Source organism: Talpa occidentalis, unplaced genomic scaffold, assembly GCF_014898055.3.
Source record: "Talpa occidentalis isolate TD23 unplaced genomic scaffold, MPIMG_talOcc4v2.1 talOcc4.13, whole genome shotgun sequence".
NCBI lineage: Eukaryota > Metazoa > Chordata > Mammalia > Eulipotyphla > Talpidae > Talpa > Talpa occidentalis.
Window position 1 is genome coordinate 56,016,921 of NW_023601322.1, and position 72,089 is coordinate 56,089,009.

General features: G+C 38.3%; 3 protein-coding genes across 3 annotated transcripts; 1 reads left to right on the forward strand and 2 right to left on the reverse strand.

Annotated features, from left to right (window-relative positions):
• Positions 1–9,912: 9,912 nt before the first annotated feature.
• Positions 9,913–10,851, reverse strand: LOC119242661 (olfactory receptor 2L13-like). Its single transcript, XM_037508179.1, has one exon. The coding sequence runs from the start codon at positions 10,849–10,851 to the stop codon at positions 9,913–9,915; it is 939 nt and encodes a 312-aa protein (XP_037364076.1).
• A 19,253-nt stretch (positions 10,852–30,104) lies between these two features.
• LOC119242662 (olfactory receptor 2L13-like) lies at positions 30,105–31,043 on the reverse strand. The gene has a single exon (XM_037508180.1). It carries the CDS (start codon positions 31,041–31,043, stop codon positions 30,105–30,107), a length of 939 nt encoding a protein of 312 aa, XP_037364077.1.
• Positions 31,044–52,301: 21,258 nt separating this feature from the next.
• LOC119242860 (olfactory receptor 2T33-like) lies at positions 52,302–57,235 on the forward strand. The gene is made up of 2 exons (XM_037508307.1): positions 52,302–52,348; positions 56,281–57,235. The coding sequence occupies exon 2, from the start codon at positions 56,300–56,302 to the stop codon at positions 57,233–57,235; it is 936 nt and encodes a 311-aa protein (XP_037364204.1). The 5' UTR covers positions 52,302–52,348; positions 56,281–56,299.
• The last annotated feature ends 14,854 nt before the right edge of the window (positions 57,236–72,089 follow it).

Consider the following 72,089-nt stretch of genomic DNA (forward strand, 5'->3'; position numbering starts at 1 on the left):
AAGCCTATTTAATAAAGATGTTTGGGAACACTGGACAGCCACATGCAAAAAAGTAAACTAGAGAACTATCTCACACATTACAAAAATATTCCTCAACATAGATAAAACATCTGGATGTAAGACCTGATGCCAGAATATACACAGAAGGAGACAGTTAAACAATTCATGGTATATGCTTCAGAGTTGTCTTTTTGGTTTCATCTCTCACACCAAGGAAATGTACAGAAAATATACACATTTGGACTACATCAAACTAAAAAATATTCTGCATTGGGAAATAAACCGTAACTAAAACAAACAAACAAAAAAACCTACCAAACTGATTAGGAGAAAACATTTGCACATCAGATATGTGACAAGCAGATAATATAAAATTTTTATAAACAAACAACTTATATAGTACTAAAAAATAAAAAAAAAAAACATGAAAATGGGCAGAACAAACTAAATACGAACTTTTCCAAAGCAGGCATATAGATGACCAACAGGCCATGAAAAAATATTCATAATCACCTGCAATCAGGAAAATGCAAATCAAAACCACCTCAAACCTGAAAGAACTTCTCATATAACAAAACAAAACTAAATCTGTACAAAAATGAAAAATGAAGTAAAAAATGTATAAAATAATAAAATATTAAAAAAACTAAACTAAACTAAACAAAACTAATAAGCAAACAAACAAACAAAAACCAAAAACAACACTTTCTGCTTAGGATATAGAGATAAAGAATCCCACCTGCACTGTTCATGGGAATGTAGGCTGCTCAAACCTCTATGAAATAAGCATGGAGGAACTTAAAAGACCACAAATGAATCTGCAATAGGACATAGCATTTCCACACCTAGGTATGTACTAAAAAATACAAAGAAACTAATTTATAGGGAAACTTGCATTTCCATGTTCATTTCAGCACTGATAATAATTTCCAACTTATGCAAACAATCTGAATGCCCAAAAGCAAATGACTGAATCAAGAAGATATGTTGTATATATACAAACACACAGTGGAATACTACTCAACTATCAACAAAAGATATACTCTTGCAATTTGTGGTAGCATGAATGGATCCAGAAGGGATTATTCTTTTTTTTTTTTAAGATTTATTTATATATGCATACAAAAACTGGGGTACAGGCCAGAGTTGTGGGGGTTGAGAGGATTACCAGAGACAGAGTAGGAAACAGAACAGATTGAAATACGCTGTTGAGGAGAGCAGTGGGCGAGTCAGGAGAGGTCTGCTGTGCCATGTGGGTCACCTCTCTGGCTGAGTTCAAACTCGTGTTGCTATGACTGGGGATAGCTTCATAGTGCTGCAACTTAACCCCTTCTACCACCAGGGCAGCCTTGTGTAGGGTAAATGATTAAATGATTGTCAGGCTTTTCTGCCCTCCAGCCATTAGGATTAATGATGGATCCCTGTGGTCCTGAATGCATGCCTGATGGTGGGCATCTGGAGTAGGGTGTGGGTATACATAGGTGGGATTTACCTGGGCTGAGATGGAACTTTTAAGGGTGGCATAGCTGAACAGAAGCAAAAGTAGAACAAGAAGAATGAAAGAGAAGTAGAAGAGAGAAAATGAGACCACGAGAGAACACCGGAGAGCCCAGAAAGAGTGAAGATTTCACTAGGAGCTGGTAGGCCTGCCAGCCTCCTGGCCCCCTGGCACCCCTGCCTGTTATGTACTTGGTAAAATCTCAATAAAGCCTGAAAAAGTCACCGAGCACTCCAGGACTCTCTTTTAACCTGTCCGTTTGAATCACAGAGATCCTGCCCTGTGGCCTTCCTGCCGCAACAATTGGCATAAGTTGGCAGGGTGATTTGATGCAGACGGGTATGGAGTCCTCCAGAGACCTCAGGAGGGACTGAGGAGTAGCAGACTGTGAGCCTGTGACAACAATGGAGGCATCCTGGCAGTGCAGGTGGTGACCAAAATCCAGGAGCTGCGGGAAGAGGTAAAGACAATTCAGTAGTACAGGAGGTGGACAAGATCCAGGAGCTACAGGATGAGACTTTGACTGGAGGTGCAGGCAGCCTGAGAGGACCAGCCAATGACCCATAAGTCAGCAGAATCATTAGGGAAGAAGGACTATGATTCGGAGTTTGCCAGTGCTGACACAAGGGAAAAAAAAAAAATGGACTTGGACTGACAATCCCTCCAGAAGGTGGAGGGACTTTGGCAGGTTGTAATATTTTGGGGACCCTGGGGGTAGATGGTATTGTTTGTATACCCCAGGAGATGAAAATCAAGGCATAGCCGATGGGATTTGGTGGCCAAAAGCAGCCTGTGTACTGCCCAGAAATCCTAGGGCCACAGCCCAAAGAGGCAATGGCAAGAGAAGAGGAAGGGCCAGGCATGAGAAGAGCCCAAGGTTGGCTGAAGAGGAGTGACAAAAACTGGGAGCAGAGCACAATGGAGTATATTCATGGAATTGAGTGCTTTGGTGGTCCATGCACAAAGGTGAGGGTTGTGAATGAGGGTTTGGGGTGGGGGGAATCTATACAGTGCTGTGAAGCTATCTGCAGACTGTGCAGCAGGAGTCCCATCCAAGGCCTGCCAGGAAGCCAACCACATGGCACAGCAGACCTCTTCTTTCTTGCCCACTGCTCCCGTCAGCAGTGTATTTCAGTCAGTCTGCCTATTCTGTTCCCTACTCTGTCTCTGGTGAATCCTCTCACCCCCACACTTCTGGCCTGATCCCAGTTCTTGCATGCATAAATAAATAATATTTTTTTCTTAAAGATTTATTTATTTATTTGTTTGTTTATACAAGCACTGGGTACAGTCAGAAGCGCAGGAGGGTGAGAGAATTCACCAGAGCCAGAGCGGGGAGCAGAGCAGGCAGAAGGACCAAAGTACACTGCTGAGGGGAGCAGTGGGCCGCAGGAGAGGTCTGCGCACCATGTGGGACCCTCCTCCGGTGGCTGGGGAGCAGCTGGGGATCGAACCGGCGCTGCAGAGGTTGCGGGCAGCCCCGCAACCCAGCGCTCAACCGCTGCACCACCGGGGAGGCCAAAATACATATTTTAAAAAAAGATTGTCGACTTGATTATTAAAGAAACCTCAAAAGTTCCAATCTTCCTAGTCAACATCCTGTTATGATCCCAATTTAAAACAGTTTTGGGGGCCTCCTCTGTGGCGCAGCAGCTTGAACACAGCACTGTGATGCGCTATCTGCAGCCTCTGCAGCACTGATTCGATACCAGGCTGGCCAGGGAAATTCCCACATGATGCTGCAGACCTCTCCTGTCGAGCTTGCTGCTCGCCTCAGCAGTGGATTTCAATTGTCTGCCTGTTCTGCCCCCTGCTCTGTCTCTGGTGAATCCTCTCACCCTCTCATGCCTCTGGCTTGTACCCCAGCTCTTCAAAAAAAAAATATATATGTGTATATAAATATATACATATATATATGTTTATTTATTTATACAATCACTGGGTACAGTCAGAAGTGCGGAAGGGTGAGAGAATTCACCAGAGACAGAGCAGGAAACAGAACAGGCAGACTGACAAAATACACTGCTGAGGGGAGCAGCAGGCGCAGCAGGAGAGGTCTGCGTGCCATGTGGGACCCTCGCCAGAAGCTGGGGATCGAACCGGCACTGCAGAGGCTGTGGGCAGCTTCACAGCCCAGCGCTCAACCGCTGTGCCACCAGGGGAGGACATAAAAATAAATAAATCTTTAAAAAAGAAGTTTTGGGGGCCTCCCTGGTGGCGCAGCGGTTGAGCGCTGGGTTGCGAAGCTGCCCGCAGCCTCTGCAGCGCCGGTTCGATCCCCGGCTGCTCCCCGGCCACCGGAGGAGGGTCCCGCATGGCGCGCAGACCTCTCCTGCCGCCCGCTGCTCCCCTCAGCAGTGTCCTTCGGTCCTTCTGCCTGCTCTGCTCCCCGCTCTGGCTCTGGTGAATTCTCTCACCCTCCCGCGCTTCTGACTGTACCCAGTGCTTGTATGAATAAATAAATAAATAAATCTTTAAAAAAAAAAAAAAAGAAGTTTTGGGGTAAAATGCACACGAGTTTTTGTTTAAAAAAACAAGAAAGTTTACCTCAAAAATTCGTTTTTAAGTTGGTCCATTGAATGATTATAAGCAGGTATAAAACACAGGGAAAAATTCAGTAACATCATGGACAATGAATAAGAAGATCCGCCAAGAGAATGGATTCAGGGAATAATTCATAAGTTAAAGAAATAACTCAATGCATGATGAAATCAATGGTCTAATAAATATTCTTTACCACAAGTGTAAAGAATAAGTATTTATACATCTCAACCTAGTATGACTTATTTATTTTTTTTAAATAATTATATAAGAACTGGGGAACAGGCGAGATGTGGGGCAGGGTGAGAGGATTCACCAGAAACAAAGCGGGAAACAGAATAGGCAGAATGACTGAAATACACTGTTGAGGGGAGCAGTGGGCAAGACAGGAGAGGTGTGCCATGCCATGTGAACCTGCACTGCAGAGGCTGCGGACAGCTTCACAGTGCTGTGCTCAACAGCCTGCGCCACCAGGGAGGCCCACAACCTAGTATGATTTAATAATAACAAGTGGTTGCTCTGCATTTTCCAATCTATCCTTTTTTTAAAAAAATTGAGTTGATTAAAAAATGCTTTATTATTGAAGTACATTTCTCCACATCCTTGACAATGTTGCACTCCTGTGTCTATGGAGCTCTATTTACAATAGGCAAGATTAAAAAACACAGATGAGTAGATCAAGAAATTGTGGTGCAAATAAACTGTTGTATACTATTCAATATTTAAAAAAGATAAACTCATGCCATTTGTAGCTGTATGAATGGAATTGGAAGGGATAATGATAAGTGAAATAAAGCAGAAAGAGAAAGATAAATATTGAATGGTGTCACTTATATATGTAATATAGAAAATAAATTCAAAGCTTAGAGAAAGACAAAATTTAAAACCGACACTTGAGGGACTCCCTGGTGGTACAGCGGGTTGAGTGCAGCACTGTGAAGCTATCTGCAGCGTCTGCAGCATGGTTTGATTCCTGGCTGGCCAGGGAGATACCCACATGGTGTGGCAGACCTCTCCTATCTCGCCCATGCTCCTCTTAGCAGTATTTTCAGTCTATCTGCCTGTTTTGTGTCCTGCTCTGTCTCTGGTGAATTCTCTCACCCTCCTGCACCTCTGACCTCTACCCCAGTTCTTGTATAAATAAAATAAATCTTAAAAAAAAAAAACAGCACTTGAAATCTGATGATAGCTCTGAGGCTTTCATGGGGGTGGTGGCAGAAAATTGTGTGTGTGGGGGAACGTTCTTCAGTGGTGTGAGTGCTACAGTGACTATACCTGAGGGGGCCAATTCTATACTTTCTTAACAATGGTGTGAATCGAAAATGAAGTGTTCTTTTAGAGTGTACAAATTTTCTTTTAGCTTGGGAATTTGCAGGATCTAAGAAACTAAAACTAGATGCATTGAAAAAACTACATATCCATTTATCATGATTTTGTGATAAATAATATAACTGCAATTTAATTTGGTGGTATATTCCCATGGGGAAATGATATATATTTAATTAATATATTTGATGAAATAGCGATATATTTAATGAAATAATAATATATATTTAATGAAGGAGAAAAAGACAACATATGGATATCGGAAAGGCAAAGATGTATTTTTTACTCTAAGACAGTTAGACTTCATTATATTTTTTCAAGTATTCAAGAAATCATTTCATTATGAAAATGGTTACTTTTCGATGTTTTCTATGTGTAATGAAGCAAAGTAAATCAGAGACTCTCAGTTCTTACCCAAAGTCTGTGCTCTGTTTTTTTGATTTTTTTTTAAGATTTATTTATTTATTTATACAAGCACTGGATACAGTCAGAAGTGCAGGAGGGTGAGAGAATTCACCAGAGCCAGAGCAGGGAGCAGAGTAGGCAGAAGGACCGAAGTACACTGCTGAGGGGAGCAGCGGGCGGCAGGAGAGGTCTGCGCACCATGTGGGACCCTCCTCTGGTGGCCGGAGAGCAACTGGGGATCGAACCAGCGCTGCAGAGGCTGAGGGCAGCTTCACAACCCAGCACTCAACTGCTGCGCCACCGGGGAGGCCCTGTGCTCTGTTTTTTAAACCAACAGTATTGCCGAGAAATCCAAGCTCATGTGCCAAACATATGCCTGGCGCTCATATGCCAAACAAGAGAGAAGAGTTGGAGTTAAGAAATCTAAGTTTGGGTAAATACCTAGGAGTGGAATTGCTGGATTATATGGAAGCTCTATGTTAAGTAGTTCAATAAATCTCCACACAGCTCTCCATAGCGGTTGGACCAGTTTGCACTCACACCAGCAGTGCAGGAGAGTTTCTTTTTTTCCACAACCTCGCCAACATTTGTTGTTGCTAAATTTTTTAATATGTGCCATTCTCACTGGTGTAAGATGGTATCTCATGGTAGTTTTTATTTGCATTTCCCTGATTACTAGTGATGTTGAACATTTTTTCATATGCCTGTTGGCCATTTGCATTTCTTATTCAGAGTAGTTTCTGTTTAGTTCTTCTGCCCATTTTTTGAATGGATTATTTTCTTTGCTTTTGTTGAGTCTCATCAGCTCTTTGTAGATTTTTGTGATCAGTTCTTTATCGTTAGTGTTGTGTGCAAAAATTTTCTCCTAGTCGGTGGGGCTTCTCTTTGTTTTGGTATAGGTATTTACCCAAATGACCCAGAAACAGTAATTCCAAAGGGCACCTGCACCCCTATGTTTATAGCAGCACTATTTACAATATCTAAGGTATGGGAGCAACCCAAATGCCCAAAAATAGATGACTGGATCAAGAAGATGTGGTACATATACACAATGGAATATACTCAGCAATCAAAAAAGATAAACACATGCAGTTTGCAGCAACATGGATGGAGCTAGAAGGGATCATGCTCAGCGAAATAAGTCAGAAAGAAAAAGAAAAAATACCAGATGGTCTCACTCATAGCAGGAATTTAGAAAACCTAAATAAGAGACCAGGAAAAAAGACTAATCAATGCAAAGTAAAAATCAAAATCAACAAGCAACTATAAACCAGAGTCACACTATGGGGTGGGGAAAGGAAGGACTAGAGTCAAAATAAGGGGGGGGGTGCAATTGTTTGGGGAATATAACCAAAATGAAAATGCATACATTGTGCAAAGATAAAAAAAATGTAAGAATTATATAAAATAAAATATTTAAATAAAAAAAGGAAATCTAAGTTTATTTAAATAAGTGGTACCTCTGAGGATATGGTGGGCTCACACCCTAGAGGATCAGGGTGTTGGGTCTAAAGGTAGGATTTACATAAGGGAATATTGAGGAGAAGCTGAGTTTTGTCTGGTCAGCAGAACTGTTTACGTTTCAGCTATTAGCTCTGAGGTTCTTACAGTATGCTGGGTTGTATCCACATGACTTATTTGTCAACAGAAAAGCTCAGCTGGGAATGCTAGAGGTTAGCTTAAGGCCTTTTTGTGGAGTTAATATGTTGACATTCTGGGGACAAACTTAGTATTCTAAAGACTGCAGTAATGGTTAACTGAGTTTGATATATTTTTCTTGTTTTGCATTTTTGTGTTGTAAAATCAACAATACCTTCATGTTTTGTGGATGACAATGCAAATTATTACCTTTCTGGTTTCCTGGAAAATGTAATTCCCAATGGATGATTTCTCTTGAAATGGGAGTTAGTCTCTTGTAATTCTCTTGCAATAAATGCAGAAGTGTCTGGAAAAGCAACTCCTGTATCAGCACCCTCCAGGAATAATCATGAACATTCCAGATACTTGCTATCACACATCCTTGAACTGCTTGAAGAAAGATGCAACAGGATTTTCATGATTTCTGACTACATTAGAAAAGGCGCTTTCAGTGTTTGAGTCACTCCTCCAAGCGATTGCTGGCAAAGCATTTCATCTTGGAGTTGCAGCATTTTGGGGGGACTTCTGAATACTATTAAGGGTAAAATAGCCAGCCACTTGTGGCTCTAGGAATTCTTTGATTCCCCTGTTTGTTAAATAAACCCCATTATTATTTTTTGCTGAATTATGTGGTTTTGTAATTGTGTGCGTGGATGAATAATTCCAGATATGACCTGTACTGCTTTGGAACTATCTTTGGCTGGCTTTAGCACCCATGGACCACTGCTTCAATTGGACCTGAGGGAATAATTGACTCCTTTGAACCGACTTTTCCTTTTTTAAGTAATCTTATAATTGCTTACTAATTGACACATACACTTATTTATGCATAGACTTGAAATAACTCAAGTGTATTTGTAAAATAGCGGTAGAAAAAACATGTCAAAGTAAACAAAACTATGACATCTTAGTGTATCTCTGTCTGTACAAGGTAATATTTATGTTTTACTTATAGCTGAAACCAAAACTCCCTCTTTTTTTTTTTTTCATTTGTAAGCAGCATGCTTTATCTATCAAGCCATTATTTCTTGAATTTACATGTATAATTTTTCTAAGTAAAAATATCTTATTTAAGACAATTCAAATATGTGATTTTTCTAATTTTAGCACACAATAAATTGATCATTATTTTCAATCTTTATGCAAATCATTTAAGTCAATATTTTTGTGAAATATGAAAAATTCCAAGTCAAATAATCTCCTTCAAAAGAGATTGATGAAATGATGTTAGTATAAGAAAACTCCACATGTCAATTGTAATCAAGATAAATGAGTGGGACATGTATGCAAACTCATTACCTGTTTTTTAGTTTACTTCACATTTCATTACCCATATTTTATATATCATAAATATATTTCACACACCATTTATTCATTAACTCTCTGATCATATTATTTTATTTTATTAATAAATTTCTAATTTTTATTGAGGAAATACAGTTATAAAAGCTGCATATATATATATTTTAAGATTTACTTATTTATGCATGCAAGAACTGGAGTACAGGCCAGAGGTGTGAGGGGTAAGAGAATTCACCAGAGACAGAGCAGGGAACAGAACAGCCAGGCTGACTTAAATACACTCCTGATAGGAGCTGCAGGTGACTCAGGAGAGGTCTACTGCACCATGTGGGTCACCACCCTGGCCGGGGATTGAACTTGTGCTGCAGTGCCGGCGGAAGCTTCATAGGTTGCGTCTTAACCCCTTGTGACACCAGGAAGGCACGAAAGCTGCATATAATTTAGAAGTATAGGTTTAAGATCTCTTCAAATGTGTTTGTTATTCTACCACATTTAATTCCAAATCACCTATAATTCCAAATCCACAATATTTTATTCCACTTAAATGTACATATTAATCTAATTATATATATATATATATATATCAAATGCTAAAAACATTTCATTTCATTAGATCATCAAACTGTGTTGTCTAATGCTATAACCATTGCCTCATTTGTCTATTGGGAAATTGAAATGTATTGAATCAGATTTGCTATGTACTCTGAGAATGAAACATAAACAAGATTATGGAGACAGAATAAAAATAAAGGCCAGAGGTGTGGGGGGTGAGAGGACTCACCAGAGACAGAGTGGGGAACAGAACAGGCAGATAGACTGAAGTGAATTGCTGAGGGGAGCAGCGAGCAAGTCAGGAGAGGTCTGCTGTGCTACCTGGGTAGCTCCCTGACTAGGGATCAAACTCACCCTGCAGAGGCTACAAACAGCTACACAGCGTTGTGCTCAACCCCTTGTGCCACCATGGAGGCCCTCGTACATATAATGTTAAAATCTATAATTAACAACAAATATATTGATATAAATATTTATTAAATGGATTGAAAATCAATTACTTTTTAGATTAATTACACTTTTAAGTCATGGCGGCTAGAAAATATTAAATTACATAGATGGCTCACTTTGCATTTCTATCAGACAGTGAGGCTCTAGGATGTTCTACTTAAAATGGAAAGATAAATAAAGGTGATTTAGAACAGCCATAATTATTCCTTTTTGGAGAAGAATAATGGAAACACTCTTGTCATGGCCCCCAGGACTTCCTTATTCCTCAGGCTGTAGATAATGGGATTGAGCATGGGCGTCAGAATGGTGTAGAATACCGCCAAAATCTTATCTTCTGCTGGGGAGCGAAGATTCTTCGGCCTGAGATAAGTATACATAAAAGGTGCATAGTAAAATGTCACCACAGTTAAATGTGTGGAACAGGTGGTAAAGGCCTTCTTTCTTCCCTCTTTGGAGCGCATATGGTAGACAGCAAAAATCACATGACAATAGGAAGCAGTGATTCCAAGGAAAGGAATGAGGAGAAATAAAATTGTGCTCACAAAAACCAAGTTTTCATAAACCCAGGTATCTACACAAGCCAGGGGCATCATGCTTGGGATATCACAGAAGAAGTGATCAATATCCCTGGATCGGCAGTATGGGATACGGAGGACGTAGACCGTGTGTGCAAAAGAGTTGGTGATCCCCAAGATCCAAGATCCTGTTATCATCTTCACACATATTATTTTACTCATGCGGATGGGATAATGGAGGGGGTGGCAGATGGCCACATATCGGTCATAGGCCATAGAAACCAGGATTAAACCTTCAGAACCTGCCATAGTTCCAAAGAGGAAGCACTGAATCCCACATCCCAGGAAGGAAATGGTTTTCTGACCAGAGAAGTAGTTGAACACCATCTTGGGGACAGTGTCAGAGATGGACATCAGGTCCATGAGGGAGAGCTGGCTGAGGAGAATGTACATTGGAGTGTGGAGCCGGGGATCCAAGTGTATGAGGTGAATCATGGTTGAATTTCCCAGAGAGGCAAGAAAGAATATGAAGATGATAAGGAGTAAGAGAAGCAAGCCAGTTTGATTTGGGGGAAACAACCCCAATAAAATGAAATCATTGGATGTTTGATTCCATTTCTCCATGAAAATTTTCTTTTTATTGAACATCCTTGAAAAAAAATTTAAAAAGTCAGTAAAATGAAAGAAACAAAGCAGTTGCATAAAAAGGAACTCTTTGACTTCATTAATGTTAAGATTTAATTGGTTTTCAATGAATTTACAGCTTTCAGTGAATCCTTTCATCAGCTAAATGAATGCACCTGAAGAAGCTTTCGCTGCTTGCAATTCAGCAAGTGTCTTTTAAGTTGAAAGCTTAGTATAGGAGACGGCAGAGTAACAAGACCACTAATGCATTCCTCCCTAAATAACTCATGCCCAGGGACATAACCTTTAATTTATTGAGGCAGAGAAATGGTTGTGTTCCTCAAGGGACAGTAACTTCACATGCACACTTTAAGGATAACGGACACAATAGGGCCTCCCTGGTGGTGCAGCGGGTTGAGCGCTGTGCTGTGAAGCCCATCTGCAGCCTTTGCAGTGCCAGTTCAATTCCCAGCCAGTCAGGGAGAAGCCCATATGGCGCAGCAGACCTCTCCTGCCTTGTCTGCTGCTCCCCTCAGCAGTGTCTTTGGTCCATCTACCTGTTTGGCTTCCTGCTCTGTCTCTGGTGAATTCTCTCACCCTTCCACACCTCAGACTGTACCCCAGTTCTTGTCTAAATAATCTTTAAAAAAAAGGCACATACAACTCCAAATATTTCTGTATAAATCCTAAATCCTGCATCACTTTTCCATTCACTGTTTTTAAATGGCCTTATTTCAGTTCAACTGACCTCATTCAGTAAGTAAACCTTAATTTCCTGCCTTTCCTATTTGACCAATTTTTGCTTTCCCAATAGTGTGCCCACTACCCCTAATCACTGTTCTTTTTTTTTTAAGATTTATTTATTTATACGAGAACCAGGGTACAGGCCAGATGTGCAGGAGGGTGAGAGGATTCATCAGAGACAGAGCGGGAAACAGAACAGGCAGACCAACAAAATACGCTGTGCTGAGGGGCGCAGCCGGCGAGACAGGAGAGGTCTGCCGTGCCATATGGAACCCTCCCCGGCTGGCCAGATTTGAACTGGTGCTACAGAGGCTGTGGACATCTTCACAGCGCTGTACTCAACCGCCTGTGCCAGCGGGGGAGGCGCCCTAATCACTGTTCTTGAACTGCAAATCCATTCCATGCTCTTTAAAATCCTCTCTAATATAGAATATTATGGGGACATTCTCTATTCTATTATGATGTTTTCAATTTCTGATGACCTAGAACCCCAGTAATGTTTGCAGATGATCAGCAGCATCTTCTTTTCTTTATGTAGATGAATTGCTTGTGAAAAGCATCACAGATTATGGATTCTGTATACATTTGATGTTAATGCTTCATGTGAGGATTATCTTCAATAATTGCACATGTTTTGTCATGACTCGTGGCTGTGATAGCAGGGTGTCTAGCAATCAGTATTCTGACCCATCATAGCTTTTACTGTGGTTCTGATACAGGAATATCTGTGCAATGGCTGCATTTTTTTTTTCAGATTGTCTAACTTAATTTTTTAAGTTTTCCTTTTATCCTAGAGTTGTCCTGATTTAAAATTTTTTTTTTTAAATATTAAATTTTATTTTTATATTCCCCCATACAATTGCAAACGCCCCATTCTGACCCCAATCCTTCCCCTCCCGCCCCCCACCCCCCAAAAAGTGTCTCTGGTTCATAGTTTTTTGTTGATTTTTATTTTCACTTTCTTATATTCATTTTCCTGGTCCCTTATTTAAGTTTTCTAGATTCCTGCTATGAGTGAGACCATCCGGTATTTTTCTTTTTCTTTTTGGCTTATTTCGCTGAGCATGATCCCTTCCAGTGCCATCCATGTTGCTGCAAATTGCATTTTTGTTAATAATCAGTGCATATCAGGCTATTATTTCACCCATTCAGTGATATGGTCATTCATGATGAAATGTTATTTCTCTTCTGCCTCACACAGAAAGTATCATATCACTGCTCAAACCTTTTATCTGACTGATGAAGTGAACAAAGTTTTGATTTATAAAAACTTAATATGATGACTTAGCTGATAAATCCTGACAAGTTCAGTTCAAGTATTAGTCTCTAGTATATTTAGCCAGGTTAAGAATTTTCTTCATTGTTTGATTGAGTCTGGGTTGAAAAATCAGGAGACAAACAGAAATAACAATTCATGCTGGGAACTGATTTTCCAACAGGAAATACTGAACAAATAGTCCCAACTCTCGGCTGATGAGTACTATGTTTACAAGACACTTGTTTGTATACTCTGCTGGCTCATTTTTGTACATAGATGAATGTTCTCAGTACCATATATATTGATGATAATTATAACAACTATTTTGCTGGCCAAATTTTAAAATGGCTTAATGCTATGTCATAGAATAGGATCCTGTAAATCTAGATCTTAATGTTTTTAGATCCTGGGCCAAAGGAGCTAGATCTCAGGATTTATTTCCATTGTTGATCTTTGGATCTATTTGTTCAGTTTGAAAACATATTTTTTTTAAGATTTATTTATTCATGCATACAAGAACCAGGGTACAAGCCAGATGTGCATGAGGGTGAGAGGATTCACCAGAGACAGAGTGGGGAACAGAACAGGCAGATTGACCAAAACACACTGCTGAGGGGAGCAGTGAGTGAGGCAGGAGAGGTCTGCCACGCCATGTGTGTATCTCCCTGGCTGGAGGGATCGAACCAGTGCTGCAGAGGCTATGGACAGCTTCACAGAGCTATGCTCAACCCACTGCACCACCAGGGAGGCCCCAAAACATATTTAATGCTGAAGTTAATGAGTCACCCTATCCTTTCTTGAATTAAACAGATAATATTTTTCTGGTGACTACAATTTTATCCACATTCATGTTTCTTTTTATCATAAGAATCATATTGCAGGGTGCCTCCCTGGTGGCACAAGGGGTTATGATGCAACCTATGAAGCTGTCCACAACCTCTGCAGCATGAGTTCAATCCCCAGCCAGGCAGCTACCCACATGGCACATCAGACCTCTCCTGATACCTGCTGCTCCCCTTAGCAGTATACTCAGATCAATATGTCTGTTCTGTTCCCCACTCTGTTTCGGGTGAATCCTCTTACCCAGACACCTCTGGCCTATATCCCAGCTCTTGTATGCATACATAAATAAATCTTTAAAAAAATGAATATCACTGATATTTATAGCATTAAAAGCAACTTACAGAACATATACATATATATGATTTTATGTAAATTTGACAATATTAGTGTCTTAAAATTATTTTAGAAAAGTTACAATATCATCTTCACTGTAAATATTGTTATAATAATCAGCACAAGACCAGTAAGATATTGTTTCTCTACACCTAAGCTAAACTTCTAGGATGGCTGTTAGATGGAGTTTAGAGTTTTGTGTGTTCAGCACATAACCGGTTTTCAGTAGGCATCAAATTCCTTTGTTCATTCTACCTACCTAAACTATCGGAAGACCTCAGATCCTGAGAATTAAGTGTCTGAATAAGGGTCACACACAAATCTAGGTCTGTACCTTCTACACTTCTATCTGGATGTCTGATCTCTCTCTCTCTCTCTCTCTCTCTCTCTCTCTCTCTGTGTGTGTGTGTGTGTGTGTCACTCTCTCTCTCTCTCTCTCTCTCTCTCTCTCTCTCTCTCTCTCTCTTTCTCTCTCTCTCTGGCATTTTAAATTGTTTTTGGCTTTTCCAATTACTTACACAATTGCCTGTTCCTCAGGTAGGGGAAATGCTCTCCTAAGATTCAAAAGCATTATCTCCAAGGTATCTACATGAAATAAAGCTAAACAAATCAACTTGATTCACTAATATCACCATGGCTCACCTTGTCCAAAGTTCTGGAGTTTGTAACTTGAAGAGAAAGTAGATTTATAATGACATCATTTCCTGCTGGCAGTCTTTAGGCAGAAAACTTGGCTGACATGTCTCTCAGGCTTTGCTGCAAGATCTTGTCACTGATCAAAAGACTCTGTCAAATCAGAACTCTCTTTCTGACATAAAACTTCTTCTTTAGCTGCTAAAATTCATGAGAATTTTCAGAAGATATTATGGAACATCTGTTCCTCAATACTCAGTCAGCTCATAAAACATAAAACTTAAGGCTAAACTTAAGGTCTTCTAAGAATTTGTTGGAATTTCAAGTAAACTATTTCACTATTTTCATATGTATTTATTTGTTAAAACATCTTCCTTTTCTCTTGCTTTATTCCAGGGTAAAACATTTCACATCTGTTTCTCTCCATTTTTGCTGGTGGAAGTCAGAAGGATGAGCTACTACATTTTATTGACATAAACTTATACCATTAGTCTTCAGAATTTCCTCTTTTTCCTATAATTGATCCCTAATGTCCAAGTCCATGGGGGCCAAATCTTGGTCATTACACTCAACTCTGCTTATTTCGAGATCACCTAGTTCTACATTTATTTATAGGAAGAAAATCAGACTGATCAATGCTGTTGATTTCTGTTGAAGCCCAGATGAGAGCAAAGTGGTATATACTGGATTATTCCAGAACATTATTTGATCTCTATAAATACAGTAATATATTTTTTATTGAATTTCTCTCATTTCATAACATAGAGAACTAGAATACAAGAATCATTTTAGCATTCAGATACATAACAGAAGAAATAGTATCACCAACAGTTTTCTGTGTACTGTCTACTAAATTAGCAGGAAAATTATTAGTAATAGTGATTAAATATTTCTATACAAAATGCTTCTATTTGTAGAGGGTTAACACAATTTATTTATGAAAATATTAATCAAATCAACACTGATTAAATTAGACAGTTACAGAGGAAATTGTGTAAGATTACAATTTCTTTTCAACTCTCTAATGTTGTCTAAAGACATGTGTAGATTAAGTTTGGGTGATATAAAATATTTCTTTATATTGCACTGGCCACAGAGGATGGTCTCAAAAGATTTAAGACTTATTATATCCCATTCAATCCCAGATTTGTTATTGAGAGGAATGTACAGTTAAAGAAACTCTGAATGACTGCTTTTATTTAAATGATATCAGGTATTTTGGGAAAATATGATAAAAATTATTTAACTCAAGTTGACTCAATGTCTTTCAATTTATCCTATGTATATCTTTATGAATATGATGAAATACAAAACTAGATAAATTATTTCTACCACTTAATATACGGGAATATGTATAGTTATATACATAGATAGATGTTGAGTTGTAGCTGTTAGTCATGTATTAATAACTTCTCTTTCTTATAGTGTGTACCCCTTTTACATTTACCTAATAAAACTTCTGCCCAGTTAAACCCAGTCTCAGTCTATCAAGCTAAAAAATTCCATTTAGGGCATTGAAACAGGGTTGGAAAAAACTGGAACCATGCTTATAAACTTCACTTCAGATGTATGAACACACTTTCAAGACACATTATGGCCATAATCTCTTTGCACTTTCTCTAAACTAATAAATACACTTCTCTACACCAAATTCCAACATATTTCTATATTCCTAAGATTCAGTTGGGAAAAATGTTAATAAAATACAATCATTAAGAGTTCAAAATATTTTTTTTTCCTGTGACTCATTGTTTTTATTTTTTTATATTTATAATAAATTTTATTTTTATATTCCCCATACAATGGCAGCCCCCTTATTTTGACCGCAATCCCTCCCTTCCAACCCCCTACCCCCCATAGAGTGTCTCTGGTTCATAGTTTTTTGTTGATATTGATTTTCACTCTCTTATAGTTATTCAATTTCCTGGTCCCTTATTTAAGTTTTGTAGATTCCTGCTATGAGTGAGACCATCCGGGATTTTTCTTTTTCTTTCTGGCTTATTTCACTGAGCATGATCCATTCCAGCGCCATCCATGTTGCTGCAAATTGCATGTGTTTATCTATTTTGAATGCTGAGTAATATTCCATGGTGTATATGTACCACATCTTCTTGATCCAGTCATATATTTTTGGGCATTTAGGTTGTTTCCAAAGCTTAGCTATTGTAAATAGTGCTGCTATAAACATAGGGGTGCAGGTGTTCTTTGGAATTGATGTTTCTGTGTCCTTTGGGTAAATACCTAGCAGTGGAATTGCTGGATCATATGGAAGCTCTATGTTTAGTAGGTCCAGAAATCTCCACACAGCTCTCCATAGTGGTTGGACAAGTTTGCACTCCCACCAACAGTGCAGAAGAGTTCCCTTTTCTCCACACTCTCGCCAACATTTGTTGTTGCAAGTTTTTTTAATATGTGCCATTCTCACTGGTGTAAGATGGTATCTCATTGTAGTTTTGATTTGCATTTCCCTGATTACAAGTGATGTTGAACATTTTTTTATATGCCTGTTGGCCATTTGCATTTCCTCTTCAGAGAAGTTTCTTTTTAGCTCTTCTGCCCATTTTTTGAATGGATTATTTTCTTTGTTGTTGTTGAGTCTCATCAGCTCTTTGTAGATTTTTGTGATCAGTCCTTTATCATTAGTGTTGTGTGCAAAAATGTTCTCCCAGTTGGTGGGGTTTCTCATTGTTTTTGTTATTGTCTCTTTTGCTGTGCAGAAGCTCTTTAATTTGATGTAGTCCCAGCTGTTTATCTTTGCCTTCACTATCACTGCTTTGGGTGATGTGTCTGTAAAGATGTCTTTGATGTGCATATCACATAGTGTTTCGCCTATATTTCCTTCTATGTATTTTAAGGTTTCAGGTCTTATGTCTAGTTCTTTAATCCATTTTGAGTTGATTTTTGTGTATGGTGTGAGGTAGTGGTCAAGCTTCATTATTTTGCATGTAGCAACCCAGTTTTCCCAGCACCATTTATTGAATAAACTTTCTTTGCTCCAATGCATAGTCTTTGCTCCTTTGTCAAAGTTTAGTTGACCACAAATCTGTGGGTTTATTTCTGGATTTTCATTCGATTCCATTGGTCTGTATGTCTGTTCTTGTTCCCATACCTTGCAGTTTTGATGATTATGACTTTGTAGTATAGTTTGAAGTCTGGGAGTGTGATGCCTCCATTCCCTTCTCTTTTTTTTCAGGAGAGCTTTGGCAATTTGGGGTTTTTGGTGATTCCATATGAATTTCATCAATAATTGTTCTATTTCTTTGAAGAATGACATTGAAATTTTGATCGGAATAGCATTGAATCCGTATATTGCTTTTGGTAGGATGGCCATTTTAATAATGTTAATTTTTCCAATACATGAGCAGGGGATGTCTTTCCATTTCTTTGTGTCTTCTTCTATTTCTTTTAAAAGTGTTTTATAGTTTTCTTTGTATAGGTCCTTTACCTCTTTTGTTAGATTTATTCCCAAATATTTGATTTTTTTGTTTTGATAATAAAAGGGATTTTTTTTTTTATTTCTTCTTCTTCAGATTTATTGTTTTTGTATAGGAAGGCTACTGACTTTTGCGTGTTGATTTTGTATCCTGCCACTTTACTGAATTGATTGATGAGTTGAATTAGTTTTTCTGTGGAGTTTTTGAGGTTCTCCATGTATATTATCATATCATCTGCAAATAGTGATAGTTTGACTTCTTCTTTTCTTATTTGGATTCCTTGTATGTCTTTCTCTTGTCTTATTGCTCTGGCTAGGACTTCCAGTATTATATTGAAAAGCAGTGGTGAGAGTGGTCATCCTTCTCTTGTTCCAGATCTTAATGGAATTGCTTTCAGCTTTTCACCATTGAGAATGATACTGGCTGTTGGCTTGTCATATATGGCCTTTCTGATGGTGAGGTATGTTCCTTTTATCCCAGGAATTTCAAGGGCTTTTATCATGAACGGTTGTTGCACTTTGTCGAAAGCTTTCTCAGCATCTATTGATATTATCATATGGTTTTTATATTTCTTTTTCTTGATGTGTTGGATAACGTTGATTGATTTTCGGATGTTGAACCATCCTTGTGTCCCTGGAATTAATCCTATTTGGTCGTGGTGAATTATCTTATGCATACTTTTTGGATTCTGATAGCTAAAATTTTATGGAGGATTTTTGCATCAGTGTTCATTAGGGAGCTTGTCCTATAGTTTTCCTTTTTTGTGTTGTCCTTGTTCGGTTTTGAATTAGTGTAATGTTGGCTTCATAGAACGTGTTTGGTATTGTCCCTTCCTTCTCAATTTTATGGAAGAGTTTGTGAAGGATAGGCACTAATTCATCTCTGAATGTTTGGTAGAATTCACTTGTAAATCCATCAGGTCCTGGACTTTTGTTTTTGGGGAGGTTTTTGATTACCATTTCAATTTCTCTGCTTGTAATTGGTCTGTTTAGGTGTTCTATTTCTTCTTTATCTAGCTCTGGGTGATTGTAGAGTTGTAGGAATTTGTCCATCTCCTCTAGATTGTTGAACTTGTTTCCACATAACTGTTCATAGTAGTTACTGATTATTCTTTTAATTTCTGCTGTGTCCGTTGTGATTTTTCCTCTTTCATTTATGATCCTGTTTATTTGTGCTTTCTCCCTTTTTTCCTTTGTGAGCCTGGCTAGGGGTTTGTCTATTTTATTGATTTTTTTCAAAGAACCAGCTCTTGGTTTCATTGATCTTTTGGATTGTTTTTTTGGTTTCAATTTCATTTGTTCTGCTTTGGTTTTTACTATTTCTTTTCTTCAACTGGTTTTGTTTTTTTTTTTGTTGTTGTTGTTGTTCTTTTTCTAGATCTTTGAGCTTCAAGATTAGGTTGTTTCTTTGAGTTCTTTCTTGTTTCTTGATGTGAGCTTCTATTGCTGTATATTTTCCTCTTATTACTGCTTTTGCTGCATCCCATACATTTCGGATATTGGTATCCTCCTTGTCATTCATTTCAAAGAATTTTTTTTTAATTTCTTCTTTGATCTCCTCATTAGTCCAGTGGTCTTCCCGTAGTGTGGTTTTTAATCTCCATAAGGTAGGAGAGTTCCTTGCCTTCTTTTTAGTTTATTTCTAGTTTGATGCCTTCGTGGTCAGAAAAGATGGTTGGTATGATTTCAATCTTGGTGTATCTCTTGATGTTTTTCTTGTGCCCCAGTATGTGATCGATCCTGGGGTATGATCCATGTGCGCTTGAGAAAAATGTGTACTCTTGTTTTTTGGGGGTTTAGTGTTCTATAGATGTCTGTTAAGCCCAAATGCTCTAGGCCCTTATTTAGAGCTTTAGTTTCTTTACTTATTTTTTTGTCTTGTTGATCTATCCATTGTTGATAGTGGTGTGTTGAAGTCTCCTACTACATATGTGTTTTCTCTGATGTCTGTTTTTAGGGATGACAACAGTTGTCTGATATATTTTGGTGCTCCTTCGTTTGGTTAGTATATGTTAATGAGTGTTATTTCTTCTTGAAGTATTGTCCCCTTGATCATAATGTAGTGACCATTGGGGTCTCTTTTTATATTTTTGAGTTTGAAATCTGTTTTATCTTATATAAGTATAGCTGTTCCTGCTTTCTTTTTTGGTACATTTGCTTGTAGGATTGTTTTCCATCCTTTAACTTTGAGCCTATTTTTATCTTTTGTAGCTAAATGTGTTTCCTGGAGACAGCAAATGGTTGGGTTTTGTTTCTTAATCCAGGCTACAACTCTGTGTCTTTTTATTGAAGAGTTTAGTCCATTTACATTTAGAGTTAATATTGATATGTTAGCATCTGTATTTGCCATTGTGTTTGTCTTTCCTTTGATTATATTTATTTATTCTTTTAATAACTTTTTTTTTGGCCTTCTTTCGTTATTATTCGTCCCTCTGAGGTTCTGGCTTTAGGATTCCTTGTAGTATTTTTTGGAGTGGGGTTTTAGTCATAATGAAATTCCAGAGTTTCTGTTTGTCTGGGAAGGTCCTTATTCTTTCTTCATAGAGGAAGGAGAGTTTTGCATGATAGAGTATTCTTGGTTGGCATCTGTTTTCTTGGAGTCTGTTGACTATGTCCCTCCACTCTCTCCTTGCCCGTAGTGTTTCTTTGGAGAAGTCTGATGTCAGCCTGATTGGTTTTCCTTTGAATGTTATCTGTTTCTTCCCTCTTGTCAGCTTCATTATTTTTTCCTTGTCCTGGATCTTGGGAGCTTTACTATTATGTGTCTTGCTGTATTTTTCCTTTCGTCGTGGAAGTTTGGTGTTCTTCTTGCTTCTTGTATATCAATTTTCACCTCCTTCATGTTTGGGAAGCTCTCTTCAAATATCTCTTTGAATATTTTCTCTGTTCCTACATCTCTCTCCTCTCCTTCTGGTATTCCAATAACTCCTATATTTCCTTTCCTCATGGAGTCAGAAAGTTCCCAAAGTCTTTCTTTGGTCTTTTTCCTTCGTACTTCTCTTTCCTTTTCTGTTTTGGTTCTTTTTATTTCTGTGTCTTCAAGAGTCCTTATTCGTTCTTCCATTTCATCTATTCTGCTTTCATTGCTTTTCCCAGAGTTCTTTAGTTCCTCCACTAATTCTTTGATCTCCTGCATTTCTTTTGCTTCCCTCTTTAGGGACTCAATTTCATTCTTCTGAGCGTTGTTTTCCTTAATGGCATCTATCAGTTTTTCCATCACGGCAATTTTAAATTCTTTTTCTGGAAGGCTCAGAAGTTCTTCCAAGTCACCGTAGTTGCAAGCTGGTGGGTGGTTTTCTTTTATTTTGTGTGTTGTGTCTTTTTTCTGAGGTGTTGCTTTTTCACTTGTAGTTTTTCTTTTCCCTGCTGTCTGTCTTCCAATTTGATTTATGTGTTGGGACACTGTGCCACTGGTACTGGCTGGCATCTTTTTGTTGTGTTCTTTCGGGAGTTTCAGAAACTGGCAATCCAAATGAGTCAAAACTGTTATGCCAGAAGTCTAGTGAGGCAGTGGTACTTTGAGTATGTTAACGGTCACTGTCACAGAATCTCTCCTCCTTCTGTGTCTAGTTCCAAATGGAATCAAATAGAAAATCCAGAAATAAACCCACAGATTTATGGTCAACTAATCTTTGACAAAGGAGCAAAGAGCATGCATTGGAGCAAAGAAAGTTTGTTCAATAAATGGTGCTGGGAAAACTGCGTTGCTACATGCAAAAGAATGAAGCTTGACTACTACATAACACCATGCACAAAAACAGTCAGAAGCACGGGAGAATGAGAGAATTCACCAGAGCCAGAGGGGAAAGCAGAGCAGGCAGACTGAGGAAGTACACTGCTGAGGAGAGCAGTGAGCGCGGCAGGAGAGTTCTGAGCGCCATGTGGGACCCTTGCCCTGCGGTGGGGGATTGAACCTGCACTGCAGAGGCTGCTGGAAGCTTCGCAACCCAGCGCTCAACCGCTGCGCCACTGGGGAGGCCCTGTATTTTTATTGAAGAGTTTAGTCCATTTACAATTACTGTTAATATTGATGTTAGCATATCTATTTTCTATTTTGTTTGTCTTTTCTCTGATTTTATTTATTTATTCTTTTAATAAATTTTTCTTCTTTTCTTTTTTTTTTTCCTTTTCTTTTTTTCTTTCTTTTTTTTTTTTTTTTTGGTCTTGTTTCATTGTTATTAATTCCTCTGTTAGATCTGGCTTTAGGACTCCTTGTAGTATTTTTTGGAGTGTGGGTTTAGTCGTAATGAAATTCCAGAGTTTCTGTTTGCCTGGGAAGGTTCTTATTCTTTCTTCACAAAGTAAGGGAAGCTTTGCAGGATATAGTATTCTTGGCTGGCATTTTTTGTCTTGGAGTTTGTTGACTATGTCCCTCCACTTTCTCCTTGCCCCGTAGTGTTACTTCAGAGAAGTCTGATGTCAGCCTGATTGGTTTTCCTTTGTATGTTATCTGTTTCTTCCCTCTTGTCAGCTTCATTATTTTTTCCTTGTCTTGGATTCTTGGGAGCTTTACTATTATTTGTCTTGCTGTATTTTTCCTTTCATCATGGAAGTTCGGTTTTCTTCTTGCTTATTGTATGTCTATTTTCAGCTCCTTCTTCACGTTTGGGAAGTTATCTTCAATTTTTTCCTTGAATATTTTCTCTGTTCCTATGTCTCTCCTCTCCTTCTAGGATTCCTATAACTCTTTTATCTCCTTTCCTTGTGGAGTCAGATAGTTCCCGAAGTCTTTCTTCATTCTTTTCCTTCCTACTTCACTTTCCTTTTCTGTTTTGGTTCTTTTTATTTCTGTGTCTTCAAGAGTACTTATTAATTCTTCCATTTTATCTATTCTGCTTTCACTGCTTTTCCAGGAGTTATTTAGCAACTCCATTAATCCTTTGATAGCCTACATTTCTTTCACTTCCCTCTTTAGTGATTCAGTTTCATTCGTCTGATGGGTGATTATCTTTCCCATATTATTTTTGACTTCTTTCAGATTTTTAATCATGGCAATTTTAAATCCTCTTTCTGGAAGGTTCTCCCTGAGAACTTGCTTGGTTATTTGTAGTTTTTCTTCTCCCTGCTGCTTATTTTCTAATTTGTCCTAAGTGTAGGGACACTTTGTTGCTGGTACTGGCTGGCGTCTTTTTGGTGTGCTCTTTCTGGGATATCAGAAACTAGCAGTCCAATCGAGTCAAAACCTGTTATGTCTGAATTCCAGTAGGGAAGTGCCGCAGACCAGCTCAGTGGCGGTGGGAGATCGAGACAGTCTCAGGGTTGAGTGAGAACGAGCAAAAGGTGGTCGAAGGAATTAGGGCGGGGGACAAGAAAGAATGACACACAGACACACTCAAGGGAGAGTGAAAATCTGAGTGTAATTTGCTCAAATCATTACGCATATTTATACATTTTCAAAAGGCATTAGGTCACACAAAATCTATTTTCCCAGCATAACAATGTTTCTTGTTACCTAGGCATAGAATACAATTTTCTAGCTAATAGTTTACAAGTTGCTAAGCATATGTGGTTATATTTCCTGAAACTGAATTTTACATATATAGAAAAAGTCAGGTAAGAAAATTAATTATGGACAAGTTGCTAAGTTACTACTTATTCAGAAACAATGATTAACTGGTTAATGGTTAAACTGCTTTGTAGGTAATTCCATCAGGCTTGCTTGTAGGCAACGCTCTTAGCAGCCTTGTTTTCAAGCAAAGAAGGGGTTTTTTACTGCAGGCTTATTGCCTAGGTTGGGCTTATAGGCTTGTAGGCCTTGTTTGATCTGAACGCCAAAGTTTATTATGATGAAGCCCCTCGGGGACTGCGCCTGTCTTAGGTCGTCAGGAGTCACAGACATGAGGCTGGCCAGTGCCTTCTTTAGTCTGCCCCCGATCTTACCCGTCATTGACTGTCCAGTCCAGCGCACAGGGGAAGAGGGTCTTACGTACTCTATTTGTGAGCATCCACAGTACAGCCAGTCTTTATTTCATCCAATTACTGGCGAGCAATGGTGGCAACAGTGGCATTGCCAACCATGGAGGCAGGAGCTGCCACAGGGAAGTAGTACACTGTATATGTTAATGGTCACTGTCACAGAGAATCTCCTCCTGCTGTATTTGTCTAATTCCAACGTGGTCCCACAGACTACCCTGCATTGGCAAGATCGTCCGCTGGGCTCCAAATCGCTGGATCCCCCTCTGGGCTCGGACTGGTGGCCAGATGGAGCTTGGCTTGTGGGGGCTATTCAGCTCACTGGTGTGTGGGGGCTTTTCAGCTCACATCTGGCTGTGGGGGCAGCCGTTTCCCAGCTCCATGAGGTGTAGGTGTGTTGCGGACATGCCAAAGTTCCCTGATCTAAAATGGAGAGTCAGGAGAGCACTTCCGTGCACCTGCGTTCTGCCCTGGCAGTGACTGGATCCCCCTCTGTACTCTGCTGGCCAGATGGGGCCTGGCTTGTGGGAGATTTTCAGCTCACCTCTGGCTGTGGGGGCAGCCCTTTCCCAGCTCCACGTAGTCTAGGTTTATCGCAGATGTGCAAAAGGTCCCTGATCTAAAATGGCAAGTTGAGAGAGCACTCCTGTTAGCTAAAATTTTATTAAGGATTTTTGCATCAGTGTTCATTACAGATATTGGCTTGTAGTTTTCTTATTTTTTGTTGTCTTTGATTGGTTTTGGTATTATTGTAATGTTCGCTTCATAGAACATGTTTATTATTATCCCTTACTTCTCAATTTTTTGAAAGAGTTTTTGAAGGATAGTCACTAATTTGTTTCTGATTGTTTGGTAGAAATAATTTGTCAATCCATCTGGTCCTGGGCTTTTGTTTTGGGGAGGGTTTTGATTACCATTTAGATTTCACTCCTTGTAATTGGTCTGTTTAGGCGTTCTATTTCTTCTTTATCTAGCCTTGGGTGATTGTAAAGTTGTAAGGATTTGTCCAACTCTTCTAGTTGTTGAGCTTGTTTACATACAACTCTTCATAGTAGTTTCTGATTATTCCTTTTGATTTCTGCCATGTCTGTTGCGATTTCTCCTCTTTCATTTGTGAGCCTATTTATTTGTGCTTTCTCCTGATTTTCCTTTGTGAGCCTGGCTAGAGGTTTGTCTATTTTTTTATTTTTTTCAAAGAACCAACTTTTGGTTTCAATGATCATCTGGATTATTATTTTTATTTTTTTTTTTACTTTCTATTTCATTTATTTCTGCTTTGATTTTTATTATTCCTTTCTTCTACTGGTTTTGGTGTTCTTTTTCTGATTCTTTCAGATGTGAGATTAGGTTGATTCTTTGAGTTCTTTCTTGCTTCTTGATGTGAGCCTGTATTGCTATATATTTTCCTCTCATTACTGCTTTTGCTGCACCCCATACATTTTGGAAATTGGTGTCCTCCTTGTGATTCAACACAAAGTATTTTTTAATTTCTTCTTTGATCTTCTCATTAATCCAGTCGTCTTCCAGTAGTGTGGGATTCAATCTCCATGAGGTGGGACAGTTGTTTGCCTTCTATTTATGATTTATTTCTAGTTTGATTCCTTCGTGTTGAGAGAAGATGGTTGGTATGATTTCAAACTTGGTGTATCTGTTGATATTTGTCTAGTGTTCCAGTATGTGATTGATCCTGGAGAGTGATCCATGTGTCTTGAGAAAAATGTGTAGTCATATTTTTTGGGGGGTTTTAGTATTCTACAGATGTCTCTTAAGCCCATAAGGTCTAGATCCTTATTTAGAGCTTTAATGTCCTTACTTATTTTTTGTCTCATTGATCTATCCATTGTTGATATCAGTGTGTTCAAGTTTCCTACTACATATGTGTTTTCTCTGATGTCTTTTTTCAGAAATGATAATAGTTGACTTATGTATTTTGGTGCTCCTTCATTTGGAGAGTATATGTTAATAAGTGTTATTTCTCCTTGAAGTACTGTCCCCTTGAACATAATGTAGTGACTGTCTGGGTCTCTTTTTACAGTTTGAGTTTGAAATCTGTTTTATCTAATATAAGTATAACTGTTCCTGCCTTCGTTTTTGGTCCATTTGCTTGTAGGATTGTTTTCCACCCTTCTAATTTCAGTCTTTTGTTATCTTTTATAGTTAAATGTGTTTTCTGGAAACAGCAAAAGCTTGGGTTTTGTTTCTTAATCCAGCCTGCCACTCTGTGTATTTTTATTGAAGAGTTTAGTCTGTTTACATTTATAATTAATATTGATATGTTAGCATCTGTATTTGCCATTTTGTTTGTCTTTTCTCTAGTTTTATTTATTTATTTTTAATAGGTTTTTTTTTTTTGTCTTGTTTTGTTGTTATTCATCCTTCTGTTGGTTCTGGCTTTAGTACCCCTTGTAGTATTTTTTGGAGGGGGGGTTTAGCCGTGGTGAAATTTTGAAGTTTCTGTTTGTCTGGGAAAGTCCTTATTCTTACTTCAAAGAGGAAGGAAAGCTTTGCAGGATAGAGTATTCTTTGTTGGCATTTGTTGTCTTAGAGTTTGTTGACTATGTTCCTCCACTCTCCTTGCCCGTAGTTTTTCTTCACAGAAGTCTGATGTCAGCCTGATTAGTTTTCCTTTGTGTGTTATCTGTTTTTTCCCTCTTGTAAGCTTCATTAATTTTTCCTTGTCTTGGATTTTTGGGAGCTTTAGTGTTATATGTCTTGCTATATTTTTCCTTTCATCATGGAAGTTTGGTGTTCTTCTTGCTTATTGTATATCTATTTTCACCTCCTTCATGTTTGGGAAGTTCTCTTCTATTATTTTCTTGAATATTTTCTCTGTTCCTATGTATCTCTCCTCTCCTTCTGGGATTCTTATAACTCTTATATTTCCTTTCCTCATGGAGTCAGATAGTTCCCAAAGTCTTCTTTTTTTTTCTTTTTCTTTTGTACTTCTCTTACCTTTTCTGTTTTGGTTCTTTTTATTTCTGTGTCTTCGAGAGTACTTATTCATTCTTCCATTTCATCTATTCTGCTTTCACTGCTTTCCCCAGAGTTCTTTATCTCCTCCATTAATCCTTTGATCTCCTGCATTTCTTTCTCTTCCCTCTTTAGTGACTGAATTTCATTCTTCTAGTCGTTGATTATTTTTCCCATATCATTAATTATTTTTCCCATATCATTTTCGACTTCTTTCAGTTCTTTTAATTATGGTGACTTTAAATTCTCTATCAGGAAGACTCATAAGTTCCTCTAACTCACTGTTGTAGTCGGTGTTTGATTTTCTTTTAGTGGTATGTCTTTTCCCTGGGGATGTGCTTGGTTGCTTACAATTTTTCTTCTCCCTGCTGTTTGTTTTCTAATTTGTCCTATGTGTTGGGACAGTATTTCACTGGTACTGGCTGGCATCTCAAAAAGAGAACTATTGTGTCTAGATCTCTGACATAAGGCAGGTATTTTCATCTCCAGAAGTTTCTATTGTTGAATAAAAGTGGAGCAAATATCAGAACCATAGTATTATAGTGATGGGTGTATAAGTATGTGAAGAATTTACACTTCTTAAATATTAACTTTCACCATCATCCTAATTATTTTATATGCCATGTGTTTCAACTTATTTATTTTAATTTTTAAAGGTTTTATTTTGATTTATGTATGCTTACAAGAACTGGGGTGCAGTCCAGAGGGTACAAGGGGAGACAGCAGTGAGAGCATTTACCTGAGACAAGATTATAGAGCAGACCAGGTGGATCTACTGGAAAACAGTGTTAAGGGGAACAGTGGACAAGAAAGTAGATATCCGATGTTCCAAATGTAGAATAGCTCCCTGGCCAGGGATCAAACTTAGACAGCAGCAGTGATAGCATTTTATCACTGTGACTTAACCCCTGTGCCACCAGGGAGACCCATGAGTTTCAATTTAAAAGGATACACAGACATTGGCAAAGATAAGTTTCAATGAATATGGTATCAGAAAAAAAAAAAAAAAAAAACTGGGCCTCCCCGGTGGCGCAGCCATTGAGTGCTGGGCTAAAAAGCTCCCACAGCCTCTGCAGCACCTATTCGATCCCTTGCCGCTGGTGAGGGTCCTACGTGGCGTGCAGACCTCTCCTGCTGCTCGCCCGCTGCTCCCCTCAACAGTACACTTTGTCGGTCTGCCTGTTCTGCTCCTTGCTCTGGCTCTGGTGAATTTTCTCACCCTCCCACTCTTCTGACTGTACCCAGTGCTTGTATAAATAAATGCATTAATCTTAAAAAAAGAAAACACTAAAATTAAAAAAAAAAGACAAAGGAGTGAAACAGGGATGCAAACTCATAAACCCCACAATAGCTTACCTGTTTTATTTGTTATTTCACATTTCACTTTACATATTTTATATGTCATAAATATATTTCATTTCATACAGCTTTCAGTCATTTATGTTTTGAACACACTGTTTTATTCATAAAATTGTGCTGATTTTCACTGAGGAAATATTGGTTTACGACACTGTATGTGATTAAGAAGTATTGGTTCACAACACTTCATATGTGTTTGTTACTCTACCATACTAATGTCCAAGGCACCCCTAATCTTCCACTGTAGTTTATACTATTTACATGAACATATTAATCTGATTTCATATATATATACATATATACATACATACATACATACATATATACATATATACACATGTGTGTATATGTATATGTGTGTGTATATATATATATATATATATATATATATAAAGCTTAAAAACCTTTCACTGGATGATCAAACACTCTGTTGCCTAACACTGTAATTACTGACATCATGTGACTATTAGGCACTTTAAAATGTATTGAATAAGATATGTTACATGCTCTCAGTATAATATACAAGCAAGATTGTCAAGACAAAGAATGAAAACAAAATAAAGTCACCATTATCATCTTTTTGTTTTTTTAAAGATTTATTTTATTTATGCATACAAGAACTGGGGTGTAAGCCAGAGATATATGGGGGTGAGAGGATTCAGCAGAGAGAGTGGGTTGCAGAACATGCAGATTTAATGAAATACACTGCTGAGAGGAGCAACGGGTGAGCCAGGAGAGGTCTGCTGCACCTTGTGGGTTGCCCCTGGCTGGCGGCAGATCAACTCCTGCTGCAGTGGCTGACTATAGCTTGATATCACTATGTTTAACCCCTATGCCACCAGGGAGGCCCCCACCATTACCATTTCATACTGTCTACATATAGAAATGACAATATATCAATGTGAATGAAAATATATTAAAGGTAGCATATGTATAGATATATTTATAGCATAGATATATATATATCTATATATATCTATATATATATATATCATAGATATATTTATAGCACAAATACTAGTGGTATAGTATATCATTAACATCAACTTTATTAATAACATTATTGATTATAGAAACTGAAAAAGTTTGGGGCTCCCTGGTGGCATAGGGCTAAGTTTCAGCACTACCCCTTCTACAATCTGAGTTTGATCTCCAGCCAAGGGAGCTAACTCACAGATGGTGCAGCAGATCTCTCCTATCTTGCCTGCTGCTCCCCTTAGCAGTTTATGTCAATAAAGCCATCTGCTCTGATCCCTACTCTGTCTCTGGTGAATCCTCTCAGCCTCTGTACCTCTGGCCTGTATCCCAGTTCTGATAAACAAATAAATAAAATCTTTAAAAAAAAAAAATCTTATTGAGATAATTTCAGTGTTTTTTTTTTTTTTTAAGATTTATTTATTTATGCAAACAAGAACTGGAGTACAGGCCAGAGGTGTGGGAGGGTGAGAGGATTCACCAGAGACATGGTGGGGAACAGGATGGGCAGATAGACTGAGCACACTGCTGAGGGGAGCAGCTGGTGACAGCAAGAGAGGAGAGTTCTACTGAGCCATTTGCATTTCTCCCTGGCCGGCTAGGGATGAATCCACACTCCAATAGCTTCACATCCCTGCACTCAACACCCCTGTGCCACGAGGGAGGTCCTAATTTTGCTTCCTAAATTTATCTACTAGAAAATTTAAAATAACATATGGGAATCAAATTAAAGATCTACCAGAAGGTGAGGCTCTAGGAAAGGGAAATAAAAGTAAGTAAGAGCAGCCATGATTATTTCTTTTTGGAGGAGAATATTGGAAAAACTCTTGTCATGGCTCCCAGAACTTCCTTATTTCTCAGACTATAGATTATGGGATTGAGCATGGGGGTTAAAATAGTGTAGAAAACAGCCATGTTCTTATCTTCTGCTGGGGAACGGAGATTCCTAGGCCTGAGATAGGTATAGACAAAAGGTGCATAGTAAAATGTCACCACAGTTAAATGTGTGGAACAGGTGGTGAAGGCCTTCTTTCTTCCCTCTTTGGAGCGCATGTGGTAGACAACAAAAAGCACCCGACCATAGGAGGCTGTGATTCCAAGGAAAGGGACAAGGAGAAAGAGGCTTGTGCTCACAAAAACCAAGTATTCATAGACCCAGGTGTCCATGCAAGCCAGAGGCAACATGGCTGGGACATCGCAGAAGAAGTGATCAATGACTCTGGACCGGCAGTAAGGAATATGGAGGGCATAGACTGTGTGTGCTAAAGAGTTGGTGGACCCCAGGATCCAAGATCCTATGATCATTTTCACACACATCCTTTTACTCATGCGGATGGGATAATGAAGGGGGTGGCAGATGGCCACATATCGGTCATAGGCCATGGAGCAAAGGAGTAAACCTTCAGAACCTGCCATAGTCAGAAAGAAGAAGCACTGGAACCAACATCCCAGGAAGGAGATGCCTTTCTGACCTGAGAAGAAGTTGAACATCATCTTGGGGACAGTGGTGGAGATGTACATCAGGTCCATGAGGGAGAGCTGGCTGAGGAGAATGTACATTGGAGTGTGTAGCCGGGGATCCATGCGTATGAGGTGAATCATAGTTGAATTTCCCAGTGAGGCAAGAAGGAATATGAAGCTGATAAGGAGTAAGAGAATCAAGCCAGTTCCATTTGGGGGAAACAACCCCAACAAAATGAAATCATTTGAAGTTTGATTCCATTTCTCCATGAAAACTTACTGCTTGTTAAACTTCCTTGAAAGAAAAACAAAAACAAAGTCCAGAACATGAAATGAAACAAAGTAATTGCATAAAAAGGAATTCTAACTTTATTAATGTTAGTTAAGAATGAATTGCTTTTTGTTGAATATGACAGCTTTCAGTAAACCCTTCCATTAGCTAATTAAATGTTCCTCTTCAAGTTTTCTCTGATACCTGCTCAGCAGGTGACTTTTAAGTAGAAAGCCTGGTATCATAGCAAGCACAGGTAACAAGATCACTAAAGCATTCCTCTCTAGGTAATGCATGCCCAGGAACAGAACTCTTGATTTGTCAAGTCAGAGAAATGATTGCCTTCCTCCATGGACATGTATTTAATTAAACACGTGGAAAGGATAACTGAAATATATAACTAGAAAATTTCTGGATAAATTCTAAGTCTTTTATTACCTATCCCTTCCCTATCTTTAACTGGCCTGTTCAACTGCTCTTATTTCCTATATATATATATATATATATATATATATATATATATATACACACACACACATACACACACACACACACACACACCTGATTCCCTGCTTGTTGTATTTTTCACTTCTTTGCTTTTCTCAAGTGTCCCTACCATCTCAAATCACTATTCTTGAACTGCAAAGACTAACATGCTCTTTAATATCCTATCTAATTATAGAATATTATGTGAATATTCTCTCTTTCACTGTGATATTTCCATTGACCAATAACCTACACATTCCAGCATCAGTGGCAACTTTTTTGCTTCATGAATATGATTTTTATATGACAAAGTTCACAAATTATGGATTCTGTGCACATTTGATGTTGGTGTTTCTGAGAATTAAGTTCAACACATGCACATGTCTTTTCATGACTCATGGTTGTGATGGCAGGTTGTCCAGCAATCTCTGTCCTTACCTGTCATGACCTTTACCATGGCTGATACAGCTATCTGTGCATAGCTGCATATATCATATTTGTTAAGACTGTCTCCCTCACCTCTCTTTAGAGTTTGTCCTTTTATGTTGGGCATTGCCCTGGTTTTAAAAACAGAAATCATTAAGATCAGGGCAATTCAGGACATTTTGTTACCCATTCAATATCTGAAATGTTACTCTACTCTGCATCGCACAGATATTGCACTTACATTTTTACATGTTTGATGTAAGGACCAAAGTTTTTCTTTGTAAATAATTTAATATAATTCATTTAATATATGAAGAACAATTCAGTTCAAGAATCAGTATTTAGCATATATGGTGTGGAATTTAGTGACCCTCAACTATTTTGTTTGTCTGATGAAATAAACCAAACTTTTGCTTTACAAGTGAACAGATGTTTTTCATACCCATAAAAGCAACCAGTTCAGTTTAAAAATCTGTCTTTAGGATGTGAGACTTAGAACTTATGAGGGAAAAAAAAAACTTGTATGGTATCCTTTCCATTTGCTTCATATAATGCAAATTTATTTCAGACAAAGTAAGATACCAACAACATCCCAGAAAGTGATATTCCAAAAGAAGGCACTGACTCTGAGTTTATGTATTCCATGTTTAAAAGATAGACATACTTGTATTTGATTATTGCTGTGTATGCTGGACATTGACCTGGTTTTAAAAATAGAAATCATTATGATCATAATCCCCATGATCATTAACATCAGATTCGAGTTTAGAGTATCATAAATAGTGAAGATAATTACAAGAATGATTTGTTTTCTGAATTAAAATAGGACATGTTCCTAGATGATAGAAAGAGTTATTTTGAAGGAACTCAAAATTCAAGTAGATCTGGGACTTGAATTTTTAGGACATGGGACATAGGAGCTAGAACCTAGAGTCTTTTTATGTTAAAGCCCAATGGCTTTGTCCATTATTAAATCTTATTTAATGCTTTGGTATTACACAAAATACCATTTTATTGGTTACTTTGTGAATTTAGAATATTGTTCCTTTGGCTACAATTTGCATCAATGCCTCCCTTGATTATCTTAAATATATTGATGATATTTACAGAGATAAAAGATACCTAAACTTACAGACCTTTCTATTTAAAAATGTAGCAATTATATATTATTAAGTTTATTTTGTAAAAGTTATAGGTCTTACCTTTATATATTCCTGTAAAGAAGCAGTTTATAACCAAATAAGCACATTCTCTAAGCCTCACAATTTATAGGATGACTATACAGACCTTGGGTTCAAAGAAATAAAATGTTTAGTTAAGGTGGAATACATCACTCCAATACGGGGCCAGAGAGCACAGCATTCTAATAGGTTCCAACTGCCTCTTTTCATATTGTAACTTCACTCTTGGTTTTTCCTATTCATTATTAAGCCATCTATTCTCTCTGAAACAAATGTTTCCATAAATAGTTAAACCATATCTCCAAAATGTCTACATGACTTAAAGTTAGCCCAAATGAAAGTGATTCAATAATGTTACCATGACAACTTGTTCAAGGTTCTTGGACTTGTATTTTGGTAGAGAACATAGATTTATAATCACAACATTTCCTGATAACAGTCCATTGGACTATATAAAATCTTTAGGCACATACTTTGCGGACAAATGTCTCAGGCTGAGATTATAACACGAGATCATATCATTGATCAATAGATTCTGTGTCACAATAGAACTCTCTTTCTGACTCGAGAATCTCTTCTTTATCTGCTAAAATTCATGAGAAGGAAATTAATAAGAATGATTTGTAATGACTTTTCCTCACTGTACTTTCTGCTCATAATTTCCTTTAACATAAAACCTACAGCCACAGGTAGGTTTCTGTTGCCCAAAAATTGTTGGAAGCATAAAACAACTTTACAACAATGTTTCTCTATTTGTCTATGTATTTGTTAGTTAAAACATACTCCTTTCTTATTTACTTACTTCAGCAAAAGAAGATTAAAGCACTTCATACCAATTTCAGGGTGCACTGTTGGAATTCAAAAGGATGAGTTCTATTTTATTTGCAGAAACTTAAATGATCAAGCCTTATTGTTCTTTCTCTTATAATTGATCCCCATTGTCCAAATCCATAGGGGCCAAAATCTTGGTCATTTCACGTGACTGTTTATTTGAAAATCATTTCTGCATTTAGTTTAATAAAATAAATAAACAAATAATGCTGTTGATTTCTGCTGAAACCCAGAATTAAAACAAAGATGGATGTACTTGATTATTCTAGAACATCACTTGAGGGTTACATGTGATGTCAGATAATGTTTATTGAAAAATTTTCATTTTTTAAGTATGAGAAATAGGGGTTAAAGAGGTGATGGATCCACTACGAGTGCTCAGCTAAATAGTAACAAAGGTAGTATCAGGGTCAGTTATCTGTCTAATGTCAAGTGAATTTACAGTGGGCATTATAGGTAATTGTGATTAAATGGAATTTTACTATATTAAAACATTTTATTTTATTGTAGAGAAATAAGACAATTGATTAATGAAAGTATTAATCCAGCCAGATGTTTAACTGAAGAAAAATTTGATCCTAAGGATAATGCAAATTGAATACAAAACAAAACTTCTAAACTTAAAGGGAAGAGTCCAGCCTGGCATAACTAGTACTGAAAAGGAAGTTGGGTAATATTACTTTAGATTCTGTCTTGTTGTCGTGTCTTTATAGTTATTATTTTTTTTTCATTGAACTAGTTCATCTTATAATTAAATATTTTTTTTTAAATTGAGGTAATGTTGATATACAACACTGTATAAGTTTTAAGGGTATAGATTCCATACCTGTAAAATGTATATTACCATACCATACCAGCCACCAAAGTACCACCATAGATAGTCCATTGGCCCCTCTTCCTCCTCTTCTTCTTCAGTTTGACACCTGCTCTGGTTTCCTCAGTTTGCTTTTTTCAAAGATTTATTTTATTCATTTATGCATACAAGAGCTGGGGGTGGGGGTAGCCCAGAGATGTTGGGGGAGTGCAGTAAGAGGATTTAGTAGAGACAGAGAGGGGAGCACAGCAGGCAGACTGACTGAAATACACAGCTGAGGGGAGCAGCAGGAGAGACAGGAAAGGTCTGCTGTACCATATGGGTCAGCTCCCTGGACAGGGATCAAATTTGTGCTGCAATGGCAGCAGATAGTGTCATAGTGCTGAGACTTGCACAACCAGAGAGGCAAAAAACTTTCCTCAGTATTGCAATCAAATGTCTAGGGTTTGTTTAGGTTTAATTGTTGTATCTTCCTCTATCTTTTCTTTGTCTCTTTATATTACACATACGAGTGAAATTATCTGGTATTTCTCTTTCTCTTTCTGGCTTATTTTGCTTAGCGCAATACTCTCCAGTTCCACCCATGTTGCAAATGGCAATATTTCCCTCTCTTTTAAAACATCCGAGTAATATTCCTTTATGTTGGGTATACAACAAATGTCCTTTATCCATTCATTTATCCCTGGGCAATTAACTTGTTTCCATTACTTGGTTAATGCAAATAGTGTTACAATGAACATAGGAGTATGTAAATTCCTTTGAATTATGTTTTTGTACTCTCTGGGTATAGATACCAAAGAGTGGAATTGCTGGGTGATATGATAAATCCATTTTTAGTCTTTTGGAGAATCTCTTCATTTCTTTCCATAAGGGCTGGACCAGTCTACATTCCCACCAAGATGGTAAAAGGCAGGCCTCCCTTGGTAGCCCAGTGGTTGAGCTCTGGGCTGCAAAACTGCCCGCAGCCTCTGCAGCATCTGTTCGATCCCCGGCCACCAGCGAGGGTCCCACATGATGCCTAGACTTCTCCTGCCATGCCTGCTGCTCCCCTCAGCAGTGTATTTCGTCAGTCTGCCTGTTCTTCTCCCTGCTCTGGCTCTACTGAATTCTCTCACCCTCCCGCACTTCTGACAGTACCCAGTGCTTGTATAAATAAATAAATAAATCTTTAAAAAAAAATTAAGAAAAAAAAAACAGATTAGAGAAGAACAAAGACCCCAGGAGACGCGCACACAGCCCGGGCTGCCGGTAAGCTTGTGCGGAAAAGCGGCGCGCTTGGCGCGCTTGAAAAGCAAACGCGGACCGGGATCCCGGCTGCCCAGGTCCCTGCGCCTGTGACCTAGGCTTGCGGGGAGACGCGCGGAGGCCCTCACGGGGGTGAAAGTCCCTCACTGAGTAAGCAGGAACCAGGCGCCCAGGCACGGGAGCGGGTGCAAAAGGCGCCATTCCCGCGCCACTGAACTGGGCTACAGCCCGCGTCCTGGACCTGAGGGTTTTGAACTGAGACCCGGGGCACGAAATTCTGGGCGTGGGTTCTCCACAACGGTGGGGCACAAGGCAGACACAGCACCCCAAAGCCGTTGAGGTTTACCCTACCACTCAAGCTCTCTATTCCCTGTCCCACGGGGGTGGGGGGGTTGAAAAACAGCCCCCCAAGGACAATAGGTGCCACCTAGCTACCAGAAAAAAAGTCACTAACACCCCATAGAACAGGGAAATTTCTTAAGACTTCTTGAAAAGGGCAGAAGGCTTCTGGAGGACCCAGTGGCCAGCTGGGAAGTTAGCCCACACCAAGCCCCTTCCAACCAGCAGTCTGAGCCCACAGAGGGAGGAGGCACCCACGTCCGGGGCAGACCGGGCACGCAGAAGGATGTGCCTGAGACCGGATGCGCAGGGACTGCGTCCCGCTTCGCCAGTTTAGAACAGGGACAGTTCTTCAGTAAAGACTGCCTAAAACTAGCAGAAAGCTCCCCCAGAAGCCAGAGATGGTTCCTGGAGGAGCCAGAGGGGAGCGGAGAAGTTCACCCAAGATGACGGCCAGTCCGAGCAACACAGTGTCCCAATGCATACGACAAATTAGAAAACAGACAGTAGGGAGTAGAAGAACCACATGCAACCTAACAATGCCTCAGGAAAGAAGCACACCACAAAAAGAAAACCACCCTCCAGATTGCAACGACAGTAACTTGGAAGAACTTCTGAGCCTCCCAGAAAGAGAATTTAAAATTGCCCTGATTAAAAAAGTGGCAGAAGTCATAAAGGAAAAAAACGATCAGAAGAAGGAAATTGAGTCCCTAAAGAGGGAAAACAATGGTCAGAAGAATGAAATTGAGTCCCTAAAGAGGGAAGTAAAAGAAATGCAAGAGATCAAAGAATTAATGGAGGAACTAAAGAACTCTGGGAAAAACAATGAAAGCAGAATAGATGAAATGGAAGAACGAATAAGGACTCTTGAAGACACAGAAATAAAAAGAACCAAAACAGAAAAGGAAAGAGATGTATGAAGGAAAAAGAACGAAGAAAGACTTCGGGAACTATCTGACTCCATGAGGAAAGGAAATATAAGAGTTATAGGAATTCCAGAAGGAGAGGAGAGAGATGTAGGAACAGAGAAAATATTCCAGGAGATAATTGAAGAGAACTTCCCAAATGCGAAGAAGGAGCTGAAAATTGATATTCAAGAAGCAAGAAGAACACCAAACTTCCACGACGAAAGGAAAAACACAGCAAGACACATAATAGTAAAGCTCACAAGAATCCAGGACAAGGAAAAAATAATGAAGCTGACAAGAGGGAAGAAACAGATAACATTCAAAGGAAAACCAATCAGGCTGACATCAGACTTCTCTGAAGAAACACTACGGGCAAGGAGAGAGTGGAGGGACATATCAACAGACTCCAAGAAAACAGATGCCAACCAAGAATACACTATCCCGCAAAGCTCTCCTTCCTCTATGAAGGAAGAATATGGACCTTCCCAGACAAAGAGAAACTCCGGAATTTCATTACGACTAAACCCCCACTCCAAAAAATACTACAAGGAATCCTAAAGCCAGAACCTCAGAGGGATGAATAACAACGAAAGAAGACCCAAAAAAAAAGTTATTAAAAGTATAAATAAATAAAATCAAAGGAAAGACAAACACAATGGCAAATACAGATGCTAACATATCAATATTAACTCTAAATGTAAATGGACTAAACTCTTCAATAAAAAGACATAGAGTTGCAGCCTGGATTAAGAAACAAAACACAACCTTTTGCTGTCTCCAGGAAACACATTTAGCTACAAAAGATAAAAATAGGCTCAAAGTTAAAGGATGGAAAACAATCCTACAAGCAAATGGACCAAAAAAGAAAGCAGGAACAGCTATACTTATATCAGATAAAAAAGACTTCAAACTCAAAAAAATAAAAAGAGAACCCAATGGTCACTACATTATGATCAAGGGGACAATACTTCAAGAAGAAATAACACTCATTAACATATACTCACCAAACGAAGGAGCACCAAAATATATCAGACAACTGTTGTCCTCTCTGAAAACAGACATCAGAGAAAACACATACGTAGTGGGAGACTTCAACACACCACTATCAACAATGGATAGATCAACAAGACAAAAAATAAGTAAAGAAAATAAAGCTCTAAATAAGGACCTAGAGCATTTGGGCTTAACAGACATCTATAGAACACTAAACCCAAAAAGAAACGGAGTACACATTTTTCTCAAGCGCACAAGGATCATTCTCCAGGATCGATCACGTACTGGGGCAGAAGACAAACATCAACAGATACACCAAGATTAAAATCATACCAACCATTTTTTCTGACCATGAAGGCATCAAACTAGAAATAAACCATAAAAAGAAGGCAAGGAACTATCCTACCTCATGGAGATTAAAAACCACACTACTGGAAGACCACTGGACTAATGAGGAGATCAAACAAGAAATTAAAAATTTCTTTGAATTGAATGACAAAGAGGACACTAATATCCTAAATGAATGGGATGCAGCAAAAGCAGTAATAAGAGGAAAATATATAGCAATAGAAGCTCACATCAAAAAACAAGAAAGAATTCAAAGAAACAACCTAATCTCGAAGCTCAGAGATCTAGAAAAAGAACAACAAAAAAATCCCAAAACCAGTAGAAGAAAAGAAATAATAAAAACCAAAGCAGAAATAAATGAAATTGAAACTGAAAAAAACAATCCAAAAGATCAATGAAACCAAGAGCTGGTTCTTTGAAAAAATAAATAAAATAGACAAACCCCTAGCCAGGCTCACAAAGGAAAAAAGGGAGAAAGCACAAATCAACAGGATCATAAATGAAAGAGGAGAAATCACAACAGACACAGCAGAAATCAAAAGAATAATCAGTAACTACTATGAACAGTTATATGGAAACAAGTTCAACAATCTAGAGGAGATGGACAAATTCCTACAACTCTACAATCACACAAAGCTAGATAAAGAAGAAATAGAACACCTAAACAGACCAATTACAAGCAGAGAAATTGAAATGGTAATCAAAAACCTTCCCAAAAACAAAAGCCCAGGACCTGATGGATTTACAAATGAATTCTACCAAAGATTCAGAGACGAATTAGTGCTTATCCTTCACAAACTCTTCCAAAAAATTGAGAAGGAAGGGACAATACCAAACACGTTCTATGAAGCCAATATTACACGAATACCAAAACCGAATAAGGACAACACAAAAAAGGAAAACTACAGGCCAATCTCCCTAATGAACACTGATACAAAAATCCTCAATAAAATTTTAGCTATCAGAATCCAACAATGTATCCATAAGATAATTCACCACGACCAAGTAGGATTCATTCCAGGGACACAAGGATGGTTTAACATCAGAAAATCAATCAATGTTATCCAACACATCAACAAAAAGAAATATAAAAACCATATGATAATATCAATAGATGCTGAGAAAGCTTTCGAAAAAGTGCAACACCCATTCATGATAAAAGCCCTTGAAATTCTTGGGATACAAGGAACATACCTCAACAACATAAAGGCCATCTATGACAAGCCAACAGCCAGTGTCATTCTCAATGGTGAAAAGCTAAAAGCAATTCCATTAAGATCTGGAACAAGACAAGGATGTCCACTCTCACCACTGCTTTTCAATATAATACTGGAAGTCCTAGCCAGAGCAATAAGACAAGAGAAAGACATACAGGAATCCAAATAGGAAAAGAAGAAGTCAAACTATCACTATTTGCAGATGATATGATAATATACATAGAGAACCCCAAAATCTCCACAGAAAAACTAATTCAACTCATCAATCAATTCAGTAAAGTGGCAGGATACAAAATCAACACGCAAAAGTCAGTAGCCTTCCCATACACAAACAATAAATCTGATGAAGAAGAAATCAAAAAAACAATCCCTTTTATTATCGAAACAAGAAAAATCAAATATTTGGGAATAAATCTAACAAAAGAGGTAAAGGACCTATACAAAGAAAACTATAAAACACTGTTAAAAGAAATAGAAGAAGACACAAAGAAATGGAAAGACATCCCCTGCTCATGGATTGGAAGAATAAACATTATTAAAATGGCCATCCTACCAAAAGCAATATACGGATTCAATGCTATTCCAATCAAAATTTCAATGTCATTCTTCAAAGAAATAGAACAATTATTGATGAAATTCATATGGATCACAAAAATACCCCGAATTGCCAAAGCTCTCCTGAAAAAGAAAGAAGGGAATGGAGGCATCACACTCCCAGACTTCAAACTCTACTACAAAGCCATAATCATCAAAACTGCGTGGTATTGGAACAAGAACAGACATACAGACCAATGGAATCAAATAGAAAATCCAGAAATAAACCCACAGATTTATGGTCAACTAATCTTTGACAAAGGAGCAAAGACTATGCATTGGAGCAAAGAAAATTTGTTCAATAAATGGTGCTGGGAAAACTGGGTCGCTACATGCAAAAGAATGAAGCTTGACCACTACCTCACACCATACACAAAAATCAACTCAAAATGGATTAAAGAACTAGACATAAGAAACCATAAAATACATAGAAGGAAATATAGGCGAAACATTACGGGATTTGCACATCAAAGACATCTTTACAGACACATCACCCAAAGCAGTGATAGTGAAGGCAAAGATAAACAGCTGGGACTACATCAAATTAAAGAGCTTCTGCACAGCAAAAGAGACAATAACACAAACAAAGATAAACCCCACCAACTGGGAGAACATTTTTGCACACAACAATAATGATAAAGGACTGATCACAAAAATCTGCAAAGAGCTGACGAGACTCAGCAACAACAAAGAAAATAATCCAGTCAAAAAATGGGCGGCAGAGCTAAAAAGAAACTTCTCTGAAGAGGAAATGCAAATGGCCAACAGACATATGAAAAAATGTTCAACATCACTTGTCATCAGGGAAATGCAAATCAAAACTACCATGAGATACCATCTCACACCAGTGAGAATGGCACATATTAAAAATACTAGCAACAACAAATGTTGGCGAGGGTGTGGAGAAAAATGAACCCTTCTGCACTGTTGGTGGGAGTGCAAACTGGTCCAACCACTATGGAGAGCTGTGTGGAGATTTCTGGACCTACTAAACATAGAGCTTCCATATGATCCAGCAATTCCACTCCTAGGTATTTACCCAAAGGACACAGAAACATCAATTCCAAAGAGCACCTGCACCCCTATGTTTATAGCAGCACTGTTTACAATAGCTAAGCTTTGGAAACAGCCCAAATGCCCAAAAATAGATGACTGGATCAAGAAGATGTGGTACATATACACCATGGAATATTATTCAGCATTCAAAAAAGATAAACACATGCAATTTGCAGCAACATGGATGGCGTTGGAAGGGATCATGCTCAGCGAAATAAGCCAAAAAGAAAAAAGAAAAATACCGGATGGTCTCACTCATAGCAGGAATCTAGAAAACTTAAATAAGGGACCAGGAAAATGAATAACTATAAGAAAGTGAAAATCAAAATCAACAAAAAACTATGAACCAGAGACACTTTTTGGGGGGTGGGGGGTGGGAAGGGAGGGATTGGGGTCAGAATGGTGCATTTGCAATTGTATGGGGGAATATAAAAATAAAATTTATTAAAAAAATAAATATAATAAAGAATATAGATAGCCAAAAAAAAAAAGAAAAAAAAAAACATGATAATAGGGTTTGTTTTTCTCCAACCCTTGTCAGCATACAGGAACTGGGGTAGAGGCCAGAGGTGTGTGGGGGTGAGAGTATTCACCAGAGCCAAACCGGGAACAGAATAGGCAGACTGACAAAATACACTACTGAGGGAAGCAGCTGGGGAGTCAGGAGAGGTCTGTGCACCATGTGGGCATCTCCCTTGCAGGGGATCAAACTCGTGCTTCAGTGGATGTGGGCTAGCTTCATAGGTTGCTTCTTAACCCTTTGCACCACCAGGGAGGCCCCTGTTCAGAAGACTGCTTAATGTAGTTTCATTTGTTTACTTTGATTACTAAGATTGTTTCATAGTTTCATTTTGCTTTTGTTCCCTTTGCCCTTGGAGTGAAGTACCCAAAGACATCTCTGAAATCAATGTCATAGGGGATTTCCCCTGCTTTTTCCACTTATTTTATTGTTTCAGGCCTTATGTACAAGTCTTTAATCCATTTTGATTTACTTTTGTGCATTCTGTGAAATAGTGGTCTAATGTCATTCTTTTCCATATTGCTGTTCGGTTCTTTAAACACTATTTGTTGAAGAGACTTTACTTTTTACAAATAACAGTGTGTAGTATTTAAAGTTTATTTTATTCCCAAATGTAAAGCAGTGAAGTTATTTTTTTTCAGTTTTACATCTTGTCATAGCTGTGTTTTTTATGTGAGTGTATGTGTGTATGATGGATACTCATTGATGCATAGAGCAAGTATTATTTAAATCTTGTGAAATAATATTTGATTATCTTTTCCTAGGAAAAAAGATGCCATTTGAAAAAAAAAAAGATCCCAGGATTATTTATTTTTTAAAGATTTATTTGTTCATGCATACAAGAAATGGGGTACAGGTGAATTGACTGAAATACAGTGCTGAGGGGAGCATCAGGTGAGAAAGGAGAGGTCTGCTGCACCATGTGGGCGATCCCCCTGGCCTGGGATTGAACTTGCACTGCAGAGGCTGTGGATAGCTTCATGGTGCTGTGACCCAACCCCTTGCACCACAAGAGAGTCCCCCCAAAGTTACTTTAAAGAATTAACATTGTTAAAGTTGTTATTTTACCCAAAGCAATATATGAATTCAATGCAATCCCTATCAAAATGTCAATGACCCTCTTCAAAGAACAAAGTAACTTTGTATTACAAATCTGTGGATTGAATTGGAAATTAGAAGTCCTAAAATCTATTTAGGCCTTTTTTTCTGCAGAAAGACTATGGCATATATCAATCATACCATTTAATTGTTAGAGCAGCTTTTAGAATATTTTTTTTTAAATAGAAGGTACAAATAAAGGTAAAGATTCTTCCTCATGTATTGCAAGAACTGACATGGTTTAAATTGTTATCTTACACAAAGCAATATATGAATTCAATGTAATCCCTGTCAAAATGTCAATGACTGTCTTCAAAGAAAAAACATTACTGAAATTGATATGAAACCAAAGTAGCCAAATAAATCTTCCCCTTTGCCCTGACAGCGATATTAGCCTTGCTCAATATGTAGAATAATATCTAATTTCGTATACTGAACACACCTTATTTATTTGTAGATGTGCTAAGGGTAAAAATAAAGATTCCCAATCCTAAAGCTGTAGATGTGAGTAGTGATATGCACAGTGATTCCTAATGGTATTTTGGGCAATGACATTTTTATAAGCATAGGATGTTTACTGACCATCGATCATTAAATTCTCTCATATTCCTAGGCATAGCGACAAATTTTCCTTATTCATTTCTGAAGACCATTAAAGGAGTATTTTTTTTAATTTTCTTTTTTTAACAAAGGTTTATTTATTTATACAAGAACTGGGGTACAGGTCAGAGGCACGGGAGGGTGAGAGAATTCACCAGAGACAGAGCGGGGAACAGAACAGGCAGGCAGACCCAAGACACTGCTGAGGGGAGCAGCAGGCAAGGCAGGAGAGATCTGCTTTGCCATATGGTTATCTCCCTGGCCGGCTGGGGATTGAGCCTGCACTCCAGAGGCTGTGGACAGCTTCACAGCACTGCCCTTAACTCACTGTACCACCAGGGAGCCCCTAAAGGAGTATATTGACAACTGGACATGAATGACTTCATGAATCAGTGATCCCTTAGTTGTTTTTTTCATTCTTTGTATTTTGCCTTATACTGGATCCTCTTGGTTTTTCAAGCTCATGCAGTTTGCCTCCAGTCAGTCAAAATACCTTATAGCAATATTCTTCATGTGCCTCACATTCCCTTTTTTCCCATTCATATTGACTTTTGCCTTGTGAGACCAAGTTTTAACTTTGCCTTTCCAGATGGATTCAGGCAGCAGATATGCTAAAATGTCCTTGAGTGGCTTCCTCCTCATCCTGTCATTCTAAATATGAACCCATATTCTGGGGGCCAACCCAATTCCTGGTGCTTCTCAGAGGGTTGTTATGTTATATACTGTAGTATCTTGTGTTCTGAATATTTTATATGGCGTCTGAAGTAAAAGGAGGATCTTGTATAATGTAAATGGAAAAGGGAGTTGTTGGCTTATAAAGTTTATGTTTTACTCACTTACTCTCTTATTAGGTAGGTTGTAAATTTAAGCCAATTGTTAGAATGATCGGATGAATCTTCTGAAAAACTGTAATTTTCTCAAAGTTAAATACATGACTTTCACACAAATATGATATGAATAAACATCTATCAAAAAATAATTTAACTCATACATGAGTGAACAAAAATGATTATTAAAACTTGTTCAAAGAAAATTTGAGTTGAACAGGTTTTTTATAAGAATAGAGAAAGCTACCTTGAAATAAATGTTACTGCTTTTACTGTTGCTTGTTTTAAAATATTAAAAATATATGGCCTTTCTCCTATGTTCTTCACAGAGTTCCTAAAATTAGTGACATGGTATAATGGATAACAAAGTATTTTGTTCTAGTGAAGAAACTCTTGGGAGACCCCAGATAGCTTCAGGATGGGGGCTATTAACCAGAAAATCAGGCAATGATTTAACATTTGGAAACTTGAAACCCATTCCTCAAACTCCAGGGCAGGGAGAAGAAATGGAAATTGAGTTAAACAACAGTGACTACAATCATGCCAATGTAATTAAACTCCATAAAACTTTAAATAAGGTTCAGTGAACTTCTGAATTGGTGAGCACATTCAAATGCTAATACAGCGCAGAAATTCCTCTGCTTAGGACTGTCCTGAAACTGACCCATGTACTACTTCATCTGGTTGGCTATTTTAATCCTCTACAATAAATTGTAATTGGCAGTATTACACTGATTTGACTTCTGTGAATCATTCTAGCAAATTATGAAACCTGGGGTGGGAGTCATGGGAACCACTGACTTTGTAGTCAAGTCAGACAGAAATGCAGGAAACCCCAAAACTGCATACTTGGGACTATCATTGGAAATGGGTACTATCTTGTGGAACTGAGTCCGTACACTTTCTGCACTAAAGCTGGGTAGTTTCAGAATTGAATGGAATTGTGGGAACTCAATCATTGTCAGTGAGCTCGAGAAATGGTTAGGAAACATTCCACATATATGTTGTCAGGAGGGAAAAATCATCACATTGTTTATGTTTTGTTTTCAGTTATATCAAAGTTGATGATTTCTTGCTTTATTATGAGGAGAAAATATGTACACTTGTACTGAACAGAAATATTCAGATTAATATGCCATTTCACAGATGCTAATGCCTTATAATAGTAAATAATAAGTCAAACTCATGTGTGTTCACCAGGAAAGCCAAATAACCTGAGAGTCCTGTTAATGCTGTTGTATAACATTTTTCTGTTTTAGATAATTTTTCATAACACTTGGACCAGAAAAATTAAACTAAATATATATATATTATTTTTTTATTGGAAACAGTCATGATTATAGCATTGAACATTTATAAGCTATTACAGTGTTTACAATAGATCAGATATTCTCCAAGGTAGTTTATATGTATTTAGTTTAATCCTTAGAATAGTATTACAAAAATAAACAATGTCATTATGTAAATTTTATAAAAGAGGAACATCAGGTTAATTAATAATAGTAATCCAAGATCATGAATAAATAAGGACTAGGATGAGGGTTTAAAAAAACATACACAGGGCCTCCCCTGGTGGCGCAGTGGTTGAACACTAGGCTGCGAAGCTGCCCACAGTCTCTGCAGCAGCAGTTCGATGCCCGGCCGCCGGAGAGAGTCCCACATGGCACAACAGACCTCTCCTGTCTCGCCCACTGCTCCCCTCATCAATGTATTTTGTCAGTCTGCCTGTTCTGTTCCCGCTCTGGCTCTGGTGAATTCTCTCACCTCCTGTGCTTCTGACTGTACCCAGTGCTTGTATAAATAAATAAATAAATCTTTAAAAAAATAAAAAATAAAGAAAACATACACAAACACACCACAACATTGGGAAACTGTGGGTTTATGGGTTATCAAAGCATTGATGCCAGGGTAGAGTCCAAAGTTACCTTTAGATGGTTTGAAAGAAAATTCTTCTCACAGTGTAATTAACATACCTCTTTGGCTAACTGAAGTGTTTGTTCCCTGAAATTTGTGAACCACAAATCTAAAGTTATTAGACATGATTTCTTTCACTCTGCCATCTCAGGCTAGGTAAATAAAGGTCTATTACTTAAAACTGTTAGCATTGTTTGCTTTCCTGTAGGATGCAGAAGTTCATAGATCAAAGGATTGTTTTGAAGATTAAAATCAACGTAAAATGCTGAACATATTTGCTAGCATGAGGAAATGCTTAATAAATCTATTGTTACTCTCATCACACTGTTTTTTTTTTTTTTTTAGAGATTTATTTATTTATGCATACAAGAACTGAAGTACAGGCCAGTGGTGTGGGGGGTGAGAAGATTCACCAGAGACAGATTTGGGGGCAGAACAGGCAGACTGAGTGAAACACACTGCTGAGGGGAGCAGCGGGCGAGATAGGAGAGGTCTGCTGCACCAGGTGGGTTGCTCCCTGGCTAGCCAGGGATCGAACTCGTACTGCAGTGGCTGCGGATAGCTTCATAGGTTGCATCACAACCCCTTGCGCCACCAGGATGGCCCCTCTTATCACACTATTAAGGAAAATGAACAATCTTTCAATTCCAAGCAATTAAGTTATGCTTGTTCAGTATAAGGAGTAGAATTCCAGTTTTAGTCTTCAATATTTTCTTACATTGCTACCAACATGACAAGTGCCACATCTCTTCACCACCCCATTAAGGGTTCTTTTGCTTTTAGCAAAACCTAGTAGGTAAATTAGCTGATTGCATATGTATTCTTAAGAAACATTTACAGGGGCCTCCCCGGTGGCGCAGTGGTTGAGTGCTGGGTTGTGCTGCTGCGTGCAACCTCTGCAACGCCGGTTCAATCCCCGGCTGCTCCCCGGTCACCAGAGGAGGGTCCCACATGGCACGCAGAACTCTTCTGCTGCCCACTGCTCCCCTCAGCAGTGTACTTTGGTCCTTCTGCCTGCTCTGCTCCCCACTCTGGCTCTGGTGAATTCTCTCACCCTCCCGCGCTTCTGACTGTACCCAGTGCTTGTATAAATAAATAAATAAATAAACAAATAAATAAATAAATAAATCTTTAAAAAAAAAAAAGAAAAAAGAAACATTTACAAGTGTGTTCCCTTGATAAAGGTAATTTGCCTTTGAACGTCTCATGCTCCAGGGAAGGTATTTGTAGGTGTAGGAAACTTTAAGTGGTCATATAGGACTTCTAAATAAATGTGGCATGAAGCCAAGAGCAGAAAGCAGTACCCTCAACACTGATAAGCAGACATTTGTAGTCAACCTATCAGTAAGATCTGGTGCCATTTATGCGTCCTATGGAATATGATTCTCTACTACAGTGGTAAGTTTAATTAGCTCAAAATTTATTTTTCCATTATTTTAGGAAGTAATTTCAATTGATACATATTTACTATGTGATTGAGATTTTACATGTGAATTTTGAATTGTTGATTAGGCTTTGTAAAATTTCATCCACAGATGAATAAAAGTAAAAGTTTCCCTATTGTCCACATATTTTCTGAAGATGTAAAATGAACCAGTGAGTAGTAAGATATTTTTGAATAAGCAGTCAATTAATCTGATGTTTGGGTTCGTATTAGTAGTTTTTTTTTTGTTTTTCCCACTGAACAGTACTGTTTCAAATAATGAATCATGTTATATCAAAATTGTATGGATATAAAAGCACTTTCTTTGTGGAGGACAGGTTGGGAGAAGGAAGAGGGTATTATATTGTAGAAAAAAACATCCCTAGTAGTTCATGACAAGGATCTCTACTTGTCCTCACAAGTATGTGCGAATATACAGGAGAAGATTGCAAGCAATTTCCCTATCAGCATCAGAAATGACATGAATTTAAAATTAATAGGTTGAGAATTCTTCAAATCTTTTCCAAATAAAGGGGTTCAAATAAATAAGAAAAAATGGTAGAAAGAAATATTGCTGCTTTAAAAATAATGATGAAAAGTCTCATTTTGTTTCTCCGAATGATGTCCACCTTGAAAATTACCCATTACCTATTCCTGCAAGAAGACTATTTTTTCACTTTCTGGGAAAAAAAAAAAAAACCAGCTATATGTACATATAAAAATCGTTTTAGTCAACTTTAGTTATACCACTTAGTAGCTTAGAATTAACTTTGTCCTCAATTGTCCTAAATAAGAAATGTTACCAAGCATTTGCCATATTTTCATAATTTATTCAGTTGATATAGGCTGTAAATTAAGGGTTAAATATTTAACTTAACAAATAAATACATTTATAAATGATAATGCCCAAAATTCTTTGCTAAAAACACTTTGTATCTTTGTATGATATTTAAAGAAAACGATCAAGTTGAATTAGTTCTGTATATAGGAAAATAGAATTGAGTAATACATTTAACTGGCTTTGAATTCCATAATTTTTATAAGCATTTTCTAATAAATTATCTGTTATAGCATGTTGAGAAATCTAATTCAGATGAGATTGGAGATTAATTATTACAATTTTCATTTTCAATATTCATGATTCCAAATTATATTGTTATTTGTGTGTGTGCATGTGTGTATCTTTTTTTTTTTTTTTTGTTTTTGTGGGACCCTCGCCGGTGGCTGGAGAATAACCGGCGCTGCAGAGGCTGCGTGCAGCCTCGCAGCCCAGTGCTCAACCGCTGCGCCACCAGGGGAGGCCCTTGTGTATCATTTTTTTAATTTTTTTTTTTTATTTATACAAAAGCTGGGGTACAGGCCAGAGTCGCGGGAGGGTGAGAGGATTCACCACAGACAGAGCGGGGAGCAGAACAGGCAGACGGAACAAAGACACTACTGAGCGGAGCAGAGGGCAAGGCAGAAGAGGTCTGTTGCACCATGTAGATTTCTCCCTGGCTGGCTGGGAATCGAACCGGCGCTGCAAAGGCTGCAAAGGACAGTTTCACAGCGCAGCGCTCAACCCGCTGCACCACAGGGGAGACCTGTGTGTGTATCTTTATCATTGGTTTACCTTAGAATTTCACCTTCCTGTTGTCAGAGCATTTCATCAATTTTTTTTTTTTTACCTTTTTTTAGATTGTAATCATTTAACAGCTATAGCGTCAGGCAATTTACTCATTTTTCATATTTTCTGTTTTTTTAAGATTTTTATTTATTTATTTTTGTATAGAAGAACTGGGGTCTAGGCCAGAGGTGTGGGAGGGTAAGGGAATTTCAACGGAGACAGAGTGGGGAGCAGAACAGGGAGTTTTCCTGAAATACACTGCTAAGGGAAGAAGAGGGTGAAACAGAAGAGGTCTGCTGTGCCATGTAATTTAGCTCTCTGGATGGGGATCAAACTCAGGCCATCAGGGTGGTAGTACTGAGATTAACCCCTAGGCCACAAGAGAGGCACCAATATTTTCCTGAATTAAATACCAAATATATGAAATAAATCATTTTGAATAGTGCTTGAAAGAGTTGTTAAATGCTCAATTAGCTCCAATGCAAAACTTCTTTCTGTATGAAGGAGCAAAGGAGAATGCACATTAGTACTACATGGTAAGTAGGTTCTATTATCTAAATTGACCAGAAGAGGAAAATGAAGCTAAGAAGGATTAAGGAACCTACCAAAGGTTCTTTGCTCATGAAGGACAGTGTCTTGTTGGGTACAGTAAACTTGTTCTCTTTTCAATGAAAGTTAATTTAAAATTTAGTACTAGTTATTATTTATGAAATGAATATAACTTTATGCCATTAGTGGCAAAATAATTAACAGATGTTGATCTTATAGAACATTTAAGAGAAACCAAAATAAGGACTTTAATTCATCTATGTTCTTTTCAAACACAAAATATTCCTGATTTTCCTTACCTATTATTGGAGCTGTGATTTAAAAATAAAAAGAAAACAAACACAACATAGCAGTTCCATTTCAAGGTATAGACCTAAAAGAATTGAAAACAGCTAATTAAACAAAGACTTATACACAAATGATCATGGCAGCACTATTCACAATAACCCAAAAGTAGGAAAAACAGCAAAGAAATGGATAAATACAATGTAGGATCCACACAAGGGGATGTTATTCAGCCATTGAAAGGAATGAAATATTGATATACACTATAATGTGAAATAACCTCAAATACATTTTGCTAAATGAAATAAGTCTAACACAAAAGGCCACACACTATATGATTTCATTTATGAATATGAAATATTTAGAATAGGAAAATCCATAGAGTAAGACATGAGAGTAGTGATTGCTGTCAGGAGGAAGAGGGAATGGGGGGCTGTTTAGTGAATATGGGTTCTCTTGAGGGGTGGTGAAAATGTTTCACAACCAGGTATTGGAGAAGTTAAGAATGCACTAAGTACTAATGAATCATATAATTTAAATGGTAAATTTTATGCTTAATGAATTTTTCTTCCGTTAAATAAAAATAACCCTATAAAATTACAAAATTGCAGTTGATCATAAAGTCCTAGATGGATAGCATTAATATGTTTTTTCTTTGCTTGTCACAATTTCAATGTGAGTTTTTGAACATTATTAAACAGTATATAGAAATTACCAATTAAAGTTTCAAAACAAGGCATTGATATAGCTAATTTTGTCCAGTTGGCAGAACATTTAGTTGAGTTTCCAGTATACAAGAAGCTTTAGTTTTTAATTTGTATGAAGTGCAAAGAAAAAGGATATTGAAAAATGCATGAAAGAAAATAAAGTGGCCAGAGCCGAGGGAATTATCTTACACACATGCACATGGGGCCATCTAGCCATTCACACCACAGAGAGTTGTGAACACACAGTAGAAAAACCTGATTTTCCTTGTAACTTATTTTGTATTTCTCCAAAAATTGAAAAGTAAATAGTAGCTTAGAGACATCAACCCCCTGCTTAGCAAAGAGGTCAAGCACAGGAGGGTGTCTAGCTGCCAATACCAGTCACTTCTGGGTGAAACAACAGAGAAGGTTAAGTTACTTCAGGAAACTCTCAACAGGGTTCCCACTGTTTCAGGCTCAAAGCTCACATATGCAATGGGCCCGGTTCATAGGGACACCTTGGGGCCTGAAGAATGGCCCCATAATGGTAACTTTTTGTTGGGACATTGAAATTTCATAAACATGAACTTACATGAACAGTGTTCATTATTTTATTTTATTTTTTAAGATTTATTTATTTACTTATACAAGCACTGGGTACAGTCAGAAGCACGGGAGAGTGAGAGAATTCACCAGAGCCAGAGCGGGGAACAGAACAGGTAGACTGACTAAGTACACTGCTGAGGGGAGCAGTGGGCATAGCAGGAGAGGTCTGTTGTGCCATGTGGGACACTCGCTGGTGGCCGGGGATCAAACTGGCGCTGGAGAAGCTGTGGGCAACTTCACAACCCAGCGCTCAACTGCTACGCCACCGGGGAGGCCCTGTTCATTTTTTTTTTAAATAGCACAGAAACAATAAATGAAATTAAATGAACATTGAACTGAGAGTCAGGATATCTGAGTCTTATCACCAGTTCTGACTCTTAGGTGACTTTAATCAAATCTGCATACCTTTTCTGTCTATTTTCTTGTTTGTAAAATGCAAATATTTCTATGATCACTTAGAACTTTCGAATTCTGTGAATACATGAGGTCTATTGATGGTGTTATACTACTCATTCCAACAAGTAGAGAGAAATTAAGAACAGAAAATAATCATTAGTCTGTATCTTTTCACTTAGTACCAGTATTTGAGAACACAGAGCTTTAATAAAAAGAATCAGAGAAATTGTTTCCTCTTCTCACTCTTAAACAGACATATCACAGTAAGGGCCGGTGAGCATCTCCAGCCTCAAACCCAGGATACTCAAGCACCACCACCTCCAGCACGATGATGAAGGGCATGAGCAGAACCACCTGTGAGTTTTCCATCACCTCTTCTTAGATTATTAATGCACTTCACAGAAGAAAAATGCCATTTACAACAAAAATGTTATCAAAATCCAAACTTCCGTACACCATGTGTGGTTTTTTGTTTGTTTGTTTTCTGCTTTTTCGACCTCAAAACATGCTAAAGCAAGAACTTTGTCTTCAGAGCCAAGATTTTAGAGGGCCTCCCCTGGTGGCACAGGCGATTGAGTGTAGCGCTATCCACAGCCTCTGCAGCACAGGTTCGATCCAGCTGGCGAATCCCACATGGCGCAACAGACCTCTCCTGTCTCGCCCACTGCTCCCCTCAGCAGTGTATTTCATCAGTCTACCTGTTCTGTTCCCTGCTCTGTCTCTGGTGAATCAGCTCACCCTCCCGCACATCTGTCCTGTACCCCAGTGTAGGAGCAGGATGGGCACAGAGCTAGTTCTTTATGATTCGAGCAGGTCAGAAGGGCAAAGGAGTCCTACAGCCCTCAGTGGCTTTCTCAGGTTTTTATTGAGCTTTTAGATGTAGTGCAGCAACCAGGTATAGGACAGGGAGGGGTGCTGGGGGGCCGGGTGGGTAGGAGGCAGGTAGGCCTCCAAGCCCCAGCAAGTCTTCACTCTGGGTTCTCTGACATTCTCTCTCCCCTTCTCTCTCCTGTTCCTTCTCCTGCCTCTGTTTCTCTTGGCTAATATATTAATATTGCAGTCATGGCCCACAAAAGTAAACAACACAATTGAAAATAGCAATGTAAGAAAATGCAGTTGCTCCATCAGGCAGTACAATCCTAATGGTGAGAGGGCAGAAAAGCCTGAAAAACATTTATCCTACACCTGATTCTTGTATGCATGAATACATAAATATTTAAAAAAAAAAAAAAGATTTTTAGAGACCTTTTCAAGTTGGCTGAGTATAGCACCTGCGTTTGCTGACAAGAAGCCCTGTCACCTGCATTCAGCTTCTCTCCAAGTTTCCTGGAAGCTTTTAGTACAGCCACTTCCTTTTGAGCATACAGGACTCTTTCCAGTTTTCCTATCATAAGCTCTCTGTCCATCTCTGGTAGACTTGTCCAAAGCTGACCTGGTTGTTTGTTTATAAATAAGTTGATGTCCTCTGGGGTTTTAAAAGTCTGGCTGATAGCTGTTTGGATAGCCAGTTGTATTCAACCTAATCCATCCACCAAAGTAATATTTCTGGACATGATTTTCTTTAGTGAATCATTAAATTTACTTAGTTGCTCCAGAGTTAGGAAACTATGTTTGGTCTCTTCATATTCATCTGCACCAAGTTTCCTCTCTGCATTCCTTCAGATATTGTAGTTGCTGTGTTAGACTCTCTAATTGTTCTTCTAAATTCTTCTCTTATTTGCATGTTTCTGTCTTTCCTCTGGAAGTCATTTTATTTTTTTTTTATTTTTTTTTTGGTGGGACCCTCGCCGGCAGCCGGGGAACAAACCAGCGCTGCAAAGGCTGCGGGCAGCCTCCCAGCCCAGCGTTCAACCACTGCGCGACCAGGGGAGGCCCTCATTTTAATTTTTGTCTCAATTCTCTGAACTTCCAGTTCTTGAGCATCCAAATATCATAAAATTGAGTAAGGAAAAATTGTTCATTAAGACAAGAGGCTCAAAATTCACCACTCTATGGTGGCTTTGACCGAAATGCTGGCCAGTGAACAGGCTTCATCAAATCTTTAGATTGATATTGTGTGCTATGATTTCTTAACTGCTGTTTACATGAAAATGGAACAAATAATCTAGACTGACAAATTAAATTTAAAATTTTGTTTCAGATTACCTTAAACAGTAATATAAAGAATGGTGCTGCATTTACAAACAGAGAGCAGTGCAAATGAACAAGATCTTTATCAATGCTTTGATTGCTAGATAGGTAAAATAAACTGTTCATGTGTGGTATGCAATCCTTAAATTATCTAAAAGATGTTTGTATTACTGTGTGTTTTGTCAGCACAAATGTGAATTCTCACGTGGTGGTGGTAGCAATTTAATGAGCCATTGGTACCACCTTTCTGGAGGTTGGTTAAAGAGATTTCATGTATGTGACATGGCTTGGCAAGAGAAAAGCTCTGCTGTCTAATTTTTTATAGCATTTGGATATTTGTAGAATTAGAACAGGCGGATCTACTGAAATACATTAACGGGGGCAATGGGCAAGACAGGAGAGATCTGCTGCACTGTATGTGGGTTAGCTTTGTGGCCAGAGATCAAACTCAGGCCACAGCAGTGATAGTGCTGAAGCCATACACCACCAGGGAGGCCCAGAATCAGAGCTTTTGGATTAAAATTTGTCACCTCCATCTCTGTCTCCAGAGAAATCAGTGACCAAATTTTAGACAACAGGCTCAGAGATCATGCTGTTTCTAAAAATTTAAATGACATTGTTCTAGACTGTTTATATAAAAAATAAGGAGCTTTGCAAACCTTTACATGTACAAAAGTGGTACATTTGTGCATTATTCTTCTAATAAAAGAGGGAATTGGCTCCTTATGACTATGTGGTTTTCTGATTCTTATGAATTTACAAGATTTATTCTTAAAGAATGGCAAACTGAAAAATTTTACTGATGTTCAGTATGGAAGAAGTAACATCTTGCATACTCTTTGTGATGAAGCTGTGTTAACTTCTGTGGGCTTAGTCATCCCGTTGTATCTCCAAAGAAAATGGTCCATTTTGCTAAATGTTAAAAAATTCCTCCAAAAGGCATATGAACATCTAATTCAGGTATTTTTAGAATAAATTAAGCTTTTCCTTTCTTTCCAAATATATTTGTACATCATCTGCATCTGATAATTATTCTCCATGGTAATGAAATCATTTTAAAATAGTTTCATTGTCCTTTTAATCACCTAATACCTTATTGTTAGTATTGTTACTACTATTCTTTCCAAGCATTATCAAAAATCCTCTCATGCTTTCCTTTTCTGTTTGTCTCATCATTCAAAGTCTCTGTGGTGAAATGTGTGTAGTGTATGTCTCCAAATCCTACTAAGCTGAGAAAAGGCCATTTTATGTGTTTCAAGTATCGAGGGGCAGGTGTGATGAATTAGAACATCAGAATTTTAAAAGTCAGGTGAGTAAAAACAGTTATTTAATGAGAGGAAGGAAGTGTTTTCATGAATTTAGGGGGGTAGCTTTATATCCTTCAATGGATATCTTTATTTTAGTTATACTGACCTGTTCTGTGATCCTTGTAACTCACTATGAAACAACTATATATTCTTTAAAAAAAAAAAAAAAAAAAACTTTCCATATTTCTTTTTTTTTTAAAGATTTATTTATTTATTTATACAAGCACTGGGTACAGTCAGAAGCGTGGGAGGGTGAGAGAATTAACCGAGCCAGAGAGGGGAGCAGAACAGGCAGAAGGGCCGAAGTACACTGCTGAGGGGAGCAGCGGGCAGCTTTGCAACCCAGCGCTCAACCGCTGCGCCACCAGGGAGGCCCATATATTCTTATTTACTTTAAAAGAAGACCAAATCGAATGTGTTGATTGCCAAATTTTGAATAATATTGTCTGTAATTCAAACAAATTTAAAAGACAGACTTCTAAATGATTATTTATTTTCTCAGTTGGTTAATGTTGGTTTTGGTTCACATAAAGAAAATACCATGATATAAAATAACAAAATTATTATTATTAATTATATAGTCTTTGCCAGTCTTTTATGTTTTTGATCCATTTTGATCTGTTATCTCAAAAAATCAATATACTCTGTGAAGTATATAGCCTAGTTTCAGTTAAAACATTAATATGTTGAGCTATAGAGAAGTAGGAGGCTAGATCAAGAAAAGACATCTTAACTGGAAAGCAGAACTTTGAATCAAGACCATGGATTCTATATGTGGTACTAGACCAGAAGTTATGATGTCAAACAAAGGTTTTTAGAAGATGACACATTCCTTCTCAATCCATTTTCAGTGTCACGCCAAAAGAAATCATGGAGAGGAGAAACACAACGTCAGACTTCATTCTGCTAGGACTTTTTAAGTACACAAGAACCCACCTCTTTCTCTTCCTGATGGTGTTGATAATGACCATCACTTCCTTGACTGGCAACACCCTCATGCTTCTCCTGATTCACAGGGATGCCCGGCTCCACACACCGATGTACTTCCTATTGAGTCAACTTTCCTTTATGGACCTGATGCTGGTTTCCACCATTGTGCCCAAAATGACTGCTGACTACATAACTGGCAAGAAATCCATCTCCCCCGCAGGCTGTGGACTACAAATCTTTGTCTCTCTCACACTAGGTGGTGGAGAGAGTTTCCTTTTAGCAGCCATGTCCTATGACCGCTATGTGGCTGTTTGTCACCCGCTGAGATACCCTATCCTTATGAACTGGCGATTGTGTTTGCAAATGACATTGGGGTCTTGGCTTGTGGGGGCAGCTGATGGACTCATGCAGGCTGCTGCTACCCTGAGCTTCCCATATTGCAGCACCCGTGAGATTGATCATTTCTTCTGTGAGGCCCCTGCTCTGGTACGTTTGGCTTGTGCTGACACTTCTGTCTTTGAAAAGGCCATGTACATCTGCTGTGTGTTAATGCTCCTGGTCCCGTTTTCCCTCATCCTGGCCTCCTATGGTCTCATTCTCTCTGCTGTTCTCCAGATGCGTTCCATAGAAGCTCGTAAAAAGGCTTTTGCCACCTGTTCCTCACATTTGGCTGTGGTGGGACTCTTTTATGGAGCTGCTATATTTATCTACATGAGACCCAAATCTTACCAGTCAGCAAACTACGACAAGGTTGTGTCTGCTTTCTATACCATATTCACCCCTGTGCTGAACCCTCTCATCTACAGTCTGAGGAACAGTGAGGTCAAAGGAGCCGTAGAAAGGTGGCTGAAGAAATATACAAACTTAAAACACTAGTGAACGTAGCCCCACTCTTCAAAGTTACTCAGTCACCACATTTTCAACAGATTGTAGTCATTTCTCTTTTAGTAATGCATGAAGAGAAAGATAACTTTGTTGATGGCTATATTCAAAGTTATTAAGAATTGAGTGAGTTTACCATACTGAGAGATGTTATTTCATGGACATTTACTATGAGATATCCTCCATACTAAGCAAGTTGGATTGATTTTTTTTTTAATTTATATTATTTAAGAAACATATAATACAAGCAATTTTGATTTCATTTATTAAGTGAGGAAATAGAGTCATTGAAAGTTAAATACTATTCCCAATATCATATATTGAATAAATATTAAAATGTGACTCCCTTAACCTGCTATATTTTATTTATGTCCAGTAATTCACTTTGAGCACTGTTTCTACATCTGTGATCTATGAATTTATAGTGATTAACTATAGGGATTTCACCAAAGACAAATGAGAACATTACTCTTTAGCTCTCATTTATAGTTTCATGGCTAAAGAGAAAGCACACAACTTAAAGGTAAGTGTTATATTGTGAACATTTGCTTTTGTATTTTCTTCCATGGTCTCTTTCATTTGGTGTTTGAAGACAAAACTTTTAAAATTATGCAAATTTTTAAGTAATGCATAACTTTCTTCAAGTCCTGCATGTAAATGCAATGACTAGTCATTTGAAAGTACACTACAATTAAATTCTGTCTTGGAAATGACCATGTCCATAAAGTTTAAAGGTTATGATGATTTATAATGGATATGGGGCCCATAGATGTTAGTTAAAATGTTTCAGCGCACTTGATAGACTAGCTGATGATATTGAGTTATCAAAAATGAGTAAGTGGGCCTCCCCTGGTGGCCCAGAGGTTGAAACCTGGGCTGTGAAGCTGCCCACAGCTCTGCAGCGCTGGTCCAATCCCCGGCCCCCAGCAAGGGTCACAGATGGCTTGACAGACCTGTCCTGCCGTGCCTTCTGCTCCCCTCAGCAGTGTATTTTGTCAGTCTGCCTGCTCTGTTCCTCACTCTGGCTCTGGTGAATTCTCTCACCCTCCCTCACTTCTGACTGTACCCAGTGTTTGTATAAATAAATAAAGAAATCTTTAAAAAAAAAAAAGAGTAAGATACATGGGCCTCCCCCGTGGTGCAGCGGGTTGAGCACGGTGCTATGAAGCTGTTCACAGCCTCTGCAGCATGAGTTCAATACCCGTCAGCTGGCGAGAATCCCACATGTTGTAGCAGACCTCTCCTGTCACTCCCGCTGCTCCCCTCAGCAGTGTATTTCTGTTGTCTGCCTGTTCTGCAAACTGCTCTGTCTCTGGTGTATCCTCTCACCCGCCTGAGCCTCTGGCCTGTACCCCAGCTCTTGATAAAAATAAATAAATCTTTAAAAAAAAAGACTCAAGTGCACACTCAAATAACCTTAAAATATCACTAAGAAATTAAAATTATTAAAAAAAATTGAGTAAGATACAACCACTTGTACCTAATAAGTTATGTAGGTCACCCTACTTCCAAAATGTACAGACCCTACTTCCAAAATGTACAGATATTTATCATGCAAAATATACTCCTCAAGGTTGGAAACTTTTTAAAGAGAAAAAACAGGTCTATTTCTTCAGTTACATGAAGACACTAACCAGGCATATTTAGAAGAAAAGGAAAATGTGGTCATCAAAGTCAAATTATAATCAGACTGAATAACATGCTGGCTTATATAATTTTATAATGAAGTCTATATTTACTGTAGTCGTAACAAATTTAGAAGTAAATTAAACTTTAAACATATAGAGCAAAGTAACCCCAGAAAGAACTTCCAGGGATAATGATCCTCTAGTACATGTTCCTGAGAGGGAAAATGCCAGTATAAGCCCACTCCAATTGCAAAAGGCATATTTTAGTGTAAGTAGGATATTTCCCACCACAAATAGAACTGCAGGTACCAATGTCCCATTTACAGTTATGATAGTACCTTAACCAGTGAACATAAATCCTGGAGAGATGTCTAGAGTGATTAAGGACTCTAGAAATTGTGTCCCAGGATGTGGTCTATCCTGGAGAATGATCTGTGTGCTTGAGAAAAATGTGTACTCAGATTTTTTTGGGGGGGTTCAGTGTTCTATGGATGTCTATTAAGCCCATGAGGTCTAGATCCTTATTTAGAGCTTTATTGTCCTCACTTATTTTTTGTTTCATTGATCTATCCTTTGTTGATAGCGGTGTGTTGAAGTTTCCTACTGCATATGTGTTTTTTCTGATGTCTGTTGTCAGAGTTGATAATAGTTGTCTGATATATTTTGGTGCTCCTTCATTTGGTAAGTGTATGTTAATGAATGCTATTTCTTCTTGAAGTATTGTCCCCTTGATCATAATGTAGTGACCATCTGGGTCTCTTTATACATTTTTAAGTTTGAAATCTGTTTTATCTGATATAATTATAGCTGTCCCTGCCCTTCGTTTTTGGTCCATTTGCTTGTAGGATTGTTTTCCATTCTTTTACTTTCAGTCTATTTTTATCTTTTTTAGTTAAGTGAGTTTCCTGGAGACAGAAAAAAGTTGGGTTTTGTTTCTTAATCCAGTCTGCTACTTTGCGTCTTGCTTTTTATTTTTTATTTTATTTATTTATTTATACAAGCACTGGGTATAGTCAGAAGCGTGGGAGGGTGAGAGAATTCACCAGAGCCAGAGCAGGGAGCAGAGCAGGCAGAAGAGGTTTGAGTGCCATGTGGGACCCTCCTCCAGTGGCCAGGGAGCAGCCGGGGATGGAACCAGCGCCGCAGAGGCCGCGGGCAGCTTCACAACCCAGCGCTCAACCGCTGCGCCACCAGGGGAGGCCCTACTCTGTGTCTTTTTATTGAAGAGTTTAGTCCTTTTACATTTAGAGTTAATACTGATATGTTAGCATATGTACTTACCATTTTGTTTGTCTTTTCTCTGGTTTTATTTATTTATTTATTTATTTATTTGTTTATTTATGTATGTATTATCTTGTTTCGTTGTTATTCATCCCTCTGTTGGTTCTGGCTTTAGGACTCCTTGTAGTATTTTTTTTAAAGATTTATTTATTTATTTATACAAGCACTAGTTATAGTCAGAAGCACGGGAGGGTGAGAGAATTCACCAGAGCCAGCGTGGGGAACAGAACAGGCAGACGGACTAAATTCACTGCTGAGGGGAGCAGTGGGCGAGGCAGGAGAGGTCTGCCGTGCCATGTGGGACCCTCGCCGGTGGCCGGGGATGGAACCCGTGCGGCAGAGGCTGTGGGCAGCTTCTCAGCCCAGCGCTCAACTGTTGCACCACTGCAAGGAGACCCAATCTTAACTTTAGAAACCTCACTTCATTTATTAATTGTTTATTAGTTACTATAGATGTTTTGCCTAATCAAATTGCCCACAGTGTAAATTTACACTATTTGCAATTTTGACTTGCTTACAGTGCATAATTCCTGTTTCTCTGTAAATGACGATATGTCATCTTTATGGTTGAATAGTATAGCATTGCTTGGATAACTCATATATTCTTGATCCAGTCCTCTGTCAATGAGCATATGTGTGTGTGTGTGTATGTGTATATATATATATATATTTATACACACATTTGCATATACACACACATACACACACACATATATGTGTAGGGCAATCCACGGCCCTCCTTATTCTCAGGGCTATTGTCTTGATGCCCAAAATTCTTGCTGATCAGCTAGATGTACTGTCAGTCAGAAGGCCTCTCACCAAGGACAAAAGTCCTAGTATGAGGAACATACTGGGAAACCAGTATCTGCTGAAAGTAGCAGACAAATATCATGGCCAGATTAGCAAGATGAGCCAAAATACCTTACTTGTAAAGAATAGCATAAAGTTAGGTAAGAAAAGGATATAGAGTTAACATGATTTGATTAGCCGGAACTATGGAGCATACCCCCAAGTAATAGCCCCTGGTTACTCCATCCTAGCTTGCAACAGACAATAATGCATCCCTAATAATGTGTCCCCAAGCATACACATTCCTCACATGCTTGGCCAATTTCTCTGTACTTGACTCTAAATAAATACAAGACAGCCCTTGGATTGGGGCTGCACCTTCTTGTTATAGTCTCTCTTGGCTGCAAATTGTTTTGGAATTTGAGTAATCTCCCTGTCCCGTGCTTCCAGCGAGACTGCCGTTCTGCAAGGCCATATACATGCATACACACATATGTATACATTATGGGTGTGTATATATATATATATGTATGTATGTATGCATATATACACATATATATACATATTGGCACTCATGGCTACTCAAAGTAGGATTGCTGGGTCATAGCTAATTCTATTTATAGTATTTTAAAATGTAAATCCATATCATTTTCCAAAATGACTGCACCCATTCACATGCAACCAACACTGTAATAATGTTCTTCTTTCTCCAAATTTTTTTTAAGATTTATTTATTTATGCATACAAGAGCTAAGGGACAGGCCAGGCATGCAGGGGGTGAGAGGATTCAGCAGAGACAGAGTGGGGAACAGAACAGGCAGACTGTCTGAAATACACTGCTGAGGGGAGCAGGGGGTAAGACAGGAGGGGTCTGTTGTGCCATGTGGGATGCTCCCTGGCCAGCCAGGGATCAAACTTGTACTGCAGAGGCTTTGGATTGCTTCATAGTGTGGTGCTTAATGCCTTGTGCCACCAGGGAGGCCCCTTTTGTTTTTCTTTTTAAAGATTTATTTATTTATGCGTACAAGAGCTGGGATACTGGCCAGAGGTTTTTGAGGTGAGCGAATTCACTAGGGACAGACGGAGGAGCAGAACAGGCAGACTGACTGAAATACACTGATGAGAGGATCAGCAGGTGAGACAGGAGATGTCTGCTGCGCCATGTGGGTCACCTCACTGGCCAGGGATCAAACTCATGCTGCAGTGGCTGCAGATAGCTTCATAGTGCTGTGACTTACCCTCTTGCTCCAACAGGAAGGCCCCCTTTCTCCAATTTTTTCTCCAAATTTTTTCCTTTATCGATTGTTTGGGGGTCTGTTATGTTTCATTCTCTTGGGTGTGATATTATCTCATTGTGATTTTAATTTGTTTTAAATGTGCTCATTAAATGTGATGTGCCTTATTAAATTGATAATGTCCATTTTCTCCTTTATCTACAGGTCTTCTGGTTATCCTCTTTGGTGAATTGTCTATTTCCATCTGCTACCCACTTAATATTTGGATTGTTTGATATTTATGTGTGTGTTTGTCTCAAGAAAACTTTATATACAAAATAGGAGGTGACCCTAATTTGTTCTAATGGCTGTAATTCCCCATTGTTATTAGATACTATATTTATGAGACCTAATAGTTCATATTGGCATCTCTCACAATTTTTTACATGAGTCTAAAATGTGTGTTTTCTTTTTTCTTTTCTTTTTTTTTTAAGATCTATTTATTTTATACAAGAACCGGGGTACAGGCCAGATGCGTGGGAGGGTGAAAGGATTCACCAGAGACAGAGCAGGGAACAGAACAGGCAGACTGATGAAATACACTGCTGAGGGGAGAGGTCTGCCGCGCCATGTGGGACCCTTGCTTGCTGAAGGAGGCCTTGATGCCCCAGCCAGACAAGACACTGGCAAACAGCGAAGGTAAAGGGCCTCACACCATGGGGCCGAAGCTAAAAGGCCTCACACCGTGGGGCTGAAGATTCCTTGTGCCTCACACCGTGGGCTGAAGATCTAACATTCCTTCACTTTTTGTTCTTGGTCATAAAAGGAGAAAAATTTCCCAAAAAGTACATTAGGCTATAAATTATATGTATCAGCAGACTGCAAGCAATTGGCATGGAAAATTACGTGTTTAGAAATTAGTTACTACACAATTCGGCCCAATTAACAAAGGGAGACAATTTATTGTATATATCTGACAAGCAATCCAGCATAACAATTATAGTATATCCTTGTTTTGTTTTTTAGAAGTTTCCTTTTTATTTAGAAGTTTCTTAGGAAAGTTTTTAAATGAAGTTAACTGTGTTAAGAAGTTTGTAGGTAGAAAAAGTTCTGATAGCTGGTCTCCAGCTGAAGGCCATGTGAATAGAATAGTCTTTTGATGCTTAGGCTTTAGCTGATAGGGATGCACTGGCGGCTATCCACTGTCTTAGATAATTGTCTAGCTGAAATAATAAGTTTTAGTGTTAGGTCTGGTTTTTTATCTATTAACCTTGAAGGCTACCGTCTAGCTGGGACCCGTAGGAGCCAGTAGTCCATGGGAATAAAATACACTAATTGTTTCTGCTTTACACATGACAATGTATTTTTTTTTTCTGCTTACTAAAAATGAATAAATAAAGACCTGCTGAGTCTCTCGGCAGAAGATACTAGCACCTCACCAAGTGTCAGTGTCTTCTCATTCTACCTCATCCCCTTCCCCTCAGCCCTTTCGTTTTCGCCGACACCATCTCATCCTTTTAGGAACCCCTGACACGACATTTTGCCGGAGGCTGGTCCCAGGCACTTGCTGGCTGCTGGGACCAAACCGGCCCTGCAGAGGCTGCGGACAGCTTCACAGTGCTGTGCTCAATCGCCTGCACCACCAGGGGAGGCCCTAAAATATGTGTTTTCTTTACAGTGGATTTCTTTTTTTTTTTTTTTAACAGTTTTTTCTTCACTGACATAACACTGGTTTTCAATAAGTATATGATTTAGAGCGAGAGCGAGTGGGTTCTCACCTCCTCAGATGTATGTTCCCAACCAATCCTAGCCTTAAACGACCCATATCATTTTACCCTAGGCCAATGGAAACCTCCCCACTTTGATCCACCCTCCAACCATCTTCATTCTTGAGCACTCTTAATCTACAATATTATTTCTAGGCTTTAGCTTGGTTTCTTTTTGTCAGATCCCCAACACCTCCCCCCACATAATTTCCACATAAGAGTGAAATCATCTGGCATTTATCATTCTCTTTCTGACCTATTTAATTTAGAATGAGATCACCCCAGTTCCATTCATATTGTTGCAAATGGCAAGATGTTTTTTTGTTTTTGTTTTTATGTTTTTGCAGTATTCCATTGCATGTAGACATGCAATGGAATACTAAAAAAAACATATCTCTATCTATCTATCTATCTATCTATCTATCTATCTATCTATCTATCCACTGCTCTGCTGATAGACATTTAGGTTTTTTTTTTTGTTTTTTTTTTATTAACTCGACTAGTGTAAATAGTGTTGAAATGAAGAGAGGAGTAATTATGTCCCTTCAAATTATTTTTTTTTCATTTTTCAGTTAGATACCTAGGAATGAAATTGCTGGATCATGTGTTTTATCTTTTTTTTAGACTTTTTTATATATCTATATATCCACGAACTGTGATGTAGGTCAGAGGTTTATGTGGTGAAAGGATTCACAAGAGGCAGAGTGGGGAACAGAAAACATGGATATACTGAAATGTACAGCTAAGGGGAGCAGTGGGACAGACTGGAAAGTTCTGCTGAACCATGTGGTTTAGCTACCGGGCTGGGGATTGAAGTTGTGCTGCAGTGGCTAGTGATAGCTTGATAGTGCTGAGAATTTAACCCCTGGAACCACCAAGGAATCTCTGTTGTATCTTTTAAAAAATGTTTAGAGAGGGCCTCCCTGGTGGTGCAGCGGTTGAGCGCTGGGTTGCGAAGCTGCCCGCGGCCTCTGCAGCACTGGTTCGATCCCCGGCAGCTTCCCGGCCACCAGAGGAGGGTCCCACATGGCACGCAGACCTCTCCTGCCGCCCGCTGCTCCCCTCAGCAGTGTACTTCAGTCCTTCTGCCTGCTCTGCTCCCCGCTCTGGCTCTGGTGAATTCTCTCACCCACCTGCGCTTCTGACTGTACCCAGTGATTGTATAAATAAATAAGTAAATAAATAAATAAACAAAAAAAACAAAAGAGTTCTCCTTTAAAAAAAAAAATGTTTAGAGAAATTTCCACACTGTTTTCTGTAGGGGCTGAGCAAGTCTGCTTTCTCACCAACAGTGTACAAGGGTTTACTTTACTCCACATTCTCCACATTCTTGCCACATTTCTTATTTCTTATTTGTTTATATATATGGGTCATTTTTACTGGAGTGAAATGGCATTTCATTGTGGTTTTGATTTGTATTTCATGAAGATAAATGATGATCAACATCTGTTGTTCATGTTCCTTTTGGCCATTTTCTGTTTTCCTTGAAGAAGTATGTATTTATTTCTGCTGCACATTTTTTGATTGGGTTGCTTATTTTTATTGATTTGTGTCAGTTCTTCGTAGATTTTGGACTTGTAGATTTTGGACATCATCCCTTTGTCAGAGGTATAATGTATGATATACAAAATTTTTCTTTTCCAATTTGAATTCCTTTCGTATCTTTCTTTTGTCTAATTGCTGTAGCTAAGACTTCCAACACATTATAAGATTGGGCATCTTTGTCATGTACCTGAATTTAGAGGAAAAGTTTTCAGTTTCTCACATTGCATATGTGGCTAACTGTGGATTTTTCATACATGTTCAGGTATGTCCCTTCTATCCCATTGTACTAAAAGCTTTTGCCACAAATGAATGTCAAATCTTGTAAAATGCCTTTTCTGCATCTATTAATGTAAACATATGAATTTTACATTTCCTTTTGATTTTAGGGTGAATTACATTTGATTGGTTTGTGTATGCTGGACCATTCTTGCATCCTTAGAACAAACCTGACTTGGTTTTGATGTATGAATCTTTTACTATATTTTGCATAGTTTGCTAAGATTTTGTTGAGGATTTTTTGCATCTCTGTTCAATAGGGATATTGGTATGTAGCTTTCTCCTCCCTCCCTCCCTCCCTCCCTCCCTCCCTCCCTTCCTTCCTTCCTTCCTTCCTTCCTTTCTTCCCACCTCTGATGCCCTTGTCTGATTTTGGTATCAGAGTAATATCGGCTTCATAAAATATTGAGAATAGTATGTCTTCCTATGTTTCTGGAGGAGGGGGAGTTTGAGGATAGGTACTAATTCCTCTTTGAAGGTTTGGTAGAACTCACTAGTAAAACCATCTTGTCCTGTGATTTTGTCTTTGGGAGACTTTAAATTATTGTTTCAATTTATTTTTATTGGTCTTTCTGTTGCAGGGAAGGAAGAAGGGCACCCGGACTCCCAAACTTGTCTGCTCTAAATGGGTTCTGCCATCTCCCTCATCATGAAAAACATGCTCTTAGTGCATAAGATTTTAAATGGAAAAAATAAATTTAATTAGTGTGTGCTAGAGAGACAATTAGTGTGCAATAGAAAGAAGAGGAGAAAGAATATAGTTTCCATAGCAATTACTCATCCCCTTATGGGTAAATGCCCAGCTAAACAGGGTTGACCTAAAGCAGGACCATTGAAAAAGCTTGCCACAAGCCTAGGGCAACTTCTGGTGGAGAGGAAAGGAGCATTAAGGACCACACAAGTTTAGAAAGAAAATAGCAAAATAAAAATATACATCAAGATAAAGGCTGCTATTGTCAGCTTCCCAGTGGATCTCTCACCTGTTTCTTTCAAGTGTCTCCTTCCATTTTTCCCAAGTCCCAATATAAGTCCATGGCTGAGAAGCAATCATGGCATCTTCTTCACAAGTCTCTCTGTTCAATGCACCTACTCAAGTTTTTTTCTCTTCATCTCCTTTTACCTCTCTACCTCTTCTCCAATCTTCTTTGAGTTGTTTCTTATTTCACTTTCCTGTCCATCTCCACCCTGCCTTACTATCGGGCATGGAACGTGGAATTTTCCTTTTCCCTAGAAATTACCCTTTTAGAGTCTCCCCTTTGTATTTTCCCCCACCATTTTTAAGGTTGGGGTCAAACCTGGGAGACATTCTTTTCCAGTTTTCAGTATGTTGAAGAGGAACAAGAACCAGTCACCAGGCCTCATTCATGAATGTCCAGTGTGGCAAAGTCCTCCATTTCTGGAAAGTACTTGATCAGTAACAAGCCAAAAGGAAGAACAAAAATCTGGAGGTTTTTGTAAAACAAAATAGTAAATAGACTATAAGAAAAACCTAGCAAGAAAAAAATTTAAAACTGGTTTAATATGGGAACTTGGGTTATTCTATTGCTCAACTATTCTGTGTCTTTGCCTTGATTATTCTGTACCTTGACTGTTCTGTAATTTGACCCAGAATATGAACAGGGAAAGTTTGAGATAAGGAACCTCTCAGGGAAGAAGTCCTGATATGATGATCTATAATGCTGAAAACAGCTTGTGCTGAAAACAGCAATAGATGTTATGCTTACAGTAGCAAAAACACTGACGCTTCCTTTGACTCTCTCCTTGATTTCCCAGCTGTGGTTGGGGCCAGATGGTTACTTGCCCCCCACACACTTATGCATTCCCCCTTTGCCCTCTCTTGTTTCTTTGATCTTTTATTGATTTTTAATCTTCTGCCTTATTCTAAATAAAAGCCAGACTGCCATTGGAGCTGCGCTGCACCCTTGTGGTGTAGTCCCTCTAGGCTTCTCATTGCTCCACACATGGACTCTGAGTAATCTTTTCCATCTCGTACCACATGGCATAACAAGACATTTTAACTTGTTTAAAATAAATTTTTCTCCATCTTTATCCAAAGTCTATCCAACAGTAGAGCAAAATGCTATTGCAAAATAAATATGTTTCTTATCGATTTTACCTATTTTTGCATAAAGTCATAGGGCAGAATAACCAAGTATCGATTTAGCTGGCTTTGTTAAATTATTCCACATGGGATTACAGTGAACCCTCAACATTCAGTCTGTGCTGGCCTTTGGATCAAGGCCACAGTATTATCAGGCTCTACTTAGGGTTTTTTTCTTCTTGAGTTTCCCAGGGCTTTCTTTCTCAAGGTTGTCCAGTGTTTTAGTGGAGGAAAGCTTCCCTAGTTTCATTGGGGGACTCTAGAACCCTACAAGCAAAGCAGAAAGTTCTCCTTTTCTCAATCAGCTCAAATCCAACTCCTGGAAGAATTTCAATAAGAACCATGTAGTGGAGCATGTTTTCAATTCTGTGGTTTTTAAGGAGAAAAAATTACATATTGACATTATGCAAAATTAGGCCCATTGTCATGAGTCATAAAAATTACTACTACATTTTTATATTATGTTGATATCAAGGAAAGAGAAAATGCAAATATAAATTAGTTCTGACTACAAAAACATAACATTGCTGCATATTCTTGTCAGTCAAATCAAAATAATACCAAAAAAACACTATTTTATCAAACAGAAACTTACCGAAAATCATAGTCTAAGTTCCTGCTATGAGTGAGACCATCCAGTATTTTTCTTTTTCTGTCTGCCTTATTTCACTGAGTTTGATTCCTTCCAGCTCCATCGATGTTGCTGCAAATTGCATGAGTTTATCGTTTTTGATTGCTGAGTGCTGAGTAATATTCCATTGTGTATATGTACCACGTCTTCTTGATCCAGTCATCTATTTTTGGGCATTTGGGTTGTTTCCATAACTTATCTATTGTAAATAGAGCTTCTGTAAACATAGGGGTGCAGGTGTCCTTTCGAATTAATGTTTCTGAGTCCTTTGGGTAAATATCTAGGATTGGAGTTTATAAGAGACCAGGGAAAAGACTAATTGCAATAAAGTAAAAATCAAAATCAACAAGGAACTATAGACCACTATAGTGGGGGGTGGGGGGAGGAGAAGAGGGATTAGGGTCAGAAAAAGGGGGTGGTAATTGTATGGGGAATATTATCAAAATGAAAATGCATACATTATGTAAAAATGAAAAATGATGTAAGAATTATATAAAATAAAATAATTTATTTAAAAAATCATTCATTTCCAATTGTTGATCCAGCCCTTTGGAGGATATTTTGATTCTCACATTCCATCAGTTGGAATGAGTTGAGGTCTCTCTCCCATCAATTTTTCCAAAAATAGCTTCTACAGATGTCAAATCATTGATATAGCCAATATTGTAGGACAATAGCACTCAAAATCAATAATATACATATCAGGTACTTAAAGGTTTCATATGTATGTTAGAATACCAATGTTAATGTTTATGTATATGCAAAACTTGGATAACAGCAGCAACAAAATATTCAATTTCTATGAAAGTTCCCACAAAGCTCAGTAACACTATGTTGATAGTCAAACCATAAACTTTAGTTTGATCTCATAATTGGAGTCTATTAAAAGAAAAAAAAAAGGTGTCCCTGGTGGCACAGCAGGTTGAGCACAATACTGGGAAGCTGTCTGCAGCCTCTGCAGCACAGGTTTGAGTCCCACCTGGCCAGGGAGATACCCACATGGTGCAGCAGACCTCTCCTATCTATCCCACTGCTCCCCTCGGCAGTGCTTTCAGTCCATCTGCCTGTTCTGCTCCCCGCTCAGTCTCTGGTGAATCCTCTCACCCGTCTGCACCTATGGCCTGTACCTCAGCTCTTGTATAAATAAACCTTAAAAAAAACTTTAAATTCTTCAAACTCCAGTTTCCCTGACATTCAAAAGACATTGTATATGCATTATCAATAAGCCAGATAGACAGATAAAAGAGAAAAGAATATATATATATATAGCTAGTACAGTCTTATAGGCACATGTTTCAAAACAGCCCATTAAATTACAAATTATTTGCTACTAACAACAAAATATTCCCAAATTATGTTGACTAGAAGTACTCATACCATTTCCCATTACATCTCCTAGATCAAAATGCCTGTAGTAAAATTACAAAGGGGTCTTATAGCCTTGTTCATTGTTTTAGTGTCTTCAGTGGTCAAGTCTTCACTTTAGAGATTAATCTTGGGGTACACTTCAGAGAAGCCGTAAGAGAAAAAAAAAATCAAATTAACTTTCAATCAACAGGAGCCATCTCCTTACTTTTATAAGCCACAAACATGCAATCCTGGGGATTCCTGGAACAGAAGCTGAAAGAGCAAAATCAAAACAGCTATAGTTAACTTTAAATTAAAAGGAGTCATCTTCTATCAGTACAGTAGCTCAAAGAACAAAATAAACGTGAAAGTACAAAGCATACTCCTCCCCCACAATCTGGGGATGGAAGGCAATACAGGTATCAAAACCCTGTACAATTGCACCACTCACAAAAGGAAAAACAGGGGGTCTCCCTAGTGGCACAAGGGGTTAAGCACAGCACTGAGAAGCTATCTGCAGACTCTGCAGCATGAGTTTGATCCCGGCCAGGCAGGAAGCTACCAACATGGCACAGCAGACCTCTCCTGTCGTCTGCTGCTCCCCTCAACAGTGTATATCAGTCACTCTGCCTATTCTGTTCCCTACTCTGTCTCTGTTGAATTCCCTCACCCTCCTGCACCTCTGGCCTGTACCCCAGCTCTTGTATGCATAAATAAATAAATCTTTTTTTTAAAAAAAGAAAAACTTAGTCACATAGTTCAACATTAATCATCTTGGAGTGAAGCTGTTTGTTACCACACAGAACAATTTCTGTAAGACCAGACCTCTGAACTAATGACTAGAAACAAATTGTACATGAACACACACAGTTTCTACAAGGTCCGAACCATTTTTTTCTAATCTCAGAAGTAAATATACACATATGTGAATCACCAACACACTAGAGAAACAAAAACCATATTTGTGCATATGATAGCCAGTGCCTTGGGGAAACCAACTTTCCTCATAGGTCTGACTACCATGGATGGTTTATGTATTGCCATGGTTGCCAGAAGGAGGGGCACCCTGGGGTCCACATATCTGTCTGCCCTAAATAGGTTCTGCTTCTGTTGCATCAAAACAAACATATTCTAGCATGTAAGACCTTCAGTAAAAAGGAACATTAACATAATAAGTGTGCAATAGAAAAGAGAAATAATACAGTTTACAAAGTTTCAAGTTAAACACCCAAAGCCACCCCTAATGGGTAAATGCCCAGCCAACCAGGGTTGACCCAAGAGGGGCCAGTGAAGCCCAAAATTTTCTACAGGTCTAAGTCACTTTTTGATGAGGACCCATAGAAAAGAGGCAGAAAGGGCCAGGTCATTCTGGAAGGAAAATCCAAACTTAAAATATAAGTCAAGATACAGGTTGTTATTGTTAACCTCCTTATGGGTCTCTTTTGAGTGTCTCCTTTCATGTCCCCAAAATCCACAGTACAAGACCAAGCAATGCATTTTCTTCTTCACATGTCTCTCTGCTCCATATGCTTCTGCCATGTGCCTCCCTATCTTTCCATCTCTCTCCACTTCCTATTTCAACTTTCTTCCCAGTCTTCTCTCTCTCCGTTTTCTTCCTTCTCTCTTTCTGCTTCATCCTCCTAGTCTTACTCCAGTCTTCTCTCTCTCTTTCTCTACTTCTTCCCTTCTCTCCAATTTTCTCTCATAGTCTTTTTGTAGTTTCACCTCCCTGACTATTGCCACCTTTCCTTAGGCTTAGGGAGGTAACATGAAACCCCACCTTTCCTTTGGGATTATCCTTTTACATTTTGAGAGTTTTTATTTGTGATTCAGGCAGAAAGCTTGTATGCTTCTAGTATGTTGTGCATTTATTCCTCATTCCCTAATTTGTTGACATAAAGACATTCATAGTAGTCTCATGATTCTTTGTATTTTGGGTGGGTCTGCAGGAAACAATCTTTCATTTCTGATTCTACTTCTTAGCATTTTCTCCCTTTTCATTAGTGAGTATAGAGAGACTTATGTCTTGTTTTTATTTTTTTATTCGAAGGACAAGCTTTTCACTTCATTGATCTTTTAAACTGTCTTTATGATTTCTATTTCATTTATTTCCATTACAATTTTTATTATTTCTTCCCTCTTACTCTTTGTTGTTTGTTTATTTTATTGTTCTTCCTTTTCTAGTTCTTTAAGCTGTAATGTTAGGTTATTTATTTGAGTTTCTTGTTATTTTGAAATGTATACATATGGCTATATACATCCCTGCTTCT

What these genes read in the sequence shown, in the direction of transcription:
- LOC119242860 (XM_037508307.1), top strand. Translation starts at nt 56,300, where the DNA reads ATGGAGAGGAGAAACACAACGTCAGACTTCATTCTGCTAGGACTTTTT.
- LOC119242661 (XM_037508179.1), bottom strand. Translation starts at nt 10,851, where the DNA reads ATGGAGAAATGGAATCAAACATCCAATGATTTCATTTTATTGGGGTTG.
- LOC119242662 (XM_037508180.1), bottom strand. Translation starts at nt 31,043, where the DNA reads ATGGAGAAATGGAATCAAACTTCAAATGATTTCATTTTGTTGGGGTTG.